The sequence below is a fragment of the Mauremys mutica genome, chromosome 3, assembly GCF_020497125.1.
Source record: "Mauremys mutica isolate MM-2020 ecotype Southern chromosome 3, ASM2049712v1, whole genome shotgun sequence".
Taxonomy (NCBI): domain Eukaryota; kingdom Metazoa; phylum Chordata; order Testudines; family Geoemydidae; genus Mauremys; species Mauremys mutica.
Genome location: NC_059074.1, coordinates 132,519,636 through 132,590,440, shown reverse-complemented (window position 1 = coordinate 132,590,440; position 70,805 = coordinate 132,519,636). Strand labels below are relative to the sequence as shown.

General features: G+C 49.8%; 1 protein-coding gene and 3 long non-coding RNA genes across 4 annotated transcripts; all 4 read left to right on the top strand.

The window, feature by feature from the left end:
* The first annotated feature begins 44,088 nt into the window (after positions 1 to 44,088).
* Positions 44,089 to 46,704, top strand: LOC123366671 (neural Wiskott-Aldrich syndrome protein-like). The gene is made up of 5 exons (XM_045010316.1): positions 44,089 to 44,715; positions 45,106 to 45,239; positions 45,903 to 45,998; positions 46,369 to 46,473; positions 46,693 to 46,704. The coding sequence occupies exons 1-5, from the start codon at positions 44,238 to 44,240 to the stop codon at positions 46,702 to 46,704; spliced, it is 825 nt and encodes a 274-aa protein (XP_044866251.1). The 5' UTR covers positions 44,089 to 44,237.
* Positions 46,705 to 46,774: 70 nt separating this feature from the next.
* Positions 46,775 to 50,147, top strand: LOC123365597. The gene is made up of 4 exons (XR_006577651.1): positions 46,775 to 47,312; positions 47,796 to 47,948; positions 48,764 to 48,909; positions 49,859 to 50,147. It is a non-coding gene; the product is annotated as an uncharacterized LOC123365597 (long non-coding RNA).
* A 7,615-nt stretch (positions 50,148 to 57,762) lies between these two features.
* On the top strand, positions 57,763 to 59,028 carry LOC123365745. The gene is made up of 4 exons (XR_006577736.1): positions 57,763 to 57,827; positions 58,157 to 58,304; positions 58,484 to 58,791; positions 58,968 to 59,028. It is a non-coding gene; the product is annotated as an uncharacterized LOC123365745 (long non-coding RNA).
* A 776-nt stretch (positions 59,029 to 59,804) lies between these two features.
* LOC123365865 lies at positions 59,805 to 62,182 on the top strand. The gene is made up of 3 exons (XR_006577797.1): positions 59,805 to 60,007; positions 60,823 to 60,967; positions 61,902 to 62,182. It is a non-coding gene; the product is annotated as an uncharacterized LOC123365865 (long non-coding RNA).
* Positions 62,183 to 70,805: the final 8,623 nt, after the last annotated feature.

Genomic DNA, 70,805 nt, shown 5'->3' with positions numbered 1-70,805 from the left:
CTGCTTATTTTACTGCTGGGTCAGAAAAAAAAACACATTATAATTTAGGACCTCCATCTACTGAGTATGGATTAAAAGGAACTTAAAAATACCTTATAGTAAATTTTCTTTTACTTCAAGGCAACAAAGTTAAAAAATGGGTGAAAATTGCCATCCTGTATTTTTTTAAAAATGAAGACCGTATTTTTACAGAGTTTTTTACTGTACATTTACCGTATTGGAGCCAGCAAATATTCGTATGCCACAGACAGAACACTGGATGACTGGTTTAGAATTTCCAGTGCATACATATGTGGGACTAGGGAAAATAATCCACTGTAACTTCAGAAGCAAGATACATGGGGAAAAAAAACTACATCTCCTTGCAGCAACAATTGATAGGAGGAACATTAAATCAGCTATTATAGTTCAGAATTAATGCTGTGGATATAGAATGACTAATCATTCCTAGTTTTTCAGTGTATAGCATCAAATCACGTAGAGCTTTTCAACCATGTGTCTCTTTAGAATAGAGCTTATATAAAGGGTGGGGGACTGCAATGTATCTTGTGCAGTATATCTGTTCCCTGTGTCATTGAATCATCTTTGAAAGGTACCTGATGCACTTATAGCTCCTAATGTTCCTAAATGTCACATACGTGAGTGTTCCTTTATGCTTCTACCTCTGTCCCAATAGGGCTCTCATCCTGCATTGTCTCTCTCCCGCTGATCATTTTCGGTGGGCTTCCTTGTCTCTTGGACTTCAGCTGTCATTCTAGCCTCATCTTCTTTTCTGCCGGAGAAAAACACATCCTAAACAGCCCTCATGGTTTTAATTCCTACAGAGGACCAATGCACATGTTCCATATCAGACTGCTTTGGGCCCCTCATGAGCCACTTTTTATAGAGTTACATGTGTGTTTAAGTGCTTTGCAGGATCAAGGCCAGCATTTCCACAATCCAGAAAATGAAATACCATAAGACCAGGTCTTGCATGATTCTGCCACATGGTTCTGTGAAGCACTAATGGGGGAAAACCCCCCACCAATATAAACAAACACATGCATTAAAACCCTAACAATCAAACCCTAAGCTCCTTTACTTCATAATAGTCATGTCTTCTTGGTCATATACCCCCACCTTTGTCTTGGGATGAGGAGGCTGAAATATTTGGCATGAAGAATTAAACAGGAACACTAACAGCAGTACTCATAAGAAAACTCTCCCTCTCAGAACCCAAGGATATTTTGACTGGAGCAGATCAGGCTTAGAATCATAGAAGATTAGGGTTGGAAGAGACCTCAGGAGGTCATCTAGTCCAACCTCCTGCTCAAAGCAGGCCAACCCCAACTAAATTATCCCAACCAGGGCTTTGTCAAGCCGGGCCTTAAAAACCTCTAAGAATGGAGATTCCGCCACCTCCCTAGGTAACCAATTACAGTGCTTCACCACCCTCCTAGTGAAATAGGGTTTCCTAATATCCAACCTAAACCTCCCCTACTTCAACTTGAGACCATTGCTCCTTTTTCTGCCATCTGCCATCACTGAGAACAGCCAAGCTCCATCCTTTTTGGAACCCCCTTCAGGTAGTTGAAGGCTGCTATCAAATCCCCCCTCACTCTTCTCTTCTGATGACTAAATAAGCCCAGTTCTCTCAGCCTCTCCTCATAAGTCATGTGCCCCAGCCCCCTAATCATATTCATTGCCCTCCGCTGGACTCTCTCCAATTTATCCACATCCTTTCTGTAGTGGGGGGGCCCCAAACTGGATGCAATAATGCAGATGTGGCCTCACCATGGGAATAATCACGTCCCTCAATCTGCTGGCAATGCTCCTACAAATGCCTCCCAATATCCCGTTAGCCTTCTTGGCAACAAGGGCACACTGCTGACTCATATCCAGCTTCTCGTCCACTGTAATCCCCAGGTCCTTTTCTGCAGAACTGCTGCTTAGCCAGTCGGTCTTCAGCCTGTAGCAGGGCATGGGATTCTTCCGTCCTAAGTGCAGGACTCTGTACTTGTCCTTGTTGAACCTTAGATTTCTTTTAGCCCAATCCTCCAATTTGTCCAGGTCACTCTGAACCCTATCCCTACCCTCCAGTGTATCTACCTCTCTCCCCAGCTTAGTATCATCTGCAAACTTGCTGAGGGTGGAATCCATCAGATCATCCAGATCATTAATGAAGATGTTGAACAAAACCAGCCCCAGACCAACCCCTGGGGTACTCCGCTTGTTACTGGCTGCCAACTAGACATTGAGCTGTTGATCACTACCTGTTGATCCTGACAACCTAGCCAGCTTTCTATCCACCTTATAGTCCGTTCATCCAATCCATACTTTTTTAACTTGCTGGCAAGAATACTGTGGGAGACCATATCAAAAGCTTTGCTAAAGTCAAGGTATATCACATCCATCACTTTCCCCTTCCATAGAGCCAGTTATCTCATCATAGAAGGCAATCAGGTTGGTCAGGCATGACTTGCCCTTGGTGAATCCATGTTGACTGTTCCTGATCACCTTCCTCTCCTCCAAGTGCTTCAAAATGGTTTAATGAGGACCTGCTCCATGATTTTTCCTGGGACTGAGGTGAGGCTGACCGGTTTGTAGTTCCATGAATTCTCCTTCCCTTTTTAAAAGATGGGCACTATATTTGCCTTTTTTCCAATCGTCTGGGACCTCTCCCAGTCACCATGAGTTTTCAAAGATAATGGCCAGTGGCTCTGCAATCACATCAGCCAATTTCCTCAGCACCCTCGGATGCATTAGATCTGGACCATGGACTTGTGCATGTCCAGCTTTTCTGTATAGTCCTCAGGGCTGGCTCCAGACCCCAGCGCGCCAAGCGCGCGCTTGGGGCGGCGTCCCATGGGAGGGCAGCACGCCACAGTGGGGCGCGCTGCCGGTCGCCGGTCCCGCGGCTCCGGGGGACCTCTTGCAGACGTGCCTGCAGAGGGGCCACTGGTCCCGCGGCTTCGGTGGAGCATCCACAGGCAGGGGCGGCTCTAGGAATTTGGCCGCCCCAAGCAGGGCAGCACGCCGCAGTGGGGCGCGCTGCCGGTCGCCGGTCCCGCGGCTCTGGGGGACCTCTTGCAGATGTGCCTGCAGAGGGGCCGCTGGTCCCGCGGCTTCGGTGGAGCATCCGCAGGCAGGGGCGGGTCTAGGAATTTGGCCGCCCCAAGCAGGGCAGCATGCCGCAGGGGGGCGCGCTGCTGGTCGCCGGTCCCGTGGCTCTGGGGGGCCTCTTGCAGACGTGCCTGCGGAGGGCGCGCTGGTCCCGCGGCTCCGGTGGACCTCCCGCAGGCATGACCGCGGAAGGTCCGCCGGAGCTGCCTGCCGCCCTGCTGGCAAAATGCCGCCCCAAGTGTGTGCTTGGCGTGCTGGGGTCTGGAGCCAGCCCTGTCAACAGGGATGCCTGCGGGAGGTCCACCGGAGCCGCTGGACCAGCGGACCCTCCGCAGGCACGTCTGCAGGAGGTCCGCGGGACCGGCGACAGCCAGAGCGCCTCCCGCGGCGTGCCGCCCTGCTTGGGGCGGCGCAAATCCTAGAGCTGCCCCTGATAGTCCTTAACCTGTTCTTTCACCACTGAGGGCTGCTCACCTCCTCCCCATACTGTATTGCCCAGGACAGCAGTGTGGGAGCTGACCTTGTCTGTGAAAATTGAAGCAAAAAAAGAATTGAGTACTTCTGCTTTTTCCACGTCATCTGTCACTAGGTTCCCTTCCCCATTCATTAAGGGTCCAACACTTTCCCTGACCTTTTTCTTGTTGCTAACATACCTGTAGAAACCCTTCTTAGTTTCACTTAATCAATTTTTAGTCAATCCTGAGGGGGAACTCTCCCTTTAAAGTAACTGGCACAATATGGTCTTGTCATATAGATTCTTTCATTCTCCAGCAAAAATGGCCTGTGAGGCCACTGAAGAGGGAAATCTAACTCTTTAAAAGCTTCTGTAATCACATGTGTGGCTAAAACAGTCAGACTTGTGGAAAAAGGAGACTAAATGAGCACAACAGTGACATCCATAGGGCAGAGGCCGGTAACCACAACTTTGCCAAACAGTATTAAAAGCATGAAATGAGCCCAAAACTAAGCATGACCTTCCCGGAAGGTCAAGTTGGGTAAAACTTGAACTTATAGTTTTTCAGTCCCTGATCTGTTAATATTTCTGCTTACCCAGGCGTTGTGGATACTTTACACTCAGCCTCATCACACTCATAGTCATCAAAATAGATGCCAAACCCTATTTATAAGGGATCTCCTGCCTATCTCTGTGTAATTGTCAAATGATTTTCACAAACCTTTTAACGATATCAACTATTGCAAACCACAGACAAGTGTTCCTTAAAACTGCTCAAAAAGCAAGTGAGAGAACTTCCTAATTCCAGGAAGAGATTGTCTATGCTTGTGTGACTAATTATGTTTTTCTTGGGGCTTCCCTATCAAAGACAGAATGTCAAATAAGATTATTTTTGAAACAGGCAAAGAGAAAGAGAGCCCTTTTAAACTCATGCAGTAACTGCTCTGGCAGGGAATGTCCCAAATACGCTGTTCACGTTTGTGCCTCTGCAGTTTGTTTCTACTCATTTGAATGGGAACATTGAACAGATCAAGACACCAGAATGTTGGGTGACTGTGGGGGTGCTGAGCCTAGCAGCCTGCTAGGCAAGGCTGAGAGCTTCTGAATGAGGCTTTGATCCCTAAGACCTTTAACACCCATCCACCCTTAACCAGGGGGCGGGGCTACTCAGGAAGACCAGGGCTTTAAAGAGCCCTCTCCTGAGTGACCGGAGGTGCTAGTGAACAGGAGCGGCTAATGGGAGCTTTGCAAGGAAGTTTACAGGGGGAGTGTTGTGGGGGGGAGCTACATACATTTAACATTCCTTAAACTTAAGCTAAAAAACATCCCTTGATGAAAACAAAACAACAACAAAGGAACCAGCTGCAGAAGCAAGAAGAGAATGCAGGCAGAAGTCCAGCAACAAAGTGGGGGCTATCCCGTTTATTGTACCTAATGCAGCAGGCGTATGTGTGCAGTCGGTGCAAGGGGCTCCTGGCCCTCAGAGACCATGTACAGGCGTTGGAGACCAGGGTGGCTGAACTGGAGGAGCTGAGGGAGACAGAGAGGTACATAGATGAAACTGTCAAGGACACAGTAGAACGGTACCACCCCTGTCTGACAGCCTCTGTGCTACTGAGGAGGATGAAAGCCTCAGGGAAGGAGAACATACAACTGGAGCAGAGGGAAAAAATCCCATAGTTGGGACCCTTCTTCCAGATGATGTTGTGGTATCCTCTTGCACTGAGGATACCTCTCCAGGGGAGGGAACTCCAGTTATTAGGAAGAGACAGGCATTAGTAATGGGCGAGTCCATCATTAGAAACATAGATAGCTGGGTATGCGATGACTGGGAGAACTGCATGGTGACTTGCCTGCCTGGTGCTAAAGTTGCAGATCTCTTGAGACATCTAGATAGGCTTATGTGTGGTGCTGGAGAGGAGCCGGTGGTCGTGGTACATGTAGGTACAATGACATAGGGAAGGATAGGAGAGAGATCCTGGAGGCCAAATTTAGGTTGCTAGGTAAGAGATTGAAGTCCAGGACCTCCATTGTAGCATTCTCTGAAATGCTTCCAGTTCCATGCACAAGGGCCAGTTAGACAGGCAGAACTGCAGAGTCTCAATGCATGGATGAGACGATGGTATAGGGAGGAGGGGGTTAGATTTATTAGGAACTGGGGAAACTTTTGGGAAAGGGGGAGCCTATACAGGATGGATGGGCTCTACCTAAACCAAAATGAAACCAGATTGCTGGAGGTTAAAATCAAAAAGGTCGTAGAGCAGTTTTTAAACTGAGGGCTAGGGGAAAGCCGACAGTTGTGGAGAAGCAAGTGGTTCACACAGAGACATCCCTTATGGGGGGATCTATAAATGGAGATTCCCTATGTCCTAATAAGGAGAGGATGGAAGATGACAAAATACAGGTAGGCTCTGATGAGAAACAGTCAAATGAAAAAAAGTCCCATTGAATTACATCAGGTAATGGCAGACAAATAAAAAGTGACAAGTTTTTAAAGTGCTTATATACAGTATGCAATGCTAGAAGTCTAAATAATAAGATGGGTGAAATACAGTGCCTTGTATTAAATGAGGATATTGATGTAATAGGCATCAGAGACACTTGGTGGAATGAGGATAATCAATGGGACACAGAAATACCAGGGTACAAAATATATTAGAAGGACAGAACAAGTAGTGCTGGTGGGGGAGTGGCACTATATGTGAAAGAAAGCGTAGAATCAAATGAAGTAAAAATCTTAAATGAACCAAACTGTACCACAGAATCTCTATGGATAGTAATTCCATGCTTGAATAATAACAATATAGCAGTAGGGCTATGTTACAGACCACCTAATCAGGCTGGTGATAGTGTCTGTGAAATGCTCATGGAGATTAGAGAGGCTATTAAAATAAAAAAACTCAATAATGATGGGGGATTTCAACTATCCCCATACTGACTGGGTACATGTCACCTCAGCAAGGGATGCAGAGATAAAGTTTCTTGACACCTTAAATGACTGCTTCTTGGAGCAGCTAGTCCTGGAACCCACAAGAGGAGAGGCCATTCTTGATTTAGTCCTAACTGGAGCACAGGATCTGGTCCAAGAGGTGAATATAGCTGGACCACTTGGTCATAGTGACCATAATATAATTAAATTTAACATCCCTGTGGCGAGGAAAACTCCACAGTAGCCCAACACTAGCATTTAATTTCAATAAGGGGAACTACACAAAAATGAGGAGGTTAGTTAAACAGAAGTTAAAAAGGTACAATGCCAAAAGTGAACAGGAGTACTTGTGGCACCTTAGAGACTAACAAATTTATTTGAGCATAAGCTTTCATGGGCTACATGAAAGCTTATGCTCAAACAAATTTGTTAGTCTCTAAGGTGCCGCAAGTACTCCTGTTCTTTTTGCGGCTACAGACTAACACGGCTGCTATTCTGAATGCCAAAAGTGAAATCTCTGCATGCTGCATGGAAACTTTTAAAGACACCATAATAGAGGCTCAACTTAAATGTATACCCAAATTAAAAAACACAGTAAGAGAGCCAAAAAAGTGCCACTATGGCTAAACAACAAAGTAAAAGGACCAGTGAGAGGCAAAAAAAGGCATCTTTTTAAAAGTGGAAGGTAAAGCCTAACGAGGAAAATAGAAAGGAGCATAAACTCTGGCAAATGAAGTATAAAAATATAACTAGGAAGGCCAAAAAAGAATTTGAAAAACAGTTAGCCAAAGACTCAAAAAGTAACAGCAAAATGTTTTTTAAGTACATCAGAAACAGGAAGCCTGCTAAACAACCAGTGAGGCCACTGGATGATTGAGCTGCTAAAGGAGAACTCAAGGATAAGGCCATTGTGGAGAAACTAAATGAATTATTTGCATCAGTCTTCACAGTTGAGGATGTGAGGGAGATTCCCAAACCTAAGCCATTCTTTTTAGGTGATGAATCTCAGGAACTGTCCCGGATTGAGGTGTCGTTAGAGGAGGTTTTGGAAAAATTGATAAATTAAACAGTAATTGTGATAAATGAAGGGGTGGGGGGAGCTCCCTTTTATGGACACCCAAACAGCCAGTTGCCTATAAAGTCCCTTTTGGTGGCTGTTCTCTGCTTGCTTTACCTGTAAAGGGTTAAAAATGTCCCCCAGGTGAAGGGAAGGAGTGGGCACCTAACCAAAAGAGCCAATGAGAAGGCTAGAACTTTTTTAAATGGGGGGAAAAATCCCCTTTGTTGTTGTTTCTCTGGGAAAGAGGGGAACAGGGAGCAGTTATGCTATGAGAAGCTTTATGTATGATCATAAATAATCAGATCATACCTAGAACTACTTATTTGGAACTCCCAAATGTGTAAGTAGATCAGGAATGTTTAGAAAGATGCTATTAGGTTTATTTCTGTTTATTTCTTATGGCTAGTGGATTCCTCTGTGCTAACCCCAGATGCTTTCATTCGCTTGTAACCTTTAAGATGAACCTCCAAGAAAGCTATTTTGGATGCTTAATTTTTGGAATTGGTCTTTTAAAATCTAGCAAAAGCCTAGATGTATTTTCTTTCTTTTTTGTTTTTAATAACATTTGCCTTTTTTTTTAAGAACAGGATTGGATTTTTGGTGTCCTAAGAGGTTTGTGCATGTTGTTTAATTAGCTGGTGGCAACAGCTAATTTCCTTTGTTTCTTTCTCAGCTTTTCCCTGGAGTGGGTGGGGGTGAAAGGGCTTGAGGGTACCCCACAGGAAGGAATTCCCAAGTGTGTCTTCCTGGGTTCCAAAAGGGGTTTTGCATTTGGGTGGTGGCAGCATTTACCAAGCCAAGGTCAGAGAAAAGCTGTAACCTTGGAAGTTTAGTAAAAGCCTGGAGTGACCAGTATTAATTTTTAAAATCCTTGCAGGCCCCCACCTTCTGCACTTGGAGTGCCAGAGTGGGGAAATCAGCCTTGACAGTAATAAGTCAGCAGGACCAGATGATATAAACCCAAGAGTTCTGAAGGAACGCAAATGTGAAATTGCAGGACTACTAACTGTCGTCTGTAATCTATCATTTAAATCAACTTCTGTTATCAAATGACTGGAGGATAGCTAATGTGACGCCAATTTTTAAAAAGGGCTCCAGAGGAGACCCCGGCAATTACAGGCCAGTAAGCCTGACTTCAGTACCGGGCAAACTGGTTGAAACTATAGTAAAGAACAAAATTGTCAGACACATAGATTAACATAATTTGTTGGGGAAGAGTCAACATAGTTTTTGTAAGGGGAAATCATGCCTCACCAATCTACTAGCATTCTTTGAGGGGATCAATAAGCATGTGGACAAGGGGGATCGAGTGGATATAGTGTATTTAGATTTTCAGAAAGCCTTTGAAAAGGTCTCTCACCAAAGACATTTATGCAAAGTAAGCAGGCCTGGGATAAGAGGGAAGGTTCCCTCATGGATTGGTAACTTCTTAAAAGATAGGAAATAAAGGGTAGGAATAAATGGTCAGTTTTCAGAATAAAAAGTGGTAAATAGTGGTGTCCCCCAGGGGTTGTACTGGGACCAGTCCTATTCAACATATTCATAAATGATCTGGGAAAAGGGGTAAACAGTGAGGTGGCAAAATTTGCAGATGATACAAAACTACTTAAGATAGTTAAGTCCCAGGCAGACTGCGAAGAGCTACAAAAGGATCTCTCAAAACTGGGTGACTGGGCAACAAAATGGCAAATGAAATTCAATGTTGATAAATGCAAAGTAATGCACATTGGAAAACATAATCCCAACTATACATATAAAATGATGGGGTCTAAATTAGCTGTTACCACTCAAGAAATAGATCTTGGAATCATTGTGGATAGTTCTCTGAAAACATCCACCCAACGTGCAGCAGCAGTCAAAAAAGCAAACAGAATGTTGGGAATCATTAAGAAAGGGATAGATAATAAGATAGAAAATATCACATTGCCTCTATATGAATCCATGGTATGCCCACATCTTGAATACTGCGTGCAGATGTGGTCACGGCATCTCAAAAAAGATATATTGGACTTGGAAAAGGTTCAGAAAAGGGCAACAAAAATGATTAGGGGTATGGAACAGCTGCCATATGAGGAGAGATTAATAAAGACTGGGACTTTTCAGCTTGGAAAAGAGATGACTAAGGGGGGATATGATAGAGGTCTATAAAATCATGACTGGTGTGGAGAAAATAAATAAGGAAGTTTTATTTACTCCTTCTCATAACACAAGAACTAGGGGCCACCAAATGAAATTAATAGGCAGCAGGTTTAAAACAAACAAAAGGAAGTATTTTTTCACACAAAGCACAGTCAATCTGCGGAACTCCTTGTCAGAGGATGTTGTGAAGGCCAAGACCATAACAGGGTTAAAAAAAGAACTAGATCAATTCATGGAGGATAGGTCCATCAACGGCTATTAGCCAAGATGGTCAGGGATGGTGTCCCTAGCCTCTGTTTGCCAGGAGTTGGGAATGGGTGACAAGGGATGGATCACTTGATGATGACCTGTTCTGTTCATTCCCTCTGGGGCACCTGGCATTGGCCACTGTTGGAAGACAGGATACTGGGTTAGATGGACCTTTGGTCTGGCCCATTATGGCCATTCTTATGTTCTTATGGTGCTTCCTATGCTGCGGTTAGCAGGATGGGTTTCAGCACTTCGTAACATCATTCAATCGCCTTCTGAAAATCTTTTATAGTAGCTGCTGCACTACATGGATATAAAAAATGCAAAACCCTTTTCTTCTTTCAAATGGATTTTACCCTTTATATTGCCATGTGCAAAGACCATTTCATTAAGGGTCAGCGGGGCCAAAACATGTCTATATTTAACCTACCTACATTGAAGAAATAATAACCTGAGGGTTGATAAATGTACCTCAGCTGTTGCTCCAGTTAATTTGGGGATGGGGAGGAAGTGAGCTACAGGAGGAAAGGAAAATACTCCACAGACAGTTGAAGATAAAAGCAAGTTAAAAAGCAGAAGTGTAGACATCCAAAGCTCCCTAGCAACTACTGCAGACACATACAGTAAAGCAACAGGAGAGGTGGTTTGTTTCCATTGGAAGTCATAGCACATACTGTTTGTTCTGGCTTAATTGTTAGTTATTTTAGATTTCCCATGTAAAATACTGTATATGTTCTTTATTAATTAAGCCATTTATTGGAACTAGTGATAAAATATTGAAAACCACTTCATTTGATAAAGCAGCTAAAGTGAATATCAGGCAGATAATTCTTTCCTAGCTTTGCATGGTGAATAGATTTTTACATTGATTTTACCGTCACCCTCTCAAACCTCCCTCCCTCCTCCCCCCACACTCCCCGAAGCAGTATGTCTATTGAATTTTACGCCTCTTTTCTTCCCTGCAACACAAACCTGCTGGGAAACAGAAGCCCTCATTTAAGATTAATTTTAAAGACATATATTTAACTCTTATGATGATTATTTATATAGGGCCCACAAAAGCACTAGGAGCCTTACATACCTAGGAGGCCTTTTGCTGTGTATTACTGTGAAATAGTTAACATCTCACTCTTTGTTTTTCAAAGCCTCCCTTCTTCCCTTCCCCCTTCAAACGGTCACAGCTTGGCAGGCCTGCTAACAGCAAACACCATTTAAAATGAGTGAACGGAAGGGTCCTCTCCATCAAGAATGAAATGTTGTATAGGCCTGGCAAGCTCTCCAAGGGGCAGTGTATGCTGCACCTCTCTGCAGTACGTTTAGCTACTATATCTGCTGCATTATTCAAAGGGGTAGTGGCTATTGCAGCTGCAGAATGCACCAGGTCAGATCATAGTTATTGGATTAAATCAGCAATGTCCAAAGGGATCTGTGGAGAGATTGAGAGGAAGGTCCACTTTCCCTGCCAGATTCTTTTACCCCTCCATCTGCTACCTGAAATGTTAATGCCTAGTACCGTGTGTAATGCTAAAAGCTAGAACAGGAGTTAATAAATACTTTAGACACTTAGAGGGAAAGAGTCAGAATAGGAAGAGGGGAGAACAATAAGCTGGTGGAGCTCTTAAATGCTTGAGTTTGCTTCAGTGCTGTTCTGACAGGCTGCAAACCTGTGGCTGCAGGAGCCCTCAAAAGGGTCCCCAGATGTGCTTAAACCAGTCTTCCTTAAATGGAACAAACCATCCAATTCCATCCTTGTCACTCCTTGCTTGCTTCACTTAAAACACAATTAGGTACTCCAAAGCTTTGCATTTCTTGAGCATATTCCATTAGAGAATCTCACCCAGCTTTACAAACATCCTATTTTTACAGTTGGGGAAACTGAGGCAGAGGGCGGGTTAAGGGCCAAGGGTGGGTTTTTATAAGCTGACTGGGGATGGGGGGGATTCCTGAGATGAAGTTGACATTTCAAGCCCCAGAACAGAAAAGGTAGGAGTGGAAAGTCTTCTAAGTTAGGGTAGGGATGGTGGATATTTGAGCTATGGGTAAAAAGGGGGTGGGGTTCTCAATCTGGGTACCTCTGAGTCTGAACACGGAGTTTGGGGGTGTCCTGAATCTAGAAAGATTCAGTTGGGAGGGGTTTCTGAGCAGAACTAAGTTGGGTTGGCAGAAGCCTAGAGATTCTGGAGGAGTTCTGAGCCAGGAGGGGGATGGCTTAGATTGGCAGGGTTTGGCGAATAGGGGTAAGTGGAGGGAATGGGTGAAAGTGCATGTGTGGGTGAATGGGTGGGGAGGGGAGAAGTGTAGGAGCTAGACTGGAGGGTTAGACATACACCACACTAGGACTGGGACAGTATAGTAAAGGGTCACTACTGTTGTCTCATAACCCTCCCTTTCCTGCAAAGAGTCCCTGTTTTTTTCCAGTGGGTAAGGGGACTATAAAGGGGGCTGTTTTTCCTTCATGCTTCCCTCAGCAAAAACACTTCAGTGTGACACCCCTGCTGATGTCCAATTGCACTTTGAATATTTGGTCAACCTGTACTGGGATTCGGGGGGACAGATGGAGGCAGTGGGACTCCACTTCTGACTGCCCCCATGCCACCACGTATAAAGAGCTACTCAGTCTGTAATGCAGTCCCAGCAGCTGAAATCACTTTATTCCATGCAGAGCAATTTAAAAAGTTCCTGGAAAGTTTTACAAGCCCTTCAATTTGCAAGAGTGATCAATATTCTGGAAGGGCACAGTACAGAAATGATTTACATTTTTTGGAGGATGTAACATTTTACAAGTGCTTTTCTTTGGAGGCAATTAGGATTTTGCACTTGCATGGTGCTGAGAACCCGTCGCTAGTTATAGAAATACTTTACAACTGCAGGAGAGTTTCAGGCTCCATGAACTCCAGGAAATCATAGCAGAATGCACAAGTAAGAGATCCCTACCAATTAAAGGGGAAAAAAGATTTGAGAGATTTGGAATAAACCCAGAGATAGACCACATTGCTAATGCAACACTAAATTATGCTTCCAGTGTCCTATCAAAATTAGTATTTTATTATCCATATTTTTAAAAACATTAACCATTCATGCAGCTGCTGCTTATATAGCCAACCTGATCTCATTTTCTGTTACTTCCACTCCTTTCACTCTGTACAGTGGTGCCAGCCTCAACAATCCCTTTATTTCCTTCTCACAAATATCTTGGTGATTTATGCTGTGCTACCCCCAGTACCTGGAATGTTCTTTCAAAGCCACCACCATCTTCACCTCCTGGAAATCTACAGGAAGTGAGTGATAACCTTATACTAGAAAGGTCACAAACACATGTTTCAGAAGTATGCACAAACTAAGACCCTGATCCTGTGCTGACATCTATTATCTTGGCTTTCCCACCAAAACAAAGATGTGTTACGCCAGCTCTCCTGGAAGGATTGACCTTTATTTCCTGGCCCCATGACATGGGTCAGGGTTACAAGAAGTTACGCTCCTGTCACATGGTCATCTCAAACACAGAACAGCCACACACTAATAAAGCCAATTAAAAGAAGCTCAAATAGAGACGTAGGATGGAGGGCAGAGTATTGGGCGTCTGCATCCCGGTGGCCACAAATCTGCAATCTGAACCTCAGTGGCGTGCTGATGATTCTGCCATTTATTGTTCTTAGAAGATTTCCTTATGCAGGGGTAGGGTGGGCTGCTGAGGTCAATCTGCCATCTGGAGTCTTTTGCCTGGTCTACACTACAAAGTTTCGTCCACCTAAGTTGACTTGTTTCAACTTAGTTTTGCATGCCTAAAATTGTCTCCCACTGACAGCCCATTACATTGACACAACACCAGCACCTCAAACAATGTAGAGCCAAAGCAAGATCTACTTCCATCAATGTAGTGCCAGTGTAGACACTGCATTACCTGTTTTGACACTAACAATGACATCCCACAATGGTCCAGTCCCTACACCAGTGACTGTTCTGGTCACAATTTTGAATTCCACAACCCTGGGGGTCACAGGTAACAGAAGCTAACCTCCTGCCACTACCCCTTCACAAAAACCAGAGTGTTTTTTAAATGCTTTTTCCTGGTTGTCCACCACAGGGATGAGAATCAATGCTGGGTGAAAGCTGTGGAACTTCAGCAGATATATCAGAATCTGGGGCTGCTACACAGACCTGCTGTTTCTACAATAAACTGCATGCCCCACTTGGCAGGGAACCTACCAGCACTCTAAATGGGACTGTGGACATTTTGCAAGAGCTGGGCAGTGCACAGTGAAGAGGAATGGGGGAGACACAAACCATGTAGTGACCCTGGAGCTCTTTGAAACTCCACTTGAGTTGAGCCAGTTCTGTCAGGTGAGCACAGATGAGTCTGGTGATGAAGCATGTTTGTTTCCTTTTCCGGTGACCAAAACCCTTCCTCTTCCCCCTCCATCCTTCTTCCCTATTTAAAAAAATGGCACCCAGCCCATACACAAGTTTACAGAACAAAGACGTTCACTTTTGAATCTTTGCTTTACTTTTAAAAACAGTACTTAGAATACAATTAAAGTTAATGCTTTGGAATGCACATATTGTTGCCATTTAATCAACTACTACTTACGAGGAAATGAATTTGAAAAGATTAGCATAGCAGTCAGAATTACAGTGCCCACAGCAGATCACTGTCCTGTGCTTGGATAGAGGGAGAAGGTAGATGTGGCATTTTCTTTCCTTTGGTTTGTTGACCAGTGCAGGGGCCAGGCACAATTCTCCCTGTGCATTGTACTTTGTTTATCTGAACAGGGCTGTCCCTTTAATTCTCTCAAACCATCTCCAAGACTTTCATGGAGATACTCTGCAATCCTCTCCTGAACATTTCTAGGGACGCCAGCCTTGTTTCTTCCCCCACAAAAGGGGACACTCCCATGCCATTCTGGGATGAGATCTGCTGGCCCTGTTCAGTGAACAGGCTAGCAGCATACAGGCCCAGGTGGCTTCAGGACACCAGTAGCAGCTGCTTTCTCTGGACTTTTGGCACCCTCTGGAGTGAGATATCAGCCAAAGTTACCACTGCCTGGAATGTACTGGCAATATTCACTGCACTTTCCCTATACTCATACCCAGGGGTGCCCAGTATTCACAGTTGCCATTTAGCAGTTCCCCACCCCCCATGCTAGTCTGTACTCCCCATGGCTTGAGCTACAGAATGGTGCAGTAATGAGGTGCTCCAAAGCTAAAGCAACAATTAGCATTTTTTATTAGAGGTGGTTATGGGAATAACATAAGGGAGTTCTGAGATGTATCTTTCCTGTCTGTTGCAACTGTAAATGTAATGCTGTGTCTGTTTTTATCAGCAGCCTCTGGCACGGATGCTTTGAGACGTGCCCCCTCTCTGCCTGCTGACCAGCCGTCCTGGATCAAGCCAGGAAAGAAGTAGACTGAGGAGGATACGTTTTGCGAGAGTCTCCACTCCTCTATAGGCTTCAGAGTGGTAGCTGTGTTAGTCTGTATCAGCAAAAAGAACAAGGAGCCCTTGTGGCACCTTATAGACTAATGTGCCACAAGGACTCCTCGTTCTTTTCACTCCTCTACAGAGGCTGCTTGTGAACATAGGGAGTGGAGAGGCTGAAGGTCTGAGACTGAGATGAATGACCAAGAATGGAGAGAACGATTGCTACCAGAGGCACAGGAGGTGCAGCAAGAAGTGCACCAGTACCTCATGGCTTTGCTCAGGCAACAAATGCAGATGCTGCAGAACATTACTGAGCTGAATTCCTGAAGACCTCACCCACAGCAGCCTTGCCATTACCTGGAATACTCCTTGGTCACTGCTCACTGTTTCCCCCAGCATAACAGGTGGCAGCATGGCATGAACCATTCCTCCTACTCCTCTGACAGGGAAAACAAGGAGAACCTACACTGGCCTGTCATAATAACAGGATCAGCCAGCAAGCACACTGTAGTACTTATTTTTAACATGAATGAAACATTGTACTATGTAAACATGTGTGTTTATTGCTTTCCTGGGCTTTTATAAGTATGGATGACCTTCTTACAGTGTTGCTAAAATGTTTTTAACTTGTTTATTTGCACTTTAACTTTGTTTCCTCTTTATTTGCCTGCAATAAAGTTTTATTTTTTGAAACTCAGTATATTGGTTTGCTCAAGGCAGACGAGTCACATTACAAAATTCATAACGGGAGTATAATGGAGTGCAGAAGCCCCACACCAGCTGAGAAGGGGTTAAAGAGAACCTCTAGGCCAGCTAGTCCCACTCCATTATACCTGTAGCCAATGCCGAGCCTGGAGGGGAAATTACAGGAGACAAGATGGCTCAGTGCAGGGCTGAGGACAGGTCTATACTTCAAATGCTGCATAGGTGCAGCTGCGCTACTGGAGCACTTCAGTGAAGATGATACCTACACCAACGGGAGAGCTTTTCCCATCGGTGTAGTTAACCCACCTCCCTGAGAGGCGGTAGCTATGTTGCTGGGAGAAGCTCTCCTGCCAACACAGCACTGTCTATGCTGGGACTTAGGTCGGTATAATTGTGCCGCTCATGGGTGTGGATTTTTGACACCCCTGAGTGGCACAGTTATACTGATGTTAGTTTATAGTGTAGATCTGGCCTAACTGGTGAGGAAGCGGGACAGAGGTCTGCCTCTCTGCGTGAAGGGACTTTGCTGGTGGAGGAATAGTCCTGATAGCCCAGGCAGTCACAAGGGAGAAGCACATAGACCCCAGGAGAGAGTGATGCTCAACTAAGAAACTGTTTAGGAGACTAGGGATGAGCTAACAGTGAGTTTACTTTACTTTTTGCTTGGGAACATTTTGGGATAAGTCCCTCCAGCAACCCTTTTGTGGGGAAGACTGTAGGAGCATCCAGTGGATACAGGGGATAGAGACTATGTCCCCCTACCTACCCCTTGCTTCTGAGGAGACTTGCAGCTGTGCCAGGCTGCCAGAAAGGTCCACAAGGGGCTGCTACTCCAGCCACACCATTACAAAGCATCAGTAATCCACACACGTTTAAGGTCTATTCATAAGAAGGCAGACAAATTCCTAAAAACATCATGCAATGCTACTATGGCTGACTGTTAGAATGATCTTTTAAGGGCTCCCTCAACTTTATAGCTCCATGGTGGCTCTAATAGCCTTGTGCCTGGCTGTTCACATTCAGACAGCTGATCCACCTCACCCCTCTACCCTGCCAGTAGCATTTCCCCCTTTGCTTTAGAGATATTATGAAATGTGCAACATTCAGTAACAATAGGAATGTTTGTCTCACTGAGACTGAGTCATTAAACACTGCCACTTGATTGGGTATCTGCTGAGCCAGTAGTTGAATCTTTGCATGGTGCTTTTGAGGTGGCCAATGTATGGTTTCATGAGCCAGGGGAGTAAAAAGTAGGTTGGGTCTCCACAATCACTACTGGCATTTCAACATCACTACTGGTAATGCACCATCAGGGAAGTATGTCCCCGCTTGCAGCTTTTTAAATAGTCCTGTGTTCTCACTGGCAAGGGGGAGTAGTTCCAGAATAGGAATATGCATAACTATGGGCCTCATTGTGGATTTTCCAATTGCAAACAGATTCTCCTCTGATCAGGAGCAATCCATATTACAAGCTTCTAGAGTGCAAACTGCCACTTGTTTTTGCACAGTCAATGCTGCTCTCATTCTGAAGGGTTGGGGTGATCTCAGAACACACAGATCAAGGAATGAAAGCTGCAGGAATAGATTCTGCTATCTGATCTGCAGAATCTACAATGACAATGTGGGAAGGGTTTGAGAACATAGTAAACAGATTAAGCACATCTCATCTGCACTTGCCATAGGATTGCACTGAGATAAATTGCTCCTCCGTTGCTAGGTGACAGGGGATAACAGGTTTTTTGTTTTGGCACGATTGTGTTTCATTTTTGTTCTGCTACATTTGCCTGAGTTACTCTGGTGCTGCTGTTTCCTCTCACTGTTTTCTTTGCAGGCCAGGAAGGAGGAGGAGAAGTGCTTTTAGGGCCAACAGTATAAACAAATCCAAGCTAATTTCTCTCTCATATTTTTGGGGCCTTCGGGGCTCAGCCTCATCTGTGCCAAGTTTAGCCCAATTCCTAGGTGGAGGGAATGAGTAATAGTGTCATGAGCCTGGTTGCATCCTGAGGGGGTGGGCCTTACGTCCACCTAGAACTAAAGGCCCACACCCTCAGTCATGGAAGGTACCACTGGGTAAATTTCCCTGTTTTACAGCTAAAGAATTGGGGAGATTAAGTCACTTGCCCCAGGTCACACAGGAAGTCTGAGGAAAAGCCAAGAATTGAAGAATTAGGGCTTCAGAGTCGTAGACCAATTCCCTAACTACAAGCCAGTACACCCTTTAAGGCCATCATTTTCATGCCTAGATACAGAGAATTACAATAATCAAACCTGGAAGTCATGAATAGGTGCTACACTGTGGTGAAGTGCAACTCCAACAAGAGCAGGTGCAGTTTCCTGCCAGCCATAGATGGAAAAGGAGATTTCTCCCAGCTCTGGCTCTTGATGAATCCAGAAACAACAAGGAGTCTAGGAGAATATTGGTACACTTATCACATGCCCCTCCAGTTTCTCACATGGATATCATATATAAAAGTACATAAACATGCCGAATTTTCCAGGACTTCCTGGTTCACATGTTCTACCTTGTTTTGCAAGGCAGTCTGCAGAAGCATGGTGAGCGTTGATAGCACCGCCCAGTAATTGCTTACAGAAGTGTAACTATGAACTTATTACTCATGCTTAGCAACAGGAAAAGTAACATATGTCATGTTGAGTGCTCTATGTTCTTCTCCTTAACAGTACGCTTAGTTTTTAATAGGCTTAGATGTATTCCTATGGTGACTGACAGTATCACTACCTAAAGAAACAACTTCAAAATCCTTAATCAGCTTAGAGTGCAAATTGGCTGCTGGTCTGTGACTAAGGTTCCAGGGTGGTAGATGGAATGGAGCAGATTTCCATATAATTGCCCAAAAATATTTGAACTGGGGCTTTGAGTCGCTCTTATGATTGAGAACACAGCAAAAAAATGTGTAAGTTTACCATTAGAAATTGTTCTACAGAGTCCTTTGCCTAAGTGTAAAAGCATCCCTTCGATTTGATTTGTGATGTCATACATTATCCGTTCTAATGTGGAGGTGATATTAATATAAGAACATAAGAACATAAGAAAGGCCGTACCGGGTCAGACCAAAGGTCCATCTAGCCCAGTATCTGTCTACCGACAGTGGCCAATGCCAGGTGCCCCTGAGGGAGTGAACCTAACAGGCAATGATCAAGTGATCTCTCTCCTGCCATCCATCTCCATCCTCTGACGAACAGAGGCTAGGGACACCATTCTTACCCATCCTGGCTAATAGCCATTTATGGACTTAGCCACCATGAATTTATCCAGTCCCCTTTTAAACATTGTTATAGTCCTAGCCTTCACAACCTCCTCAGGTAAGGAGTTCCACAAGTTGACTGTGCGCTGCGTGAAGAAGAACTTCCTTTTATTTGTTTTAAACCTGCTGCCTATTAATTTCATTTGGTGACCCCTAGTTCTTGTATTATGGAATAAGTAAATAACTTTTCCTTATCCACTTTCTCCACATCACTCATGATTTTATATACCTCTATCATGTCCCCCCTTAGTCTTCTCTTTTCCAAACTGAAGAGTCCTAGCCTCTTTAATCTTTCCTCATATGGGACCCTCTCTAAACCCTTAATCATTTTAGTTGCTCTTTTCTGAACCTTTTCTAGTGCTAGAATATCTTTTTTGAGGTGAGGAGACCACATCTGTACACAGTATTCGAGATGTGGGCGTACCATGGATTTAAATAAGGGCAATAATATATTCTCAGTCTTATTCTCTATCCCCTTTTTAATGATTCCTAATATCCTGTTTGCTTTTTTGACCACCTCTGCACACTGCGTGGACATCTTCAGAGAACTATACACGATAACTCCAAGATCTTTTTCCTGACTCGTTGTAGCTAAATTAGCCCCCATCATGTTGTATGTATAGTTGGGGTTATTTTTTCCAACGTGCATTACTTTACATTTATCCACATTAAATTTCATTTGCCATTTTGTTGCCCAATCACTTAGTTTTGTGAGATCTTTTTGAAGTTCTTCACAATCTGCTTTGGTCTTAACTGTCTTGAGTAGTTTAGTATCATCTGCAAACTTTGCCACCTCACTGTTTACCCCTTTCTCCAGATCATTTATGAATAAATTGAATAGGATTGGTCCTAGGACTGACCCTTGGGGAACACCACTAGTTACCCCTCTCCATTCTGAGAATTTACCATTAATTCCTACCCTTTGTTCCCTGTCCTTTAACCAGTTCTCAATCCATGAAAGGACCTTTCCTTTTATCCCATGACAGCTTAATTTACGTAAGAGCCTTTGGTGAGGGACCTTGTCAAAAGCTTTCTGGAAATCTAAGTACACTATGTCCACCGGATCCCCCTTGTCCACATGTTTGTTTGACCCCTTCAAAGAACTCTAATAGATTAGTAAGACACGATTTCCCTTTACAGAAACCATGTTGACTATTGCTCAAGAGTTTATGTTTTGCTATGTGTCTGACAATTTTATTCTTTTACTATTGTTTCAACTAATTTGCCCGGTACCGACGTTAGACTTACCGGTCTGTAATTGCCGGGATCACCCCTAGAGCCCTTTTAAAATATTGGCGTTACATTAGCTAACTTCCAGTCATTGGGTACCTAAGCCGATTTAAAGGACAGGTTACAAACCTTAGTTAATAGTTCCGCAACTTCACATTTGAGTTCTTTCAGAACTCTTGGGTGAATGCCATCTGGTCCCGGTGACTTGTTAATGTTGAGTTTATCAATTAATTCCAAAACCTCCTCTAGTGACACTTCAATCTGTGACAGTTCCTCAGATTTGTCACCTACAAAAGCCAGCTCAGGTTTGGGAATCTCCCTAACATCCTCAGCCGTGAAGACTGAAGCAAAGAATCCATTTAGTTTCTCCGCAATGACTTTATCATCTTTAAGCACTCCTTTTGAATTTTGATCATCAAGGGGCCCCACTGGTTGTTTAGCAGGCTTCCTGCTTCTGATGTACTTAAAAAACATTTTGTTATTACCTTTGGAGTTTTTGGCTAGCCGTTCTTCAAACTCTCTTTGGCTTTTCTTATTACACTCTTGCACTTAAGTTGGCAGTGTTGTGTGCTCCTTTCTATTTGCCTCACTAGGATTTGACGTCCACTTTTTAAAGGAAGTCTTTTTATCTCTCACTGCTTCTTTTACATGGTTGTTAAGCCACGGTGGCTCTTTTTTAGTTCTTTTACTGTTTTTCTTAATTTGGGGTATACATTGAAGTTGGGCTTCTAGTTATGGTGTCTTTAAAAAGGGCCCACACACACTTGCAGGGATTTCACTTTTAGGTCACTGTACCTTTTAACTTTTGTCTAACTAACCCCCTCATTTTTGTATAGTTCCCCCTTTTGAAATTAAAGGCCACAGTGTTGGCAGTTGAGATGTTCTTCCCACCACAGGGATGTTGAATGCTATTGTATTATGGTCACTATTTCCAAGCGGTCCTGCTATAGTTACCTCTTGACCAGCTCCTGCGCTCCACTCAGGATTAAATCTAGAGTCGCCTCTCCCCTTGTGGGTTCCCCTACCAGCTGCTCCATGAAGCAGTCATTTTAAAGTATCGAGAAATTTTATCTCTGCATTTCGTCCTGAAGTGAAAATGTTCCCAGTCAATATGGGGATAATTGAAATCCCCACTATTATTGGGTTCTTAATTTTGATAGCCTCTCTAATTTCCCTTAGCATTTCATCATCACTATTACTGTCCTGGTCAGGTGGTCGATAATAGATCCCTACTGTTATATTTTTACTAGAGCATGAAATTTCTATCCATAGAGACTCTATGGAACCTGTGGATTCGCTTAAGATTTTTACTTCATTTGAATTCTACACTTTCTTTAACATATAGTGCCACTCCTCCCCCTGCACGGCCTGTTCTGTCCTTCCGATATATTTTGTACCCCGGAATGATTGTGTCCCATTGATTGCTCTCAGTCCACCAAGTTTCTGTGATGCCTATTATATCTATATCCTCCTTTATCACAAGGCACTCTAGTTCACCCATCTTATTATTTAGGCTTCTGGCATTTGTGTACAAGCACTTTAAAAACTTGTCCCTGTTTATTAGCCTGCCTTTTTCTGATGTGCCAGATTCTTTTTTATGTGACTGTTTATCATCTGATCTGGCCCTTACATTATACTTCTCATTCCTCTGCTCCTGACTATAACCTGGAGATTCTCTATCATCAGACTCTCCCCTAAGAGAAGTCTGTGTCCGATCCACACGCTCCTCTGCAGCAGTCGGCTTTCCCCCATCTCCTAGTTTAAAAACTGTGTCACAGTGTTACAGCAAGTAGATAAAGAAGTGCATTCAGCAACAGCTGTGGACTACACGGCTCTTTGCCCTTGAGAAACCCATGGGAACAGAGCAGAAGGAAACCGAATACTCCGAAGTTCATTTAGTGGAATTTTCAGGAGTTAGTTCACCCTAGTGGAAGGGCCTCGTGGGAGAACAATGGAGTGGGCAGTGAAGAATGCTTCTCATCCCCACCGTATCAGAGGACTCAGAACCAAGGGCACTCTCAAATCTTTGAAGACAGAAGCCTTCTTTGTATGGTTAGCCACACATTGACTGATACACTGGTCCACATCTCCCCAACAGCATAGCTCTTTCTTTAAGCCCCTGCTTCAATTTGCACCCCCAAAACCCAGGAGAATGAAGACCCTTATTGAGCAACAAAAAAAGAGCTTTTCTAGGGTCCCAGGAAGGGGGAAATGCAGTATTATCTTTCTTCCAGATTACACCATCTCAACTCTAGTCATAATTTAAATGTACATGGTATCTTCCATTCAAAAATCTCAAAGTGCTTTACAAACATAAGTGAGCCATTCCAACCTCCTTATCATGTAAGTAGGTAACTATCTTCCCACTCTGTAAAAACTGGAATATGGAGTCACAAGGTTAAGTGACTTGACAAAGGCTGCCAGGAAACCTGTGGCTGACCCAGAGCTTAAAACTCAGATTTTCTGATACTCTGACCAGCTAATGCTCTCTCTTTACACAATATGGTTCACAAATTGTATTTATTCCCCAAGCCCTAAACTAAAGCTTTTGTGCACATACAGGAAACTAGGTAGCTTTCTCAACAGCTTCTATTAGGAATATGTAAAGGCTGTTCTCTTTGTATTCCCAGCCATGCTAGAGTGAAAGTGTGGAAAATCTTGTGTGAAAAGCCTCTTCCCACGTTTTTCCCCAGTAAGGTGCTTTGTGGCATGATTTGATGGGTGGTGAAAAGAAGTCCTATAGCAATCGTTCTTTCTAACTGCAGGCATCTATTGCTTTTCCTTTTAGTTACCTCCATGGCTTTTATTTATAAAAGGAAAGATGAAAGGGCCTGTTGGTTTTTGAACACTGTGCTAAAGGTGAACATTCCTTAATACAGTGCTAACATTGAAACAAATTAGAGTTTTGATAAATACAGTAGAATTGCTAACAATAGAATGTGCATCATCCTCTTGAGCAGGGTCATTCACTCGTGGCTGACTATCAGCAAGCCCAAAGAAAGACCAACACAATGAGGAAATCAGAGACTGAGCAGAGATTTTTTTGTTTTTTGTTTTTATTTTAGATTTTTGTACTTTCAAATTCCCAGTGAACTATGCAGAGGGAAAGCTCTTTAGGGAGAAATGGCCAAAAACACAACTGTAAATGCCTCAGAGGATTTTTTGTATTGATAGTCTAATGAGGCCATATGTGTGGTGATGATGATTGTTGAGTGGTTGCTACTGCCAGATGTGTGAGAGAATTGTTTAAAGTCAATTTTTAGTAACCACCAATGTAGGGAGAAGAGAAAGGTTAGTTACTTCTCTACAGCCAGTGAACCTCATTCAGTAAGCACATTTCAGATGATTTGTCCCCAAACACACACACACTCACTCAGGGGCAAAATCCTAAACAGAACTGAGATAAAAGTCCCAAAATGAATCAGGTAAGAGAGAGAACACATTTTAATTGTCTCCTTTTCTTCCACCCTTCCCTTAATAGTTCAAAGAACAAGACAGAGAAAAAGAGAATGACACAGTCCATGATAGTCTCAGATGAGCAAAAACAAGTTGTGAATATTCATTTTTTCCTCTTTCCTCAGACAGGAATGGCAGTGCTGCAGTGACTGTATGATCTGCATGCTGAATGCAGAAGCCTGGTTGACCTCTAATTTCAAATGAAACAACACTTTTGCATTTTAATGCTCATTAGCGTACTACTTATAATTCAATATTTGTATTGCAATAGCTCCCAGAGGATCCCAGTTGGGATCAAGACCCCATTCTGTTAGACTCTAAGGCCTGGTCTACCCTATAGAGTTAGGTCGACGTAAGGTGGCTTACGTTGACCTAACTGTGTAAGCGTCTACACTACAATGTTCCTCCTGCCAATTTAACTCGCCTGCTACACCAATCTAATAATTCCTCCTCCGCTGAGGTTGATGTAGTTACGTCGACGCTGTGTCAGTATAGACACTGCATTGCTTACATCGCCTGTTGCTGCCATTCACAGCCTGAGCTGTGAGTCCTGCTGCCCCTGGGCTGGAAGCAGAGATCCGGCTGGCAGTGCTCCACAATGCCCCACATAAGTTGGTGCAAAGCGTTCCTGGTAAGAACACGCACTACTGACAGAAGGAGCATAGTGTGGTCATGAAGAGCAGATTTAATTACTCCGGTGACTGTAGGTCAACCTAACTTAAGTCTACTTAATTTTGTAGTTGAGACATGCCCTAAGACATGTCATATTAAGACACAAGCCCCACCCCAAAGATCTTAGCACATGTAGACCCATTGCCACATCTGGCATCAGATGCACACTTAATTTAAAGTGCATGTTAAAACTACCTCTGTCAAGAAGAGTCCAAGTAATACCAAAAATAACTAAGTCTGAACTATTTAGGGCATACTCCTCTAACTCCAACTCATGTGAGTAGTATTGAAGTGAAGTGAGTATTGAAGTGAAGTCAGAACTACTTGCATGAGTAAGGGTTCTAGAATCTGCCCCTTGATATGAACACAGACACATTAAGCCCTGGTCTACACTACGAGTTTAGGTCGAATTTAGCAGTGTTAGATCGATTTAACCCTGCGTCCATCCACATGACAAAGTCATTTTTGTTGACTTAAAGGGCTCTTAAAATTGATTTCTGTACTCCTCCCTGATGAGGGGATTAGTAGTGAAATCGACCCTGCTGGGTCAAATTTGGGTAGCGTGGATGCAATTTGATGGTATTGGCCTCCGGGAGCTATCCCAGAGTGCTCCATTGTGACTGCTCTGGACAGCACTCTCAACTCAGATGCACATGGCCAGGTAGACAGGAAAAGCCCCGCGAACTTTTGAATGAGCTCCAGTATGGACTGAATGGGAGGTTCTGCATCTGATTGCTGTATGGGGAGACGAATACATGCTATCTGAACTCAGTTCCAAAAGACGAAATGCCAGAATATTTGAAAAAAAAATCTCCAAGGGCATGAAGGACAGAGGTTATAACAGGGACCATAGCGGTGCTGCGTGAAACTTAAGGAGTTCAGGCAAGCCTACCAAAGAACCAGAGAGGCAAACAGCCACTCCGGGTCAGAGCCCTAGACATGCTTCTTCTATGATGAGCTGCATGCCATTCTAGGGGGTGCTCCTACATCTACCCCACCCCTGTGCTTCCCTTCTCCCCCACCCCTCCCGGGCACCGTGGCAGTTATCCCCCCATTTGTGTGACAAATTAATAAAGAATGCATGAATTTGAAACAACAATGACTTTATTGCCTCTGCAAGCGAAGATCAAAGGGGGGTGGGGAGGGTGGTTGGCTTACAGGGAAGTAGAGTGAACCAAGGAGACGGGTTTTCATCAAGGAGAAACAAAAAGAACTTTCACCCCATAGCCTGGCCAGTCATGAAACTGGTTTTTAAAGCTTCTCTGATGCACAGTGCACCCTGATGTGCTATTCTAACCGCTCTGGTGTCTGGCTGCGCATAATCAGTGGCCAGGCAATTTGCCTCAACCTCCCACCCTGCCATAAACGTCTCCCCCTTACTCTCACAGATATTGTGGAGCAGACAACAAGCAGTAATAACAATGGGAATATTGGTTTCGCTGAGGTCTAACCAAGTCAGTAAACTGCGCCAGCACGCTGTTAAACGTCCAAAGGCACATTCTACCACCATTATGCACTTGCTCAGCCTATAGTTGAACTGCTTCTTACTACTGTCCAGGCTTCATGAGCCATGGGAGCAAGGGGTAGGCTGGGGTAGGTGCGACCGCATGGTGCAGCTGACTGGGAGAGTAGCCTGAGGCAGAAGCCTCCAGCTGGCATGACATTCCAGGCAGGACTGAATCTCCGTTAGCCAAAACTTAAAGAAGAGAATGACCTGGAGTCATTCCCATTTTTGCCCAGGCACCCCCAACCAACCTGGAGCACCCCGTCTGACCAGGTGCCCCCAACCAACCTAACCAAGGTCGGCCAGGAGCACCCATAGGATGACGACAACGGTTAGCAGTCGTATTGCACCGTCTGCCATCCGCAAGGCAAGGCAAGGGGATGCTGCTGTGTAGCACTGCAGTACCGCATCTGCCAGCAGCACCCAGGAGACATACGGTGACAGTGAGCTGAGCGGGCTCCATGCTTGCCATGGTATGTCATCTGCATGGGTTACCCAGGAAAAAGGCAAGAAACGATTTTTTGCTGTTGCTTTCACGGAGGGAGGGGGGCCTGACGACATGTACCCAGAACCACCTGTGACAATGTTTTTGCCACATCAGGCATTGGGAGCTCAACCCAGAATTCCAATTGGCAGCAGAGACTGCGAGAACTCTGGGATAGCTACCACAGTGCAACGCTCCAAAAGTCGACGCTAGCCTCGGTACTGTGGATGTACACCGCTGACTTAATGTGCTTAGAGGGGACACACACAACTGACTGTATCAAATCAATTTCTAAAAAAATCGATTTCTATTAAAATCAACCTAATTTCATAGTGTAGACATACCCTTAGTCTGATTCTACAGTCCCTCCTCAGGCAAAATTCCCCACCAACCTTAGAAAAGTAGTTTTTCCTGAGCCAGGACTGGGTTCTCTAGATACACACCAGATATGCATATACAGCCTGATTCAACTTCTGTTGAAAACAATGAGCGTCTGTGTCATGCTGTCTGTTGTGGCTCACGGCTGTGAGTGCCTATCTCAGGGCTGACTGTCAAAACAGGGCAGACACTCCAAACTGATGGTGTGTTCTATAATGAGATTTCACCAAGCCTGTACCAAATGTGAATTCCTGGATCACTGTAACAGTCTTACCTTGGAGTCACAGACAGTCCCCTTAGATGGTCCAGTCTATCTTGCCACCCAGTGTCTCTTGGGACGTGGATTCAGTTGAAGCAGAGCAAGTCCCTCTTCTCCTGCAAGAAGAGTGCCCATGGGGGTGCCCAGAGACTGGTTTGATCAGAGGGTGCCCGTCACTGCATCATTTAGGCCTGAGGTTCTCAACCTTTTAATTTCTGAGGCCTCCCCAACATGGTATAAAAACTCCACGACTCACCTGTGCCACAACAATTGGTTTTCTATATATAAAAGACAGGGCTGGCGTTAGGGGATAGCAAGCATGGCAATTGTCTGGGGTCTCATGACACAGGGGCCCTGCAAACTATATTGCTCAGGCTTTGGCTTCAGCCCTGGGTGGTGGGGTTCGGGGCGGTGGGGCTTTGGCTTTCTACCCTGGCCCCAGTGAGCCTAATGCTGGCCCTGTTTGGCGGCCCCCCCTTAAACCTGCTCGCGGCCCCCCAAGGGGGCCTCGAAACCCTGGTTGAGAACCCCTCATTTAGGCCGTCATTAGGGTTACCACGGTGGATCTAATTGATCCTCATTCCAGGATGTCACAATTGGACCCCACCCATTGGCTTTGCAAGGGGTCATTGACTGCCCAGGTGCTCCTAGTATGGCTAGCTCAGCTCAGACCTCATTTGCTTCTGCTTCCCTGAAGTCACTTGCTCCAGGACGCCCAGCAGAGGTGGGACTGCAACACAGGTGTGTGAGGGCCCATCAAGGGACAAAGGTAACAGGATATTTCAAAGGACCTTGACATCTCTTATCTCACAGCACGGTGCGGTGAGGAGCTGCAAAATTTACATTTCTGGCATTCCATAGTCCAGCCTGCAGAGATGCCTATAAATATCAGCCTGTTTCCTTCATTACCCAGCAGTCCTTGGGCATTTCCAGGCTAAGAGGGATGGGATGGGATTGAAATCATCTGGCCCATGGTTCTGTTTGCAAACATTGGCCCTTCCTCCCCTGCTCCCCCAAAAGGCCCAGATGGGTGATGCTTTAATTTGATCTTCTCCCACGTCTCATTGCCGATGAAAGTGGCTCTCCCAGCAGCAGTGCATTCTGGGAGACCTCAAAAGGCTCTGTAGGATGAGAGAGGAACTCTCCGAGCTCCAGCCCTGCTGAACTGGGGCAGGGCTGACTTAACCTGAACTTAACGCCAGAGAAAACAGATCAAATGAGGGGAGTAGCTCCGCCCCGGCACTGAAGCAGAAAATGGCATGAGAAGGGAGTGGTGGTTGGAGAAGGGGGGAGGTGGGGCTGGGAGCCAGGACTTCTGGGTTTTCTCCCCAGCTCTGGAAGAGGAAAAATAGGAGCCTATTTGTGGGAAGGGACGCAAAGGGGTCGACCTCACTGACCCCAATGTCCCTCTCTCTCCCCTAGGGTGACTCCGGGGGGCCTCTGGTCTGTGGAAGCAACTTCCTCTTGGTTGGGATCGTCAGCGGGGGAAACGACTACATAACCTGTCAAGTCCCCGTCCCAGGGCTGTACGTCCGGGTCTCAGCCTATGCCAATTGGATCCAGGAAGTCACTGATGGTGCCAGCCCCTCGGCCTTCTCTCCTGCTGTACTGCTGCTTGCTGGGCTCCTCCTGACAACCCTGTGACCTGCCCCCTGGGGCTCTACCTATGTCAACCCCCCAGCACAGATGCCTCCTCCAGCTCCCCAGCACAGACTGCCCCCCTGTGACGTTATTGACATGAACTGGGATCGTATAGATCATTGTGGCAACCAAGGTCCTGTGGTGCACTAAATCTTCTATAAAGGGGGTTGAATAAGGTTTCTAAGACAAGGTTATGATTATGCTGTCTGTATGCAGGTATCATTTTTGCATTTAAAGTTATAAGTATTTGCTCTATCCTGTCTGTATTTCAAACTTGTGCTGTGCTTCTAGGTGACACTCCAGACAACTTGGCTTTAGCTCTGCCTAGCCTGCTTGATGGCCCATTAAGGACCATCAGCTACACAATTGACCCATTGAGAGAAGGCAGATACGCCTTGTAACTCAGCAAAGTATGCAGGGGCCTGCCTATGGACAGAACTCTGAGGTTTTTCCATGCCATGTGCTGGACAGCTTGTGTTTGGGACAAAAAAAGTAGAGGCCACATGGCAAGAGACTATAAAAGGCTGCTGCATCTCCTCCATCTTGTCTTTAATCCTGCTTCATACCTCTGGAGGAATCTTGCTACAAACTGAAGCTCTGCACAAAGGACTGAATGACCCATCCCAGCAGGGGATGCACTCCAGAGACTGGATTTGAACCTGCAGTTTACTCCATCACTGTGACAAGCCTGAACTAAGAACTTTGCCATTACTGTATGTAATTGATTCTATTTAGCCAATTAATTCTAGCTCTCATCTCTATCTTTTTCCCTTTATGAATAAACCTTTAGAGTCTAAAGGATTGGCAACAGCATGATTTGTGGGTAAGATCTGACTTGTATATTGACCTGGGTCTGGGGCTTGGTCCTTTGGGGTCAGGAGAACCTTTCTTCTTTTACTGGGGCATTGGTTTTCATAACCATTTGTCCCCATAATGAGTCACAGTGGTGATGGTACTGGGAAACTGGAGTGTCTAAGGGAATTGCTTGTGTGACTCATGGTGGCCAGTGGGGTGAAACCGAAGGCCTCTCTGCATGGCTGGTTTGATGTGCTTTAATAGTAAAGGGCACCCAGCCTTGGGCTGTGACTGTCCTGCTCCAAGCAATTTGTCCTGAATTGATATTCTCAGTTGTGTCCCACTAGAGGCAGCATCGTTACACCCCCCCCCCGCCCCCAGCTAACACGCAGCAGAACCCCCCTCCTGGAAAGGGCTGCTCTTCCTGGGCATGAGCTGCAGGGAGATTGGAGCCAGCAGATCCCCACCATCTGAGGTGTCTATAGATCCCCGCTTGGCACCGGGTATGGGCCCCACATTGCTGGGGTCTGTGGGACGTGGCTGGGAGAGGCTGGAGCATGGAAGCCGAGGGGTGCTACAGGGGTGGGGAGGGCAGGGGATATGGGGTTATATCCAGCTCTTCCTGCAGCTCTGCAGTGCCCCCTGGGGGTGACGTAGAGGCTGGTGGGGAAGGGTCCCACACCTGCTTTGATCCCACAACTCATACTCTGAAAACCATCAATAAATTGTCTTCGGAAATTCTGTCTCCTCCCAGCACCAGACAGGACCTGCCCCACAGCAGCTGGTGCTGCCTCCCGAGAGGGCCAGTCCTGCCACCACCATAGCCTCCCACTGGCTCCACAGTTTGGTTTTAGCTGTGAGATTGCAGAGCAAGGGTGCCACCCGTCACACTGGGCGCTGCACAGACCCCGGCAACCAAGACTGGGGCCTCCATCATGGTGGGTGCTGCACAGACCCCTCCCACACCAACTGAACTCAGGGTCCCTGTCTCCCCAGGTTCTGTACAGATCCAACTGTGCACAGACCCTGCCCTCAACTGAGATCGGGGCACCCATTGCATTGGACAATGTGCAGACCCCCACAACTGAAAATGGGGGTCTATCTTATCATGCACTGCACAACCTCCCACCCCCAACCCAAGCTTTCTTAGCTTCTAGCCCCCCCACCCAGCCTCTTTAGCCAGCAGAACCTCAAACTCTCTGTCTAGCTTTAACTTTTCCCAGTGTCACTCTCTGCTCCCAGCTTCCTGCCTCTGCCGCTCTCTCCGCTCTCCTCTGTTCTGTCTTTCATCCTTCCTCATCTCCTGTGTGATCTCTCTTCCCCCAACCCTTGCCCCCACCTAAACCAATCCTCAGCCAAATGCTCCTGGGTGGGTTCACACCCACCTTTCGTCTGAGATGGGGCTGTGATAGAGTAGGAATTGCCTGTCATATTTCTAAGATGCTGCTGTGTGCCTCAGTTTCCCTCTCTATGGTGCATTCTTGAGGCAGAACGGGAAACATGGTGTTTGTGGGTGATATCACTTCCTGGGGTGGGGTGACTGGGTTGTTACACGATTGTCTGTAACCGACCCGTATCAATTGAGGTTTGGCCAAGACAATGGGAGCCCCAAGGACTTAACAACTGACACTGAGCCCTGGTGAGCTCTGGCAGGCAGAGCATGTGGACTCAGTTGGGGTCCATTGGACAATGGACCACTGTGACCATGTGGCCGACCTCGAAGGAAAAGGGGGATCACTTTGGGGTTGGGGGCATTGAAGATGTTCCTCCAAAGGGCTATATCAAAGCCAGGGTGTAGCACTGATCCTGTGACCCCAGGACAGGAGCCTATACCTTCATTCTTGGTTCTCCTGGGTTTCGAGAAGCAGGATGTCGTACGTTTCTTGAAATAACCAGACAGCAGCAAAGAGAACAGCAGACGTCAGCAATTTCACTGTTTGTCTTCAGGGCCCCGACCTTTGACTCGCTGCTCAGGTCGAAAAGGGACAACAAGGGCCTGTGTCTCTTGGGACGGGGTTTCAGCTGTAGCAGAACAAGCCCCTCTTCTACCACCCACATGGGCGCCAGGAGACTGGCTTGATCAGAGGGTGCCCGTTACTGGGGCGTTTTGGACGTTGTTAGGGTTGCCACAGTGGATCTAATTAATCCTTGTTACAGGCCGTCACAATCAGACCCCAGTCCTTGGCCTCGCGACAGAGCCATTCAGTCACCGCCCACATGCCCCGGGCATCGCCAGCTCAGCTCGGACCCCTGTCGGTTCTGCGTTCCCCGAAATCACTTGATTCCCAGCAGACTTGGGGCTGGGGAACAAAGACAGGTGTGTGAGGGGCCATCGAGGGACCGAGATAACAGGGCATTTTAAAGGAATTTGACTGCACTTATCTCATGGCCTGGGGGTGAGGAGCAGCAAATCTCACCATTTCTGGTGTGTTAAAGCCCAGCCAGTGAGGCAATTTATATAAATGCCGGCCTGTTACCTGTATTCCCAGGCAGTGCGTGGGCATCGCCAGGCTGGGAGCTGCACTGAGCCGGACCCCTGCCGAGAGCATCTGGGGAGGCTGCTCCTTGGACAACAGCATGAGGAGGCATCTGGGTCCCCACTGGCCGTGTTGTGGCTGGCGCTGCCCCTGTTGGAGGGTGAGGAACGGGACCACTCCACATGCTGCTTCCTTCCTTCCTTGGCGAGATACAGGGCTGGGGAGAGGAGTCGGAGAGCAGAGCCCCCCCGGGGGGAGGGCAGGGGTGGGAGGGCGTGAAACATGGAAAGACAATTGTGACCGTCTGTGACTTGGTCCCCGAGGTTCAGTCTGGACTGTGGGACCGTGGACCCCGCCCAAACACACCAACCACAGCCGGCCTTCTCATTGTGATGCTGATGTCAGGCCGTGTGGGGTGTGTGATGGGGCAGGATGGGGGATGGGGAGCCACACCTGGGACGGGACGGGGGAGCTGCCGGTACCTCTCTCACCGGAGCTGCCCTTCAGTGCTCCTCCGGGGCGGAGGCTGGTTACTGCGGGTAACCGGACTTTCAGTGTCCAGGTGGCTGGGACTGGACCCCAGGCTAGAGCGGAAGAGAGTGGGTCTGGGTGGCACTCCCTATGCACCCCCCAGGGGGCTGGCCCAGACCCCCGGTACCCCCCTGGATGTTCCTCTGTTCCCCCCCGGGGGGGCACACCTCACAGTTCGGGGACCACTGGCTTAGAGTCTATGGAATGTGTGTCAGCTGCTGCATGCATTCATTTCATTTGAAACGTCTGTTTCCCGTGGTATAAGGCGATATGTACGTTTGGCTTTATAACTGTAACAGTGCTCTCTTTTTGCTGGTTGGACTGTGACAGGGCTGGAGCTAGGAAACAGAAGCCGAGAGCCCCAGGTTCACCCTGCGTTAGTCCTAAAAGACAGTCAGTGCTGAGAGATTACTACAACTCTGCCACCTGTTGGAACCATGGACTGTAACTCATCTGTGTATCTAGCTTTGCCTGCTTTAACCGGTAAATAACTCTCATTGCTTCTGCCTAGTTAATACATCCTTAGTTAGTTCATGACAGGGCTGGCCGCAAGCATTGTCTTTGGTGTGAAGTCTGAGGTACAAATTGATCTGAGACAAGTAACTGGTCTCTTAGGACTGGGAGCAACCTGAATCTTTTGTAGTCTTTGGTGTGTAGCAACCACAAGCAGCCAGTCCTGCTTGCTTTCCCTCAGGCAGGACCTTCCACGGAGGCACAAGGGGCTGGCTTCCCTTGTCTGCCTAGGGGAAAGATCTTTGCCTAAGCAGGTTTCTCATCTATGTTCAGTTCCAGAAACTTCAGCCCCCACCCACACCCCTTGGTTGAAGGACACAACTTCCTCAGCTTGCAAGAGCTCTGTTCCTTTGGGTCTGTCTAGTGATGGAGGCCAAAGACAGTTTCTCTCCTGGCTTATATCTCCCAAAGGTCAACGAGCTTGTTTCAAGAGGCAGGATGGCTTCAGGCTGTTCTTCCTGCCTGCGGCTTCTCATCCCCCTGTGTGTAAAAGGGGCTTCCCTTGTTTTCATCCCACCAGGCTTAATTTGTATAGGAGACAGGTACCTAGCACCCCCCTCCCCCGCAGTCTGTAAGAGAACCTGTGTCTCCCTGTTTGGCTGCAGCCTTTAAAGCATATCATAAAGTATCAACATTTCCTTGTATAGTGTTTATACAGACATTTCACAATGATATTAAGCACCAGGGGGTCATTTGTTTTCAGAAAAACCTCACCCCGTACTCTCGTATAACACAGCACTATTGTATCCAATCAGTTGATTCAGTTGATTATCACATGAAGTTCAGACCAGTAAATCTTTGCAATGGACCCTACTGAAAAATAAAACCCAGAAGAGCTTCTCTCTCCTGCCGGGTGTAGACACCAGGCTGCCTTCTCCCCCGCTTCTCAGTGTGAGCTTTGATGGGTCTGTGTGCGGCTTGAATGTAAACTGAGGTAAACACACAGTCCTTCACTTAGGATCAATCTGTTTAACAACTCCCCCGGCATATGGGGTTTGAACTCATTTTAGTGACCATTCCAGTGTATGTCCATAACTCTTAGCACCCATCGCGTACATATATCACACAGGGATATGAATGGTCAGAGAGTTATCAGTTTTCAAATGATACCTCACAATGCGTATTTTGCACAAAGATTGTTACAGTCGTGTGTAGGGTGTGAATCCTGGGGTCTAGTGTCACTGCACACATGGTCTGTCTGCACCAAAGATGAGGAAGAACTGGGGTGTGATGGGGAGCCAGTCTAGGAGGCGGGGGGACGGGGTTCAGATGACCAGTCGCAGAAGCACAACAAGGAGGAGGACCCTGGGAACGGTGGCAGACAGACTGGCACCATTCGGACTGACAGTGGTAGTGAAGTTCACCACCTTGAAAGTCACACCAGGCACGTTCTTCTGGATCCAATCATTGTGGGCGTTCGGGCGGTTGTAGACCCCGGGGTAACCAGGAGCAACAGCAAGTTCATAAGGAGATGGCAAGCCTGCTGGACAGGGAATAATTAAAGTGTCAAACAGTCCCTGGGATGAGGAGGTCGTTTTGCTGATGTTTACAGGGAGCTCCTCCCGAGTGTGGGGGCAGAATGGGAGGAAGCACGAAGGGGCTTGTTTGAAGATTTAACCAGGGAGTGATGGGGGTTAGCATCATGCGCCATGCAACTGCGAACACTGTGTGCCCTTAGCCCAGGGGTGGGCAAACTGCCCTGTCTGCAGGCGCCGCACCTGGAGCTCCCATTGGCCGTGGTTCCCAGACAATGGGAGCTGCAGGGGCGGTGCTTAGGACACAGACAGCGTGTGGAGCCTCCTGGCTTTCCCTATGCATAGAAGCCGGAATGGGGATGTGCTGCTGCTTCTGCGAGCCACACGGAGACATGGCACTCGCGTTTTTGTCGCTCTTATCTGGACTCTCTGCAATTGGGCCACATCTTTCCTGAAAAGTGGTGCCCAGAACTGGACACAAGACTCCAGCTGAGGCCTAATCAGTGCAGAGTAGAGCGGAAGAATCACTTCTTGTGTCTTGCTTACAACGCTCCTTCTCTTACCTCCATATTACAAGTGGCAAACAGAGGCAGAGGGAGACTAACCCCAGGTTTTTAAAAGGTATTTAGGCCACATACATCCCATTGGTTTCAATGGGAATTAGGAACTGAAATCCCTTTAAAAAATCTGGCCCTAAGTGATTTGCTCAAGATCACAAAGGAAGTCTGCAGTGGAGGCGGAATTTAAACTCAGACCCCTCAAGTCTTAGATGAGTGCCATAACCTCTGGACCATCCTTCCTTTCTCCTGTGTGTGTCTAATGACGTGTTTCTGTCTATCTAACCCCAGACATAACCATGTCTCTATCTATCTATCCCCATAGTAAAACATCCGTCTGTCTAGTGTCTACCTTTTCATAATTAAAGCAGGAGCTATGCTATGTATAAGAAGTCAATTAAAACCACAAACTAGGAATAAACTCTGATAAGTTCAATAATCAGCATATTTGTTGAAATCAGTAAGATTATGTTCACTCTGGTTCACTGTATATTATCTGAGGAGATATGAATGAAGAGCAAAGTTAAGCCGCGGGAGCTGAATTAAAACTATGGGTGAGACCCTTATGCCTGCTCTGGCTTCTTGCACAGCCTAAAACTGGAGTTCTGCAGTGGGGAAACAGAGGCAGCAAGTGAGTTTGGAAAAGCTTCCACCTCCAAAGAAAAGGACCCTAATGAATACTAAGGAAAACATCTCCCTCTCTCTGCCGTGCTCACATGCAGTATCTTATCATCCTGTACAATCTACGGCTACAAATCTCTATAATTTACCGTGAGTGAGTGGAGACAGTGGCAGGACCAGTCTGTCCTTCTCAGAAGATAGTTCATTAGCAGAGTCATAAAGCAACTTCCTAGAGAATCTCCACCTAATGGGCCACAAAGAATTGCAGGTCAAACAGCATCAAGAAAGATGATTCCCTTGGAAGCTGGTGGGTCCAGATGTTCCTGTTCCTTCTCCCACTTCAAACTAAGAAGAAAACTCAACTATGCAAGAGAGATTTCATTCCATTGTTGGTGTGTATCCACCCCGAACCCATGAGACCTTCTATGGGGGTAGAGAATGGTGCACTGGGGAAGCCCATTCCATACTGTACTGTCTTTTTTCACAATCTTCTCTCTCCAGGGCTGTCGACTGGGAATATTTCACCAGCACAAAACTTACTCTGGGAAATTTTAAATGAAAATGTTTGATATTCAAATAAATGAAGCACATTTTTAGGAAAAAAACAAAACCCTCCATTAAACAAGATTCTTTGAAACCAAGGGGTCTTGCCCCAGCATGCGGAGCCTGACTTGACTATATGAGGTCCCTTCCACCCTACATTTTCATCTTCATATGCACAGCATGTGAAATCTTTTAATTCATTACAGCACAATGGACCAGACACTCGGTTGGTATAAATCACCGTAGCTCTGCTGATGCTGATGGATCCGTGACAACTGACGGCAGGTGATGATCTGTCCTGATATTCCCCAACTCTGACATGCAGCGTGCAGGATAGTTTAGGCAGTTGGTCCCATTTCACTGCAAGTTATTTTGTGAGAAAACGAAGACAACATTTTGGGGTCAAAAGCATCAGCACTTTGAGAACAGAAAAACAATCTTTTCTCTTGGTCAACAGAATGGATTTCGGAGTTTTCCTCAGGTATTAGAACTGCAAGAAAAATTGACCTCTCATCTTAGTCTTTGCCCCGTAATGTTAAAGCTTGTTGTAAGATAGAGATCTCTCTCTCTTGAACTCAAATGGATTGTGTAATGGGAGGTGGGGTTTATTTGTTCTGCCAACACCAGGGGACTCAGAATTCCTCAGAGCTCTGAATCACAGGTCAGGCACAAGCGGAGTGAGTGTGTCGTTAAAATACCAGTTGCATTTCCTGGCAGCAGGAGGTAGTTAGACACCAAATATTGTTCAAGTTCTTAGACATGTTGATGCTTCCTTTTGTCTTTCCCTCTGTTTTATGCAGTTCATGTATCTGAAAATCCCCCCTAGCAAGCAGCACGTCCAATCACAAATACACTTAGAGGAGCACGGCAAGATTTTAATCAATATCTGCCAGGATTAGAGCTGTGAAGATGGTTTCTTTCAGAGCAGCAGGACTAGACGTCTGTGTCGCACAGCCAAAGGGCAATGAGCATTCTGCTGCTCAGCGCTGAGCGAGAAGGAACATTTGCAGCAGCAGCATGAGAGGGTCCAGGACTCCAGTAAAAAGTCAGGAAATGCACCTGCCCGTGCCCGTCCGATTCAGATATCGATTGAGTGCTGCCAAGGCCCCCAGCAAAGAGCCTGTCCTGCCACATGCCATTTAGCTGAGCCCTGGCGGGATCCTTATCAGGCAGGATAACGAGGGTGATGCTGCAGCTGGGAACAGAGAAGATCCTGCCAATGGCCCTAAAGGCCAGGATGTGACCTCACATCAGATCAGGAGGACCAGTTTGGAGACGATAGCAGTGAAAACTCTGGAAAGGGGGATGTGCCTGGCCAGAGACTGGAAGTCCAGGTGGTTACTGCAGCTCTCTAACCCCTCCCTCCCATTGTTTTCTAGAGAAATTGGACTTTCAACACTGAGGATTTTGCAAGTTATGGCCAAATAATTTACTGCCCTGGATATTACGCCCTGCATTGCAGTGTGTGTCTGGGGGATAGTGCAGATGCCACAACATTTGCATGGCCTCCTCTCCCTTCCCCTCCCCTCCACCAGCCTCTGCTCGGCACAATCCCAAGTGGATGCAGGGCACTGGGGGGAAAGGTTTCGGAAAAGCTAGCTTTGCTGTTTATCCAAGAGTTCAGTATATGGGCTGTACGGCTTGTGCTGAAGCCCAGGGTCGGTAGCAAGTTCACAACTAGAAATCAGTGCCCCTCTGTCCGTTTCACCGCGGGCAGGCAGGTCGGGGTGGAGGGGTTCAAACACGGCTTGGATCAATGCTCTCCATCCTAGCTCAGGCTTTGGTTGGTTTCCTTCATTTCTCTCCCAGTCCTGGTAGCTTATTCGGGAAAGTTTCTCAGGCAGCAGGAATTCTCCATGGCCTTTCAGGAGAACTGGGAGTGCAAACCTGCTCGGGCCTCCATAATAGCCAGGTCCCTACCAAATTCAGGGCTCACTTTGACTAGTTTACAAACCCTCTGGCCTTGAACTTGACCAATGTCACCATTTCGATGTTTCCACCTGACATTTCCTGGTATTGTAACCATGGGGGTCCCGACCAAACTGGGAGAACGGGGGAGTTCAGAGGCTGTTGTGGGGGGGTCACAGCATTGCCACCCTCACTTGTGTGCTGCCTTCAGACCTGGGCTCCAAGGGCAGCAGCCAGCAACCTTTCTGAAGCTAGAGGAGGTTCCCAGGTGTGCAGGTGGGGCCCTGCTGTTGGCAGCACCTCGGCTCCTACCTACTACTTGGGAGCACCTTGGCTCCTACCATTTTTGGGGCATCCAGAGAAATGGACCCCTGAGCCCCAGAAGGACCTGCAAGGGAAGCCCAGAGCCCCCGCTGCAGATGCCGGGCAGAAACCCCGAGCCCAGGCACCCAGAGCGCCAGCAGGAGTGGGGAGGGGCATGAAAGTCCTGAGCCCGGTGCCCCAGCACTGGCTGCAGCCACAGGGGGCCAGAAGCTCTGAGTCCGGGCAGCCAGAGACGTGACTGGAGCAGAAGCTGCCAAGGCCAAAGCCCTGAGCCCAATGCTGGGCTGATGCAGCACATTCACTTCTGCATTGCCTCTGCAGGTGCGTCTGATATCCCCAGGGAGAGGAAGTCCTGTCCTCAGCCGGGCAGAGAAACAGCTACGAGGCCCCTAGTGGGTTCTCCTGGTTGGGGGGCTCCCAGCAGGACGGGGAGATCTGATTTCACGGGGCAGGGCTAATTTGATCTAGCCAAAAAAGGCACAACAAGAACCAAGAGCTGCCAGCTGAAGCCAGAGAAATTCAAAGGAGATGTAGGCCCACATTTCTGACAGTGAGGGAGACTAGCCACTGGAACAAATTACCCAGGGGAGAGGTGGAGTCTCTGTTTCCTGGTGTCCTACCATCATAACTGGTTGGGAAGGTGCCTTTTAGTGACTTACAAGCAATTGGGCTTCATATGGTGCAAAGTGTGTGAAATTTCATAGCCTGTGAAATAGAGGCCAGATTAGGAGATCGAATTGTTTCATAACTTCTATGAAAGCTCAGTGTGGGGTGAGGAATAGACTCTGTTTTTACTGGGTGGCCTGGCTGGTCCCTAGAATCAATAATGAGCAAGTGGGGTGATCCGGGCTGCAGCTCAAACACCCAGCTGGGCTGGCCAGGGGCAGACATCAGGCCTGCCAGGGAAAGGTGGGTGCGGCAGTGACGTCACAAAGGCCTTTGGCAGGAACTCAGCCTATTGGGCAACGATGATGAGGCGTCTGTGACCTCACAGAGCTCCCTTGCCAACGGCCGGGCAGGACAGGGATGCGGGGCAGGGGGAACCTCGGAGAGCCCTGTAGCCTTGCTGCAGCCAGCCTCCAGCTCGCGGTCTCTCACCGAGGACCAAGAGACGTTGGTGTGCAGGAGATTCAGTGCGTGTGTTTTTCATTCCCGTGTGTATTTGTTTCCAAGACGTTGTCATCTGTGTAGAAGGTAAGAAAAAATATAGGCTCTAGAAATAGATACAAGATAGGGGACTCTATCCTAGCAGATTCAAAGGCATCACCACCCTCCTAGGGAAAAAGTTTTTCCTGCTAGCCGAGCCTTCCACCCTGCAACTTGAGAGCATTGCTCCTTGTTCTGTCATCTGCCAGCTCTAAGATTTCATGAGAATCAATCTTTCATTAGGAAAATAATTCAAAAATACAAATACAAAACACCTTGAGTGAAATCAACCCCTCCTGATCTCTAGTGTCTGGGGTGTGGGCCTTGGGCGCCAGACCGAGACCCTCATGGGCTAGTAACACCCAGGAAGCCAGTAAAATAATTCCAGTTCTCTTAGCATCCAGGCCTCCCTAATCCAAGGAACAGCTGAGGGCTGCGGGAGACAGAATGTCTAACTCATGACTGAAAATACAGAGATGTGTTATTGGCTTTGGATGGGGGACAAGTAACAAATCCGTCGGGATTCTTGCCCCAAACAACAATCACCCATTGTCCTTTAGAGCACGAGGACCCTAACGCGCCTGACTTGCTCAAATCTCTCTCCTGCTAGGACTGAGAGAATTTTCTCCATCCCCCATGATACCGAGGGAAAGAGAAAAGAAGTGACCTCTCTTTGGTCACACAGCAAGGCCATGCCAGAGCTAGAAAGAGAAGCATAAGAAAGAAGTTGTATCAAAATGTTTTGCATTTCAAACTGACAGATTTCTTAAACAAAGGCAATTTGATGTGTGGTTAGTGAAGTGAAATGATACATTCTTGTCTCCACGAGTTTCTAGATTGATGAACCAGTAGATCTATCCCCTAGTTTTTATCCCTAGATTGAGGGAGGAAAACAAGTTTGCCTGTTTTGTGAATTCCCAATGGCTTTCTTGAATTTCAACAAACTAGTCAATTGAACTGAACGATTTGAATAAACTGAAAGGAAGACAATATTTTCTGCACCTTTCAAGAAAGCTACTGCTGCCCAAAGCTGGGTTAGCATTTCAGCTAGCTTTGTTTCCGGGGCCTTAGCTATCGCATCAGTGGTGCGACTGTCTGAAAAGCTTGGCAGTGAACATGTTCTACTGAATGTTATTTTTTCTCTTCTATTTAAATTATTTAAAAGATTGTCATAAATTGGGACCTTATCAGAGGTTGTCAATTTCCAGTGTAATGATGACAGTGAGGGAGACTAGCCACTGGAAGAAATTACCCAGGGGAGAGGTGGAGTCTCTGTTTCCTGGTGTCCTACCATCATAACTGGTTGGGAAGGTGCCTTTTAGTGAATTACAAGCAATTGGGCTCAATAGGGTGCTAAGAGTGTGAAATTTCATAGCCCGTGAAATAGAGGCCAGATCAGGAGACTGAATTGTTTCACAACCGATGCCTCTATGAAAAGCTCAGTGTGGGGTGCGGAACAGACTCTGCTGTTTTACTGGGTAGCCTGCTTGCTCCCCAGAATCAATAATGAGCAAGTGGGGTGATCCGGGGTGCAGCTCAAACATCCAGCTGGGCTGGCCAGGGGCAGAGGTCAGGCCTGCCAGGGAAAGGTCGGTGTGGCAGTGACTTCACAAAAGCTTTTGGCAGGAACTCAGCCCATTGAGCAAAGACAATTAGTTGGGAATTGGTCCTGCTTTGAGCAGGGGGTTGGACTAGATACCTCCTGAGGTCCCTTCCAACCCTGATAGTCTATGATTCTATGAGTGAGGCGTCTGTGACCTCACAGAGCTCCCTTGCCAACAGCCAGGCAGGACAGGGATGCGGGGCAGGGGGAACCTCGCAGAGCCCTGGAGCCTTGCTGCAGCAAGCCTCCATCTTCGCTTTACCAGAGAAAGGTTATGAGCAGACAATGGCTGGAAGTTGAAGCTAGACCAATACACGCTGGAAATAAGGCGAGGAGCATTTTTAACATCAGAGTTTGGAGCAATTCACTGAGGGTTGTGCTGGATTTTCCACAACTGGCCTCTTTTAAAATCAAGCTTGGGTGTTTTACTAAAAAATCTGCTCTAATTCCTATGGGAATTATTTTGAGGCACATTCTATGGCCGAAGTGAAAGAGAAAGTCAGACGACAGTGGTTTCCTCTGGGCTTGGAATTAATCTGTGACTCGCTGGGGGCGTTTGGAATGTGGCCATTTTGCTTCCCTCTTCCTCCTTCCCTCTTGTCCCTTCTTCTCAACTGGAAAACGGGCCACCAGAAAAGCCTGATTTCCACCCTGTGCCCCTTCCATTCGTGCTGTAAGCTGAAGGGCATTGTGACTTGAGAGTGAATTCAGCCAGTCAGTGCTAACTCTCCACAGGTGATTTGCATAAGTCAGTAAATGAGCCTGCAGGTTTCCGTGGGAGCGATGCCCAAGGCAGGGCTCAGGCTTCGAGTTTATGCTCAGGGTTCGTGGAGTCAGGGAGCGACAGGTGGCTGAGTTCCCTCTGGTGTCACAATGTTACTGCTCAGGTTCCTCTGCCTGCTGCACCACCTGGGCAGTGACTGTCAAGGGGAAGGTTTTGTGGATTTGAAACTTGGAAACCAGGAAGCGCAGGAGAGGACTGGCTTAGAGCGTTTGGCAGTAAAATGTAGGTTTTGTGGCAATATCCTCTGCAATTGCTACTGGATCCGGGACGGAGACAGCATTCCTGCCCCTCCCACCACCTCTTAGCTAGCCTACATAAAAGAGACTAGCTAGAGTTTTGCACACTTGTTTGTTTGAGACTGAGCAAATAAGGCCCAACAAATTACTGCTAGGATGAATTTTGCTGCCTCCTCTCCTTGACTAGAATACAAGCAGTTTCTGATTCTCTCAGATGAAGTCGTTCTTCTAAAATGAAGGGCAAGACCAATCAGTGGCTTTTTCACAACCCAGCCCACGCCCCCCAAAAGAGATTTTATTTTTATTTAAACTGGGTTTTTTAAATTTATATTGAAAAAGTTTTTTTTTTTAACTTATCCAGTATAAAATTTGAAATGATGATAAGTGATGTTAAGGCCTCTAGTTGCTCCAGCCTATTAAAGTAATTTAAATAACTACATATATGAAGAAGTCCATGTTTGCTGCCAAGTGTCAGAGGAAGTCAAAGCACTGAACTGTTGGAAGTCATTGCCTAAGCACCTGGGGGTCCAGAAGTGATTGAAACACTCAGCCAGATTTTGGCAGCACTAGCCTCTTCTGCGGGTGCAGAAAGAATATTTTCTTCATTCCAGTTGATGCAGCTACTTCATTCAAATGTAAGAAACTGATTGGGAGTTGGAAAAGGATGAAGGCTTCTTTTCCCCTTGTAAAATATGAATAAAGGCTAGAGAGGAGGAGGTGTGAGCTACTACTTCTAAAATCCGGAAGGACGTTATGAGCAGGAACAATCAGTTCAGTGCACGAACTAGAGATACTTCTTTACCTCAGTTTGTTTGAAATGAAAACAAATGGTTCAGTCAACCTTTTTGTTTGTATGTATCCTGCAAAACCAGCAAGTCAACATGTTTGACTGGATCCCTATTCCTAGCATCATAGAAGACTAGGGCTGGAACAGACCTCAGGAGGTATCTAGCCCAACCCCCTGCTGCAGGCAGGACCAACCCCAACTTCATCATCCCAGCCAGGGCTTTGTCAAGCTGACCTTTAAAAACTTGTAAGGATGGAGATTCCACCACCTCCCTAGGGAACCCATTCCAGGGCTTCACCACCCTCCTAGTGAACTAGTGTTTCCTAATAGCCAAGCTAAGCCTTCCACACTGCAACTTGAGACCATTGCTCTGTGTTCTGTCATCGGCCACCACTAAGAATTTCATGCGAATCAATCTCTCATTAGGAAAATAACTCAAAAATACAACTACAAAACATTTGGAATGAAATCAATCCACCCTGATCTGTAGTGTCTGGGGGTGTGGGCCTCTGAGGCTAGACTGAGACCCTCATTGGCTAGAACCACCCAGTGAGCCAGTAACAATATCCACTCCTGTTACCGTCCAAGCCACCGCAGTCCAAGGAACTGCTGAGGGCTGCGGGAGACAGAGGGGTGCTGAGAAGGTCTAACTCATGACTGCCAACCCAGAGATGTGTTATTGGCTTTGGATGGGGGGACAACGAGCAAATCCGTCAGTCACTACAACAGGTCCCACTCGGAGCCAGGGAGACTGGGAATCGAGTCCTGCTGGCACTGCCAGCTCTGGCTTTCTGGAGGAGGAGGAAGACAGCAGCTCCTCTAGCTGACCCGGAGGCACCTTCTGGGCCGAAACGGAGGTGGCCCCAGGTTCAGCCGTGGAGGAGAGAGCCAGGGGAGGGCAGGAGCCGGGGACGGCAGCTCTGGGGCTTCCTTTGCAGGAAGCCAAGGAGCCAGGAGCTGCGCCCCAGGGCCCAGCAGGAGCCGCCAACCTCCATGGCAGCTGAGGGGCCCTGCGCCAGCCCCACCCTGGCCCCGGAGGAGCCTCCCGCCAGCACCATCCTGGCCCCAGAGGAGCCTCCCACCAGCACCATCCTGCCTCCGGAGCAGCCTCCCGCCAGCACCACCCTGGCCCCGGAGGAGCCTCCCGCCAGCACCATCCTGGCCCCAGAGGAGCCTCCCACCAGCACCATCCTGCCTCCGGAGGAGCCTCCTGCCAGCCCCACCCTGGCCCCAGAGGAGCCTCCTGCCAGTCCCACCCTAGCAACGGAGGAGCCTCCTGCCAGCCCCACCCTGGCCCCAGAGGAGCCTCCTGCCAGCCCCACCCTGGCCATAGAGGAGCCTCCTGCCAGCCCTGAGCAGGAGTTCAGGGACTGCGGCGCGACCGACACCAGCAGCTCCGCATTCTCCTGTGGGGCCACCAGCTCCTCTGTGGGGTCTGGCAGCCCCGTGTTGCTAGGCTCCCTCTTTGGAGGTGAGGAGAGACCCAGGGGAAAGGGAGGAGGACTGGGGCGGTGGGGGACCAGTAACACCCTGTGCCCATGGGCTCGCCAAGGCGCCGGGACTGACCCACGTGAGCCCCACTGACACCAGTGGGGGTGGCACAGCCACGCCCCACGGCAGGGGATGCTGGGTGGAGTGGGGGAGCTCCAGCCTCCCCTGATCATGTTGGGGGAGGGGGGGCGCTGACTGCCACGGGGCCCTGAGGCTGATGGGGCTGAGGGCGTCTCTGGGAGGGGCAGGGTGGGGCCCTCGCCGCCATGGGGCTCCTTACAGAGAAAGGGGAAACATGGAGCCTTCTCTGTCCACTGCATCCCCCCAGCAGCAGAAGGGATTAAACTTTCTCCTTCCCTCCCTGGTGCAGACACCCCCAGTGCCCAGGTGTCGTGGCCTGAGGAGGAGGAAGAGGAGGAGTGCGAGGAGGAGGAGGAGCAGGATTTCTGCCCTGAGGAAGACATCATCCTGGTGATCCAGCAGCACCTGCAGGGCAGAGCTGAGGTACAAAAATCCCCCAGCTGCGCTGCCACCAAGTCTGTCCTGCTCCTTGTTCCGTCCCCACCCAATGGGGGGACACAGCTCCTCTGTTATCTGGCACCCCAAAGTGGGGACATTTGTCCCACACAGGCCAAGGTCCTCGCAGACACTGTCCAAGTTCCAACCCCTGTCTGCGCAGGGAGACACTGGTTTTGGGAAGGGGGCGGCTTTCCCTGTCCAACCCCATGGAGGTCCTGAGCCCTGGAGCTGGTTTGGGTGTGGAGTCCAGGGCATGTGCCTTGATCCTGATGTGCTGTTCATGGATCAGGGGTTCAGAGGGGATTGCGTTACCCCTCCGTGGCTGATCCCAGCCTTCCCTCCTCTCCTCATTCTCTGATCTCCTGCCTGGACTCTCCCGGGGATCCTACCTCCCACCCATTGCAGTTTGGCTGGTCCATACTCTGCTGGGTACCAGGCCCTGCACAGAGAACTGCGAAGAGCAAGGATTGACGAGGCAGCAGGCATCCGGCCATGAACTCTTGCGAAGTGTCCCTGGAGTGATGTGAATGAGAGAGGCCAGGATGTGCCTCTTGAGTCTTGCCAGGGCTCCTGGAGAATCCTCCTCATTGTCCCCTGACTGATGTAGCCCCATGTCCCATGACTGACGTGTGCTCCCTCTTCTTGCAGGCTCTGCACAACCGCTATTCGCGGAGCCTGGACACCATCCTCAGGGGCCAGCTAACAGAGACCCCCACCATGGAGAAGCTGCAGCACCTCCTGGAGGTGAGTAGAATGGACAGTCTGGGGTGGAATTGCCCCTGAGCCCTGTGGGAGGGCAGCAAAGGAGAGACTAGAAGAGCCACGTTTCCATTGTGTCCTCCCAGCTTGGACCCAGCCGGCCACACGTTCCCAGAGCTGCCAGTGCAGGGGGAAGGAGCTGGGACTGTCAGCCAGAGCTCTGCACGGTTGCATTAAGCACTAACAGTGAGCACCAGGCCTGGCTGGGGCCTGAGAGACTGAACCCCCTTTTCAAGCTCTGCCACCAGGGCTCGGCTACTCCACCCTGAGCACAAAGTCTCAGCCCCTTGGGGAGGCTGGTTTGTAGAGCATGTATGCCTGCCCGCTGACCCTCCCCTGCCTCCTTCTCCCGCAGCACATCCATCGCTCTCTCCTGGCAAACAACCCCCAGGAGAGAGCCAGGGCCGTCCAGACCAGTGTGGCCCTGCTCCAGTTTGCCATCTCCCTGCCTGGATTTGACGTAAGTGACCTCTAACCCCAGCGTCCTGCAGAGTCAAGTTCCTCATCCCCTGGCTAATTGGTCCCCCCGGGTCCGTAAGGGACTGCGTTCCATAGGCCGCTCGGTGGCAGGGTCGTGCCTGGCCTCAGGGCCCTTGTTATTCTGGAGCCGCGAGGCAGCGAGTGCTCAGCGAGGGCCCTTGCCCTGCTCCCTTTGCTCCTCCTCTGAGGCCGACCCCAGCTTAGATGGTGACTCTTTCTCTCCCCCTCTCTCTGAATTAGGGAGATGAGTGTGAAAGTGCCAAGAAAATTGGCTGCTTTATCTCCGAGCCCGGCTCTGTCCCCCAGCCCAGGGAAATCAGCCCACTCCCGTACAGGGCAGCCAGCTCGTGAGGAGACAGGAACGGAGCTATTGAGACACATGGAGGGAAAGAGCCCATCATGAGGGCAGGGGCAGGAGCAGGCACCACAGGGGACGGACACAAAGCTTGTAGGGTGTCACCAGTCGGGTAGCCAGGGCCAGATCTTGACTTCAGTGGGTGTGGGGGGTTCTCAGTATTAGACACCCCCATGACCGTAAGGGTCACATGATTACGGTGATGGCTGAAACAAATCCCCCTTCTGGTACTAACCCGCCTGGCATGGACCCTGCGATTCCATTGGGCTGCGGATGCCAGGAGGAGCCTGGCCAGTGTGCACCCAGAAGGAAACAGGCACTGAAAGCGGAAGGCCAAACCTCCCCAATGGGTGTGTCTTTCTCCCCCAGGGCTCAACACCAGCGAGGCCCCAGACTTGTGGTGCCGGGACGGGCTCCATGACCCCGAGCGCCTGGGGTATAGAAACCTGGCCAGGGTGGGAGAGGTAAGGACTCTCGGCCGGTGCATTGCAGCAGCTCAGGTGTGGAGCTGTCTCCCGCTGCAGTGAGTGTGTCATGGACACAGGGCAAGAGCCTGCTCCTTATTTCCACAGAGTATGTGAGGCTCCTGGGAATGTCCGTGGGGTGAGGTGTGGGAATGAAGCAGATCTAAAAGTCCCCGAACCTCTAGCGGGTGAGCTGCAGGAGCTATCGCTGCTGGGAACAGCAGGGGTCCTGGGCTGTCTGTGTGAGCTGGGTTCCAGAGCGCGCAGACACATTCCCAGCATCTCATGGCACCTGTGGTGAATCCTGCTCCATAAGAGCTATTGGAGGCCTCAGTGCCTGCAGCCTCCTACTGACGGGGGTTCCTGGTCCATGGGACCCCAAAGGTTGGCTGCCCCAGGACTCTTCTCCACCTTGTGAGACACTCGAGGGATTTGGAGCCTGGTTCTGGGCCATTGTAAGGGCTCTGGTTCTTTTGGTTTTAGGCCTTTGGCGAGCTGTTCACAGAGGAGCAGAAAAGATCTTTCCTCCAGGAGGGCCTGCTGGCCATTCACCACCCCCTCCTCCGCGTCAGCCAGGCTGGCCTGGTGCTGACGTATTCCATCCTGGGGGAAGCCGGCCAGCTGCTAGAGGACGAGGTAACCAAAGAGGGGTCACCTGGGGAGAGACCCCTAGGGCCTTTCACCTCCAGGCCATTGAAAATCACTCCCATCCCATCCCCATGTGCTGACCAGGGAGCAAGAAGAGGGTGACCCCAGACAGGTGCCATTGGTCGGTGCCAGCTTCTCCCCTGAGCAGCTCAAAGCAGGGCAGACCCAGCTCCCCAGCAAGGCTATTTCCTAACAGGCGTCACATCAGCACGACACGCTGCCATTGCTCATGCTAGGGTCTGCCAACTCCCCTAGTCCCTTCTGTGAGCCTTTCATCCCCCTCGGGGCCTCAGGCCGGTTCCTAGAGCTCTGGTATCGTGATATCCCAGCCCCCACCTGCTCTGGGAGAACTGGAGGAGTCAGTCAGCAGAGGCTGCTTAAGTGCCCCATTCACCAGAGCCACTGGCCATGGCATCACGTTAAGGACATGGGGATCCCTTGGGGAAAGGTGTCCACTTCCTCTCACCCCCCGGCACTACTGCCCAAAGCCTCCCAGCCCCTGGCTGGAGGGGGCGAGGGTGGCTGAGGGGACTCTGTAGAGCGGAGCTGGATTCCCGCTGGGTTGGGAGGTAGAACAGTTCTCACGGGGGGACTGAGAGGAGTGGGGGCAGGAGTTCATTCCACAATGGTGGGAGAGGGGATGGAAGTCACTAGAGAAGAGAGAAGATTTCGTCTCGGGGGTTGGGCGGGGGAATCCGTCCCTCAGACATGGGGAGGAAATGTTGCTGGCTCCCGGTGCCGTTAATACCCTTCGTTCTCGTGGGTGTCGGAGTCTCTGATTGATCCTTGTTCCCTTGCAACAGGAGGACATCGCAGCCTACATAAAGATCCAGCTGTTTAACATCAGGGTCTTGGGCCAGGTGCCCGACGCCCTGCAGGGGCTGTGCTCCTTGGGGCAGCACTGAAGACCCCCACCCCTCGCATGACCAGCTCGGACCCCCTGCCGCAGGTACTGCTCTGTCTCACTGTGCCTGGGGGGAAGGGCTGGGGGGAGCGGCCATAGAGCCCCCCGCAGCACTGAGAGAAACCAAGGCCGAGCACCTCGCTCTGGACACCCTGCCCCACCCCGACCCCTGGGGCTGGGGCCAGGCCAGATACTGGTTGGGAAGAATCAGGCTGTGGGGCTGGCCCAGAAGTGAGAGCATCCGCAGAGCCAGGGGTTGTGCTCAATAGCCATTGCAGTCTGGGAGGGGTGGCCTGACATGGGGCCCCTCCCCCGTCGTCACTGCTCAGACCCTCCCATGACCCCTGTCACCCCTGACACAGCGAATGTCCGACCATCCCCCACCCGGGGCCCAATCCACCCACCTGGTATCTGAGCCCTTCCCAGCCAGGAAGGAAACTCCCCCCGAACACCCTGGGGCAGGGGAGGAGCCTCCCCATGCGGCAGGTGGGAACTGAGACGCAGAGGAAGGGCTGTGGGCCTGGTCACACAATCCTGGGTGTAGACCTGGGAAGTGGACTGGGTCCCGGCCTAGAGCCTTTCCCCCAGGGGCACCTTCGCTTCTGCCCTTTATTCTCCCCTCCAGCCAGGGGGTCTGTGCGTGTGAAATGAACAGGGAGGGTGACGGGGTCCTGGCACACAGCCTGGATGGGAGCTCCCCTTGGCTTGGAGCCCAGTCTCAGAGATATCTTTGTCACCCCGCTGTCCTTCTGGTATTGCTAGGAAGGGAGTCCCCCGATGAGGGGTCTCCAGGGCTCCAGTAAGTCATCCTCATTCCCGCCCGCATGTACCCCCTGCCCTGCCCTGCCCTGCCCTGCCCTGCCCTCCGGTTTCTCGCTGTTGACTCTGGCTGGACTCTTGACTCTGGTCTCTGGCTATGACTTTGGTGTGACCCTTCTTGGCTCCAGATTTGGGTTCTGAACCCCGGCTCAGTATTCTCCTTGCCTTTCTCTAGCCTCGCTCCAGGCCCTCCACCCACCCGCTCCAGCCCTGCCACCTCCTTCTCCTTCTGATCTTCCCCAACCCCTTCAATTTTGACTGCATGGCTTCGATCTTTGCATGGATATGGACTTTGCCTCGTATTTCTGACCACCCGGCTTCGACCTCCGGCCTGGACATGGACACTGGCTCCCGTTCTGCCTGCAAACACTCAACACCTGGCAGCAGTAGACAGGCCCCACCATTAATCAAACCCTAACCCCGCCCCATGACCCCTTAGTCCCTCCCACCTGTCTCCGGAAGTCCCGCCCCATGGGGGTATTACTTCGTGGTCAAGGCGGCCATATGACTGGAAGCCAGGTGTGTCATGTGACTCCTCTAAGAACTCCTCCCACCACCCTCTACCAATCAGGATGGGTTTCGTCCCGGAAGGACCACCCCAAGAGGAGATTTGACCAATCAGGGCGAGCTCTGGGGTGGGAGGGTGACCTATCCCGACGTGTGTCTTGTGACCCCTCTAAGAACTCCTCTCACTGCCCTCAACCAATTAGGATCGGTTTTGTCCTGACAGGACCACCCCCAGAGGGGATCCTGACCAATCAGGGCGAGTTCTGGGGGAGGGTGACCTGTCCGGGAGAGGGCTGTTTGACCCCACTAAGAACTCCTCCCAGGGCCCTCTGCCAATCAGGGTGCAGCACCATCACCTCATAAGTCCCAGCGCCGGACGGACGAGGCCATCTCTCGCCAAGGACCCATGGTTTAGAAATCATGGGAAGGCTGCAGAGAGGAAACCTGGACTCCTTCACCACCCCCATGAGAACTTCAGACTCTGTCTTCGCCCCGAGGGTCTTTGACCATCCACGGAGTAAGCGCTACATCAGCGACAGTGCCGAGGAGGAGGAGGGAGCGACCGAGGGGAGCCCTTTGGCCCAGCCGTTGATGGATACGCCGGAACCCGAACCCAAAACCCAACGAGCACCCCAACGAGCATGGTGGCCTCTCTTTCTTCACCCCCTTAGAGGTGGAATGCGACTGCGGCTCGGGGGAGTCACCGGCGCACAAGGTGAACACAGGTAAAGGAATGATTAAGTCAGGGGTGAAAGTAACTTCCAGGACTTACCGGTACTGCCGGAGTCCTGAGGGGGTGTGGCCTCAACCCGAAGGGGCGGGGCCTCTCAAGATTTAAAGATCCTGGAGCATTGGCTGTGACTGGGAGCCCCAGGGCCTTTAAATTCCCCTCGCAGCTCTGGCAGCCGGGTTCGAGAGTGGATTTAATGGGTCCGGAGCTCCCATGGCTGTGAGGAGCCTGAGCCTTACTCGGCTGGAGCCAGGATTTAAAGGGCCCGGAGCTCCTGCCACTGCGGAGAGCTCTCAGCCCTTTAATTCCCTGCCCCAGCCTGGGTGCTGGAGCTGCGTGGAGGGGAATTAAAGGGCTCTGGGATCTACGCAGCAATGGGGAGCGCTGAGCCCATTAAATCCTGACCTCATCCCAGCTGCTGGAGCTGCGGGGGGGGGGGAGGGTGAGATTTAATGGGCTCTGGATTCCCAGCAACTGCCGGAGCTCTGAGCCCTTTAATTCCCAGCCCCAGCCTGGCAATGCTCTGTCTCCCTGCAGCCGTGGGAGCTCCAGGCCCTTTAAATCCACACCTGAACCCCGCTGCCAGAGCTGAGGGGGAATTTAAAGGGCTCTGGGCTCCCCTCAGCCATGGGATCTCTGAAGCAGAGATGAAAATAAGCCATTGCGGTCCAGTATGGTGTACCAGGAAGAGCCAATATGCCGTGCCGGACCGCACTGGCTTCCTCAGCAGGGATTTGAACGGCTCAGAGCTCTGGTGGCTGCAGGGAGCCGAGAGCTCTTTAATTCCCCCCCGCAGCTCTGGCAGCCGGGCTGGGGCCAGATTTAAAGGGCTCGGTGCTCCCTGCAGTCATGGGAGCTCCGGGCCCTTTAAATCCACACCCGAATCCGGCTGCCGGAGCTGCGGGGGGAATTTAAAGGGCTCGGGGCTCTACGGCGGCCTGAGCCCTGGGCCCTTTCATTTGCCCCTGAGCCCAGGGTTGATTTAAAGGCCCTGGGGCTCCCAGCCGCAGCCGATGCTCCAGGACCTTTAAATCTTGAGGCCCCACCTCTTCCGGTTTAAGCCATGCCCCCTTAGGATTACAGCAGTACCAGTAAATCCTGGAAGTTACTTTCACCCCTGCTCTGAGCCCATTAAATCCCGGCCCCAGCCCAGCTGCTGGAGCTGCATGGGGGAGATTTAATGGGCTCTGGGTTCCCAGCAAACGCTGGAGCTCTGAGCCCTTTAATTCCCAGCCCAAGCCCAGCTCCTGGAGCTGCGGGGGGAATTTAAAGGGCTCTGGGCTCCCCGCAGCCGTAGGAGTTCTGAGCCAGAGATGAAAGTAAGCCGGTACGGGCCAGTACAGCGTAGCGGCAAGAGCCAGTACGCTGTGCTGAACCGCACCGGCTTCCTCAGCGGGGATTTAAAGGGCTCAGAGCTCCGGCGGCTGCGGGGAGCCCAGAGCCCTTTAAATCCCTCCTCCCCTCCCACCGCAGCTCCGGCAGCCAGGCTGGGGCTGGGAATTAAAAAGCTCGGTGCTCCCTGCAGCGTCAGGAGCTCCGGGCCCTTCAAATCCCGGCCCCAGCCCAGGAAATGCTCTGGCTCCCTGCAGCCGTGGGAGCTCCGGGCCCTTTAAATCCACATCCGAACCTGGCTGCCAGAGCTGCGGGGGAATTTAAAGGGCTCTGTGCTCCCTGCAGCCGCGGGATCCCCGAGCCCTTTAAATCCTGGCCCCAGCCCAGCTGCCGGAGCTGCAAGGGGAAATTAAAGGGCTCTGGGCTCCCCACAGTCATGGGATCTCTGAAGCAGAGATGAAAATAAGCCATTACAGTCCAGTACGGCGTACCAGGAAGAGTCAATATGCCGTGCCGGACCGCACCGGCTTCCTCGGCACGGATTTGAACGACTCAGAGCTCCAGCGGAGCCCAGAGCCCTTTAATTTTCCCCCGCAGCTCTGGCAGCTGGACTGGGTCCAGGATTTAAAGGGCTCGGAGCTCCCGCAGCTGCGGGAAGCCCAGAGCCCTTTAAATCCCTCCTCCCCTCCCACCGCAGCTCCGGCAAACGGGCTGGGGCTGGGAATTAAAAAGCTCGGTGCTCCCTGCCCCGGAGCGGAAGGACCCCACACTGGCGAATTACCGCCGAAGTGGGACCCGCCGCCGAAATGCAGCCAGGTCTTCGGCGGTAATTCGGCGGCGGGGGGCCCTTCCGTTCCGGGACCCGCCGCCCAAGTGCCCCGAAGACCCGCGGCGGGGGCCCTCCGCCGCCGAATTACCGCCGAAGACCTGGCTGCACCCCACTGCCGAAGACCCAGGCCTATGGGGGGTGGGGGGAACCATTTTACAAAACTGAACTTTATCATCTTTCTCACCGACACCTATGTATTCACTTCAAATACAAAACCTCACAGAACAACCCAACCAATAAGCAAAATATATTTACTGGGCTTCATCCATCCATCATCAGTCACTGATGCTAGTGAATTTTCCCTTTCAGCTGTCTCGTTCCCTTTTCTTCTGAGCTTGTTTTCCCTCTGCTCTAAGGATCTCTCATGTTTCCACCGTACTGTGGAGCAAACAGCATTATTATAAAACACAGGAAACCGTCTTGTAAACTTCAAAACTAAATATTCATTAGGGGAGTTTTCTGTTTAAAAAGTCAGCGCTTTAAACCAAATCATCCAGTTCAGGCTGTACGACAAACATGGGTTTTGAGTTTATTTCTACCACTTAAAACATAAACCAAAAAACAAAAAACAAACAAACAACAACAAAAACCTCAAAAACATTTTTTTAAAATGCATCTCATTTTGGAGAATAAAAACCAAACTGCTTTTAAAATCCATTTTAAACCACATTTTGCACAGGAAAAAAACCCTGTTGGTTTGAAACAAACCAAGTACTTTTAAAACCCTACACCTATGCCTTGCCCAGACCCCTCTCACACACAAATCAGCAGCTTTAGAAACACACCAAACCAAGTTTGCCTCCATATACTGTTCAATAACACCCCTTACCATCTTAGCCCTTTGTTCAAACAGACTTCAGCAGAGTAGCTAGCAGGTTAATTTAATCCCCACAGCTCTGAACTAATAGATCCTTGAGGACTTTAGGCACCCCTCCCGCACCACCCGCTGTGGTGATCTGGGGTGGGGGGACCAAGCTGTCTTCACAACAGGGCTTCTTTTTTCTTTTTTCTTTTTTTCTGTAAGTTAAAATAAATGTTTCTGTGGGGCCTTCTTAGAGTATTGAACAGTCCCCATTTCCAATCGGAGGGCCCTTTGCAGAGATCAATGAATGTCTTGGGGCTTGGGGTTGTTTTTTTTAAACACGTTTCTTTCATGCTTAAAGTTTGGGTGGGGGTGTTTTCTAGAAAGAACGACCCAGAGCATTCAACCAAGTCCAGGGCCATATTTAATCTGTCCAATAGTGTTCCACCAACTCCTGGGGTCATATTGAAACTGTCCAATTGAGTTCTGCCAACTCCAGCAGTTCTATTGAAACTGTCCAATGGCATCTGCGAATTCCTGAGCTTTTATTTCATTTCATATTAATCAGAACTCACCATCCACCCCCACCCACCCCCATCAAATTTAACCCTATGGCAGCAAGGGTAAGTAATCGCAGTCACCTTGGCTATTCAGTGAGGTGGGGTGGGGGTTAAACCCACTCAGTTCAAGAGGATAAGTCAACTCTTTTGTACTCAAACACAGGTCTGAACAGCCTGTTTGTTTTACTGTAAGCACATTTCTTAGGATTTCCCCCGCCCCCCAACATACATTTCAGCTTTTTGCTGTAAATGGGTCACTTTTACACACAAAACCCACAAGCGCTAGGCTCTCACACACAATTGATTTTTGATTGAAAAGACATACAGCTCCTTGAAACCAAACCAAGACGCTTCATTAACACTTCTAGCTCACTTAAGGGCCAAAGGCCTTCGAACAGAAACACAGATAGTCACAAAGCCCTTTTCAATAGGGTTTTTTATTTTTAATTTACAGCTACCAAGTTTTCTATCGCGTGTTTGTCCCCTCCCCATTCTCTAGCTGAATCCTTTTAGATTTCTTACAAATAGTCTTTTCCTTAAGCAGGGATCTGTAACTTTTATAACGGTGTTTAATCGGCTTTCCAAACCCAGCTCAGCACATAGGCCCCGGAGCTTGCAGTTGATATCTATGACACGTCCCTCGCATTCTTTACAAAGCTTTTCCCTCAGGCAGTGCTTAAGGGCAGCATAAACAGCAACACATACAATAGTCTGCGTGACTTTTTACGCTCTTGACGAGTCACTGGCTCAGTTACTATGCCAAGCCTCCTCTGAAACACCTCATGGCCATCATCCTCAGAGTCCTCTCCAACAACTTGTATCGGTGTTGAGCAAAACCAAGGTGGGCCTGGTTATCTTCCCTGCTTGATGCAACGCTGTCCAGGGTTTCCAGGCCGTCTACAAAGGCATCATTGAGCTGTTGAGTTTCATAACAGAAACAGTGTAAGCAGCCCACTGCTTGTTTTTAGATTTACACAACCCCCGGTTCCTTACCCATTAAGAAGCGATTGCTTCTTAATCATTCATTTACCTGTGTGACGTCTTTTCTGTTCAACTTCTCCACCGGTGACACCCCTGAGCCTCAATCGCATTCCACCTCTAAGCCGGTGGACAAAGAGAGGCCACCATGCTCATTGGGGTCTCTCACAAGCAGTTGGGTTTGGAGTTCCGGTTTATCCATCAATGGCTGGGCCGAAGGGCTCCCCTCGGTCGCTCCCTCCTTCTGCTCGGGACTGTCGCTGACGTAGCGCTTTCTCCGCGGATGGTCAAAGACCCTCAGGGCGAAGACAGAGTCTGACGTTCTCACGGGGATGGTGAAGGAGTCCAGGTTTCCTCTCAGCAGCCTTTCCACAATTTCTAAACCATGTGTCCTTGGTAAGAGATGGCCTCATCTGTCCGGTGCTGGGACTTATGGGGTAATGGTGCTGCACCCTGATTGGCAGAGGGCCTTGGGAGGAGTTCTTAGTGGGGTCATACGGCCCACTTCTGGACGGGTCACCCTGCCCCAGAATTCTCCCTGATTGGTCAAAATCTCCTCTTAGGGCAGTCCTATCGGGTCAAACCCATCCTAATTGGTAGATGGCGGTGGGAGGAGTTCTTAGAGGGGTCACACGACCCACTTCTGGATGGGTCACCCCACCTCAGAACTTACCCTGACTGGTCAAATCTCCTCTCAGGGTGGTCCTTCTGGGATGAAACCCATCCTGATTGGTAGAGAGTGGTGGGAGGAGTTCTTAGAGGGGTCACATGACACACCTTGCTTCCAGTCATGTGGCCACCTTGACCCCGGAGTTAAACCCCCCCATGGGGCAGGACTTCCGGTGACAGGTGGGAGGGACTAAGGGGTCAACGGGTAGGGCTTGGGAGGGTCAAGGGGAGGGGTTAGGGTTTGATTGATGGTGGCGTTCCTGATAAATACCAAGATTACATGGATACCGTGGAAAGAAATGTGGACTCGTTACCTCTAGACCAGGATTATGACTGCCCTGTTGACCTACTACCTTGGCTGAAAGTTGCTTTTCCCTGTATTTACGCATTGTTGGGACCAGAATTAGTGGATCTCCCTGCGTACAGTCATGAGAACCGGTCCTAAGAGCAGGCCCTTTTGGGGAAGAAGAAATGTGGGATTCTGCAACGCCTCTCTTTAGACAATCAGCTCCTGAACAAAGTGATCATTTGAAACCATTACCCTCTGCTGTGAATCCCACAATTGTTGGCTCACAGGAAATCTGCAAAGGCTTTCATCAACCTTCATCTGCAAGGATTTCCAATCTAAGGCTCATTTGGGCAAGAGACAAATGGAAAGCAGATTTCAAAACAGACGACGGACATTTTAACGGTCTGATATGCTATTTGAGCTAACTAATGGTCCCCTGACCTTGCAACACTTCATCAGTGATGTATTTGGGGACAGTGTCATCTATTGGGGTGACATACATCTCTTTTTGGAGAACCCAGAGCAGCACACGCAGCACATCTGAACCTGGAGAGGGTTCGGCAGCATGGTTTCAATGCAGAATTGGAAAAGCGGAACCTCCAGCCAACTCCCCACAGAGTTTTGGGGGTACATCCTCTCCCCAGAAGATGTTATGATTGATCCTAATAAGGTGGAAGCCATTGATAAATGGGGCGAAGTTGGAAGTCCTCAAGAAGTGCAGCGCTTCCTAGACTTCACTCATCCTGTGAAATCGAGACATGCTGGCTCTCAGTGAAGCTTAGACGGAAAACCATGCACCCCACACAGAGGTTGGAACCACCCACTCCCAGGTTGTCCTGAGGAGCCATGATTTCTCCAGGAGCTGGGTAAAGGGACAAATTTCCAATCTAAGGCTCGTTTGGGCAAGGGACAAATGGAAGACAGATTTCAAAACACACGATGGACATTTTAACGGTCTGATATGCTATTTGAGCTAACTAATGGTCCCCTGACCTTGAAACACTTAATCAGTGATGTATTTGGGGACAGTGTCATCTATTGGGGTGACATACGTCTCTTTTTGGAGAACCCAGAGCAGCACGCGCAGCCCATCCGAACCTGGAGAGGTTTCGGCTGCATGGTTTCAACGCAGAATTGGAAAAGCGGAACCTCCAGCCAACTCTCCACAGAGTTTTGGGGGTACACCCTCTCCCCAGAAGATGTTATGATTGATCCAAATAAGGTGGAAGCCATTGATAAATGGGGCGAAGTTGGAAGTCCTCAAGAAGTGCAGCGCTTCCTAGACTTCACTCATCCTGTGAAATCGAGACATGCTGGCTCTCAGTGAAGCTTAGACGGAAAACCATGCACCCCACACAGAGGTTGGAACCACCCACTCCCAGGTTGTCCTGAGGAGCCATGATTTCTCCAGGAGCTGGGTAAAGGGCACCGGGATCAGCCTCTCAAAGGTAGGGGAGGGTCGTGTGAGGAGAGGGTCTGAGAGGAGGAGCGTAGGCTAGGCTTTGTATTTGGGCTTGGCAGAGATCGAGAGAAGGGAGAGGGCTGTTAGAGGGCAATGCGAGGTGGGAGGGGGGTCGGAGATGGGGGCAAGGCCTGAAAAGTTCAGCTGCTTTAGATCAACTGTGCCAGAGAATCACTGGTTGAAGTGACTGAAAGCTCTGAGCTGGGGCTGGCCAAAATCCTCCTCCTCAGATGGGAACATCCCAAAAGTCTGCAGAAGCTCAGCCTCTGAGGTGAACGTTGTGGCCCTAACCTCTCTCTGCTCTGTACCTCACAGGATTCCAGCTGGCTGTTCCAATCCAGGAGGAAAACCGTGCCACCGAAGTCTCCCAGCACCTGGGCAGTGAAGTGCCACTTAACCCCGCTGTGATGCACAGACCTTGCCCTGGCTGTCTGCACAGGGCTGAATTTCACCCCTTCCGAGTGTAAGGAAATAATTGGCTGAAGGCCTTTTTCTTTCTGGACGTCTGTCTAGTGGGAAAGAACCATGGGGATTTTTAACCTGTTTCGCTCCCATGCCTGGTGCTTCAATGATGCAGAGAAGGGCTGATGCATTGGTTGATTTCCCCACCTTTTAATCTACTCTCTTCTTCTCTTTTAACAGGTATTCTAAGGGCCCCCCGTGCATCATATGGGCATTCTTGGGGGTGCAGATGGCATCAGACCTACACCTGAATAAATAATAGGGACTGAAATATGCAGACACTAAAGTTCTGCAGCCAAATTCTCAGGAACCTTCCTCTTCCATGTAGGATCAGGATTTTGTTTTGAATTGTTTTATTTTTTTAAAAAGTGCTAAGCAGATGCTACCCTGTAAGAAGAGGAAACAGAAGCAAAAACTGAAAGACTGTTACTAAAACTAATGAAGAGCTGCAGAGAGTGGAGACCCAGCAAAGCAGACAAATGAATACTGTGAGTAAATAACCTGAAAGCAAATGGGGAAGAAAACCTCCTCTGGGTAATTGTGGCTCTTGGGACCAAAATCAGGTTCCTGGTACGTAGCCTGGCTGAGATCATCCCTTTTCCCTGGATCCCAGACCTGGGATTCAAATGTCATTCTCTGTGTGGTGTCCTTATTTTATTCCTAGGGAAAGGATCCCCAAAGGAGGTGTAAGGATCCGGGACTCTAGTGTCTGCCAGAAGCTTCAGCCACCTTCACAGGTAGAAGTCACTGGCTTTCCTACAATGCCACTAGTGCTCTTCCTGCTCTCCAGATCTGCTCCCTCCAGCAGGACAGAGACACCCCTTAACTCCCTGAGTCCTGATTTCCTGCCATTCAAGGGGCTGAGGGTTTGCATTGCCCCCACCCCAACCATCCGAGACTTTTCCTATGGGAATCTCCCTAGAGCAGGGAAGAAATCTGTTCTTTCATTAGAACCAGTCTGCTCAGTAAATCCACCCACACTGACCTCATCTCAGCTGCTTTGTTTATCCGAGATTAGTGGTATCTTTGGAAAACCCTGAGCGTGTCGGGGTGTGAGGTGGAGCAGGGGATGCAGGAGCTCCAGCAGATTCCCCTGAAGAACACCACCCTGTCTTTCTCTGGTCAGGTTAGAGCTCGCCCTCCATTGCGGAGGTGAAGACCGGATGGGAGCTGCTGGATTGACCTTGATGTGCCATGTCCTTGTGTGGATGAAGGACCTACATCTCAGGGGTGGCCAGCAGCAGATGTAACACATGTGTCCAGGAATGGGCTAAATAACCTACCTTGAGAGGTAAGTAAAATCATGGCCACATGTAGACATCACAGGAATTGGTGGGGATTGACCCAGGGTCCTTCAGCACAAGCCCCTCTCATTCACTGTCAACAAATCCAGCTCCACCCACTTCTGCAGCCTCCTACTGACGGGGGTTCCTGGTCCATGGGACCCCAAAGGTTGGCTGCCCCAGGACTCTTCTCCACCTTGTGAGACACTCGAGGGATTTGGAGCCTGGTTCTGGGCCATTGTAAGGGCTCTGGTTCTTTTGGTTTTAGGCCTTTGGCGAGCTGTTCACAGAGGAGCAGAAAAGATCTTTCCTCCAGGAGGGCCTGCTGGCCATTCACCACCCCCTCCTCCGCGTCAGCCAGGCTGGCCTGGTGCTGACGTATTCCATCCTGGGGGAAGCCGGCCAGCTGCTAGAGGACGAGGTAACCAAAGAGGGGTCACCTGGGGAGAGACCCCTAGGGCCTTTCACCTCCAGGCCATTGAAAATCACTCCCATCCCATCCCCATGTGCTGACCAGGGAGCAAGAAGAGGGTGACCCCAGACAGGTGCCATTGGTCGGTGCCAGCTTCTCCCCTGAGCAGCTCAAAGCAGGGCAGACCCAGCTCCCCAGCAAGGCTATTTCCTAACAGGCGTCACATCAGCACGACACGCTGCCATTGCTCATGCTAGGGTCTGCCAACTCCCCTAGTCCCTTCTGTGAGCCTTTCATCCCCCTCGGGGCCTCAGGCCGGTTCCTAGAGCTCTGGTATCGTGATATCCCAGCCCCCACCTGCTCTGGGAGAACTGGAGGAGTCAGTCAGCAGAGGCTGCTTAAGTGCCCCATTCACCAGAGCCACTGGCCATGGCATCACGTTAAGGACATGGGGATCCCTTGGGGAAAGGTGTCCACTTCCTCTCACCCCCCGGCACTACTGCCCAAAGCCTCCCAGCCCCCGGCTGGAGGGGGCGAGGGTGGCTGAGGGGACTCTGTAGAGCGGAGCTGGATTCCCGCTGGGTTGGGAGGTAGAACAGTTCTCGCGGGGGGACTGAGAGGAGTGGGGGCAGGAGTTCATTCCACAATGGTGGGAGAGGGGATGGAAGTCACTAGAGAAGAGAGAAGATTTCGTCTCGGGGGTTGGGCGGGGGAATCCGTCCCTCAGACATGGGGAGGAAATGTTGCTGGCTCCCGGTGCCGTTAATACCCTTCGTTCTCGTGGGTGTCGGAGTCTCTGATTGATCCTTGTTCCCTTGCAACAGGAGGACATCGCAGCCTACATAAAGATCCAGCTGTTTAACATCAGGGTCTTGGGCCAGGTGCCCGACGCCCTGCAGGGGCTGTGCTCCTTGGGGCAGCACTGAAGACCCCCCCCCTCGCATGACCAGCTCGGACCCCCTGCCGCAGGTACTGCTCTGTCTCACTGTGCCTGGGGGGAAGGGCTGGGGGGAGCGGCCATAGAGCCCCCCGCAGCACTGAGAGAAACCAAGGCCGAGCACCTCGCTCTGGACACCCTGCCCCACCCCGACCCCTGGGGCTGGGGCCAGGCCAGATACTGGTTGGGAAGAATCAGGCTGTGGGGCTGGCCCAGAAGTGAGAGCATCCGCAGAGCCAGGGGTTGTGCTCAATAGCCATTGCAGTCTGGGAGGGGTGGCCTGACATGGGGCCCCTCCCCCGTCGTCACTGCTCAGACCCTCCCATGACCCCTGTCACCCCTGACACAGCGAATGTCCGACCATCCCCCACCCGGGGCCCAATCCACCCACCTGGTATCTGAGCCCTTCCCAGCCAGGAAGGAAACTCCCCCCGAACACCCTGGGGCAGGGGAGGAGCCTCCCCATGCGGCAGGTGGGAACTGAGACGCAGAGGAAGGGCTGTGGGCCTGGTCACACAATCCTGGGTGTAGATCTGGGAAGTGGACTGGGTCCCGGCCTAGAGCCTTTCCCCCAGGGGCACCTTCGCTTCTGCCCTTTATTCTCCCCTCCAGCCAGGGGGTCTGTGCGTGTGAAATGAACAGGGAGGGTGACGGGGTCCTGGCACACAGCCTGGATGGGAGCTCCCCTTGGCTTGGAGCCCAGTCTCAGAGATATCTTTGTCACCCCGCTGTCCTTCTGGTATTGCTAGGAAGGGAGTCCCCCGATGAGGGGTCTCCAGGGCTCCAGTAAGTCATCCTCATTCCCGCCCGCATGTACCCCCTGCCCTGCCCTGCCCTCCGGTTTCTCGCTGTTGACTCTGGCTGGACTCTTGACTCTGGTCTCTGGCTATGACTTTGGTGTGACCCTTCTTGGCTCCAGATTTGGGTTCTGAACCCCGGCTCAGTATTCTCCTTGCCTTTCTCTAGCCTCGCTCCAGGCCCTCCACCCACCCGCTCCAGCCCTGCCACCTCCTTCTCCTCCTGATCTTCCCCAACCCCTTCAATTTTGACTGCATGGCTTCGATCTTTGCATGGATATGGACTTTGCCTCGTATTTCTGACCACCCGGCTTCGACCTCCGGCCTGGACATGGACACTGGCTCCCGTTCTGCCTGCAAACACTCAACACCCGGCAGCAGTAGACAGGCCCCACCATTAATCAAACCCTAACCCCGCCCCATGACCCCTTAGTCCCTCCCACCTGTCTCTGGAAGTCCCGCCCCATGGGGGTATTACTTCGTGGTCAAGGCGGCCATATGACTGGAAGCCAGGTGTGTCATGTGACTCCTCTAAGAACTCCTCCCACCACCCTCTACCAATCAGGATGGGTTTCGTCCTGGAACGACCACCCCAAGAGGAGATTTGACCAATCAGGGCGAGCTCTGGGGTGGGAGGGTGACCTATCCCGACGTGTGTCTTGTGACCCCTCTAAGAACTCCTCTCACTGCCCTCAACCAATTAGGATCGGTTTTGTCCTGACAGGACCACCCCCAGAGGGGATCCTGACCAATCAGGGCGAGTTCTGGGGGAGGGTGACCTGTCCGGGAGAGGGCTGTTTGACCCCACTAAGAACTCCTCCCAGGGCCCTCTGCCAATCAGGGTGCAGCACCATCACCTCATAAGTCCCAGCGCCGGACGGACGAGGCCATCTCTCGCCAAGGACCCATGGTTTAGAAATCATGGGAAGGCTGCAGAGAGGAAACCTGGACTCCTTCACCACCCCCATGAGAACTTCAGACTCTGTCTTCGCCCCGAGGGTCTTTGACCATCCACGGAGTAAGCGCTACATCAGCGACAGTGCCGAGGAGGAGGAGGGAGCAACCGAGGGGAGCCCTTTGGCCCAGCCGTTGATGGATACGCCGGAACCCGAACCCAAAACCCAACGAGCACCCCAACGAGCATGGTGGCCTCTCTTTCTTCACCCCCTTAGAGGTGGAATGCGACTGCGGCTCGGGGGAGTCACCGGCGCACAAGGTGAACACAGGTAAAGGAATGATTAAGTCAGGGGTGAAAGTAACTTCCAGGACTTACCGGTACTGCCGGAGTCCTGAGGGGGTGTGGCCTCAACCCGAAGGGGCGGGGCCTCTCAAGATTTAAAGATCCTGGAGCATTGGCTGTGACTGGGAGCCCCAGGGCCTTTAAATTCCCCTCGCAGCTCTGGCAGCCGGGTTCGAGAGTGGATTTAATGGGTCCGGAGCTCCCATGGCTGTGAGGAGCCTGAGCCTTACCCGGCTGGAGCCAGGATTTAAAGGGCCCGGAGCTCCTGCCGCTGCGGAGAGCTCTCAGCCCTTTAATTCCCTGCCCCAGCCTGGGTGCTGGAGCTGCGTGGAGGGGAATTAAAGGGCTCTGGGATCTACGCAGCAATGGGGAGCGCTGAGCCCATTAAATCCTGACCTCATCCCAGCTGCTGGAGCTGCGGGGGGGGGGAGGGTGAGATTTAATGGGCTCTGGATTCCCAGCAACTGCCGGAGCTCTGAGCCCTTTAATTCCCAGCCCCAGCCTGGCAATGCTCTGTCTCCCTGCAGCCGTGGGAGCTCCAGGCCCTTTAAATCCACACCTGAACCCCGCTGCCAGAGCTGAGGGGGAATTTAAAGGGCTCTGGGCTCCCCTCAGCCATGGGATCTCTGAAGCAGAGATGAAAATAAGCCATTGCGGTCCAGTATGGTGTACCAGGAAGAGCCAATATACCGTGCCGGACCGCACTGGCTTCCTCAGCAGGGATTTGAACGGCTCAGAGCTCTGGTGGCTGCAGGGAGCCGAGAGCTCTTTAATTCCCCCCCGCAGCTCTGGCAGCCGGGCTGGGGCCAGATTTAAAGGGCTCGGTGCTCCCTGCAGTCATGGGAGCTCCGGGCCCTTTAAATCCACACCCGAATCCGGCTGCCGGAGCTGCGGGGGGAATTTAAAGGGCTCGGGGCTCTACGGCGGCCTGAGCCCTGGGCCCTTTCATTTGCCCCTGAGCCCAGGGTTGATTTAAAGGCCCTGGGGCTCCCAGCCGCAGCCGATGCTCCAGGACCTTTAAATCTTGAGGCCCCACCTCTTCCGGTTTAAGCCATGCCCCCTTAGGATTACAGCAGTACCAGTAAATCCTGGAAGTTACTTTCACCCCTGCTCTGAGCCCATTAAATCCCGGCCCCAGCCCAGCTGCTGGAGCTGCATGGGGGAGATTTAATGGGCTCTGGGTTCCCAGCAAACGCTGGAGCTCTGAGCCCTTTAATTCCCGGCCCAAGCCCAGCTCCTGGAGCTGCGGGGGGAATTTAAAGGGCTCTGGGCTCCCCGCAGCCGTAGGAGTTCTGAGCCAGAGATGAAAGTAAGCCGGTACGGGCCAGTACAGCGTAGCGGCAAGAGCCAGTACACTGTGCTGAACCGCACCGGCTTCCTCAGCGGGGATTTAAAGGGCTCAGAGCTCCGGCGGCTGCGGGGAGCCCAGAGCCCTTTAAATCCCTCCTCCCCTCCCACCGCAGCTCCGGCAGCCAGGCTGGGGCTGGGAATTAAAAAGCTCGGTGCTCCCTGCAGCGTCAGGAGCTCCGGGCCCTTCAAATCCCGGCCCCAGCCCAGGAAATGCTCTGGCTCCCTGCAGCGGTGGGAGCTCCGGGCCCTTTAAATCCACATCCGAACCTGGCTGCCAGAGCTGCGGGGGAATTTAAAGGGCTCTGTGCTCCCTGTAGCCGCGGGAGCTCTGAGCCCTTTAATTCCCAGCCCCAGCCTGGCTTCTGGAGCTGCGGGGGGTATTTAAAGGTCTCTGGGCTTCCCGCAGCCGCGGGATCCCCGAGCCCTTTAAATCCTGGCCCCAGCCCAGCTGCCGGAGCTGCAAGGGGAAATTAAAGGGCTCTGGGCTCCCCGCAGTCGTGGGATCTCTGAAGCAGAGATGAAAATAAGCCATTACAGTCCAGTACGGCGTACCAGGAAGAGTCAATATGCCGTGCCGGACCGCACCGGCTTCCTCGGCAGGGATTTGAACGACTCAGAGCTCCAGCGGAGCCCAGAGCCCTTTAATTTTCCCCCGCAGCTCTGGCAGCTGGGCTGGGTCCAGGATTTAAAGGGCTCGGAGCTCCCGCAGCTGCGGGAAGCCCAGAGCCCTTTAAATCCCTCCTCCCCTCCCACCGCAGCTCCGGCAAACGGGCTGGGGCTGGGAATTAAAAAGCTCGGTGCTCCCTGCCCCGGAGCGGAAGGACCCCACACTGGCGAATTACCGCCGAAGTGGGACCCGCCGCCGAAATGCAGCCAGGTCTTCGGCGGTAATTCGGCGGCGGGGGGCCCTTCCGTTCCGGGACCCGCCGCCCAAGTGCCCCGAAGACCCGCGGCGGGGGCCCTCCCCCCCCGAATTACCGCCCAAGACCAGGCTGCACCCCACTGCCGAAGACCCAGGCCTATGGGGGGTGGGGGGAACCATTTTACAAAACTGAACTTTATCATCTTTCTCACCGACACCTATGTATTCACTTCAAATACAAAACCTCACAGAACAACCCAACCAATAAGCAAAATATATTTACTGGGCTTCATCCATCCATCATCAGTCACTGATGCTAGTGAATTTTCCCTTTCAGCTGTCTTGTTCCCTTTTCTTCTGAGCTTGTTTTCCCTCTGCTCTAAGGATCTCTCATGTTTCCACCGTACTGTGGAGCAAACAGCATTATTATAAAACACAGGAAACCGTCTTGTAAACTTCAAAACTAAATATTCATTAGGGGAGTTTTCTGTTTAAAAAGTCAGCGCTTTAAACCAAATCATCCAGTTCAGGCTGTACGACAAACATGGGTTTTGAGTTTATTTCTACCACTTAAAACATAAACCAAAAAACAACAAACAAACAAACAACAACAAAAACCTCAAAAACATTTTTTTAAAATGCATCTCATTTTGCAGAATAAAAACCAAACTGCTTTTAAAATCCATTTTAAACCACATTTTGCACAGGAAAAAAACCCTGTTGGTTTGAAACAAACCAAGTACTTTTAAAACCCTACACCTATGCCTTGCCCAGACCCCTCTCACACACAAATCAGCAGCTTTAGAAACACACCAAACCAAGTTTGCCTCCATATACTGTTCAATAACACCCCTTACCATCTTAGCCCTTTGTTCAAACAGACTTCAGCAGAGTAGCTAGCAGGTTAATTTAATCCCCACAGCTCTGAACTAATAGATCCTTGAGGACTTTAGGCACCCCTCCCGCACCACCCGCTGTGGTGATCTGGGGTGGGGGGACCAAGCTGTCTTCACAACAGGGCTTCTTTTTTCTTTTTTCTTTTTTTCTGTAAGTTAAAATAAATGTTTCTGTGGGGCCTTCTTAGAGTATTGAACAGTCCCCATTTCCAATCGGAGGGCCCTTTGCAGAGATCAATGAATGTCTTGGGGCTTGGGGTTGTTTTTTTTAACACGTTTCTTTCATGCTTAAAGTTTGGGGTGGGGGTGTTTTCTAGAAAGAACGACCCAGAGCATTCAACCAAGTCCAGGGCCATATTTAATCTGTCCAATAGTGTTCCACCAACTCCTGGGGTCATATTGAAACTGTCCAATTGAGTTCTGCCAACTCCAGCAGTTCTATTGAAACTGTCCAATGGCATCTGCGAATTCCTGAGCTTTTATTTCATTTCATATTAATCAGAACTCACCATCCACCCCCACCCACCCCCATCAAATTTAACCCTATGGCAGCAAGGGTAAGTAATCGCAGTCACCTTGGCTATTCAGTGAGGTGGGGTGGGGGTTAAACCCACTCAGTTCAAGAGGATAAGTCAACTCTTTTGTACTCAAACACAGGTCTGAACAGCCTGTTTGTTTTACTGTAAGCACATTTCTTAGGATTTCCCCCGCCCCCCAACATACATTTCAGCTTTTTGCTGTAAATGGGTCACTTTTACACACAAAACCCACAAGCGCTAGGCTCTCACACACAATTGATTTTTGATTGAAAAGACATACAGCTCCTTGAAACCAAACCAAGACGCTTCATTAACACTTCTAGCTCACTTAAGGGCCAAAGGCCTTCGAACAGAAACACAGATAGTCACAAAGCCCTTTTCAATAGGGTTTTTTATTTTTAATTTACAGCTACCAAGTTTTCTATCGCGTGTTTGTCCCCTCCCCATTCTCTAGCTGAATCCTTTTAGATTTCTTACAAATAGTCTTTTCCTTAAGCAGGGATCTGTAACTTTTATAACGGTGTTTAATCAGCTTTCCAAACCCAGCTCAGCACATAGGCCCCGGAGCTTGCAGTTGATATCTATGACACGTCCCTCGCATTCTTTACAAAGCTTTTCCCTCAGGCAGTGCTTAAGGGCAGCATAAACAGCAACACATACAATAGTCTGCGTGACTTTTTACGCTCTTGACGAGGCACTGGCTCAGTCACTATGCCAAGCCTCCTCTGAAACACCTCATGGCCATCATCCTCAGAGTCCTCTCCAACAACTTGTATCGGTGTTGAGCAAAACCAAGGTGGGCCTGGTTATCTTCCCTGCTTGATAGTCCAACGCTGTCCAGGGTTTCCAGGCCGTCTAGAAAGGCATCATTGAGCTGTTGAGTTTCATAACAGAAACAGTGTAAGCAGCCCACTGCTTGTTTTTAGATTTACACAACCCCCGGTTCCTTACCCATTAAGAAGCGATTGCTTCTTAATCATTCATTTACCTGTGTGACGTCTTTTCTGTTCACCTTCTCCACCGGTGACACCGCTGAGCCTCAATCGCATTCCACCTCTAAGCGGGTGGACAAAGAGAGGCCACCATGCTCATTGGGGTCTCTCACAAGCAGTTGGGTTTGGAGTTCCGGTTCCGGTTTATCCATCAATGGCTGGGCCGAAGGGCTCCCCTCGGTCGCTCCCTCCTTCTGCTCGGGACTGTCGCTGACGTAGCGCTTTCTCCGCGGATGGTCAAAGACCCTCAGGGCGAAGACAGAGTCTGACGTTCTCACGGGGATGGTGAAGGAGTCCAGGTTTCCTCTCAGCAGCCTTTCCACAATTTCTAAACCATGTGTCCTTGGTAAGAGATGGCCTCATCTGTCCGGTGCTGGGACTTATGGGGTAATGGTGCTGCACCCTGATTGGCAGAGGGCCTTGGGAGGAGTTCTTAGTGGGGTCATACGGCCCACTTCTGGACGGGTCACCCTGCCCCAGAATTCTCCCTGATTGGTCAAAATCTCCTCTTAGGGCAGTCCTATCGGGTCAAACCCATCCTAATTGGTAGATGGCGGTGGGAGGAGTTCTTAGAGGGGTCACACGACCCACTTCTGGATGGGTCACCCCACCTCAGAACTTACCCTGACTGGTCAAATCTCCTCTCAGGGTGGTCCTTCTGGGATGAAACCCATCCTGATTGGTAGAGAGTGGTGGGAGGAGTTCTTAGAGGGGTCACATGACACACCTTGCTTCCAGTCATGTGGCCACCTTGACCCCGGAGTTAAACCCCCCCATGGGGCGGGACTTCCGGTGACAGGTGGGAGGGACTAAGGGGTCAACGGGTAGGGCTTGGGAGGGTCAAGGGGAGGGGTTAGGGTTTGATTGATGGTGGCGTTCCTGATAAATACCAAGATTACATGGATACCGTGGAAAGAAATGTGGACTCGTTACCTCTAGACCAGGATTATGACTGCCCTGTTGACCTACTACCTTGGCTGAAAGTTGCTTTTCCCTGTATTTACGCATTGTTGGGACCAGAATTAGTGGATCTCCCTGCGTACAGTCATGAGAACCGGTCCTAAGAGCAGGCCCTTTTGGGGAAGAAGAAATGTGGGATTCTGCAACGCCTCTCTTTAGACAATCAGCTCCTGAACAAAGTGATCATTTGAAACCATTACCCTCTGCTGTGAATCCCACAATTGTTGGCTCACAGGAAATCTGCAAAGGCTTTCATCAACCTTCATCTGCAAGGATTTCCAATCTAAGGCTCATTTGGGCAAGAGACAAATGGAAGACAGATTTCAAAACAGACGACGGACATTTTAACGGTCTGATATGCTATTTGAGCTAACTAATGGTCCCCTGACCTTGCAACACTTCATCAGTGATGTATTTGGGGACAGTGTCATCTATTGGGGTGACATACATCTCTTTTGGAGAACCCAGAGCAGCACGCGCAGCACATCTGAACCTGGAGAGGGTTCGGCAGCATGGTTTCAACGCAGAATTGGAAAAGCGGAACCTCCAGCCAACTCCCCACAGAGTTTTGGGGGTACATCCTCTCCCCAGAAGATGTTATGATTGATCCTAATAAGGTGGAAGCCATTGATAAATGGGGCGAAGTTGGAAGTCCTCAAGAAGTGCAGCGCTTCCTAGACTTCACTCATCCTGTGAAATCGAGACATGCTGGCTCTCAGTGAAGCTTAGACGGAAAACCATGCACCCCACACAGAGGTTGGAACCACCCACTCCCAGGTTGTCCTGAGGAGCCATGATTTCTCCAGGAGCTGGGTAAAGGGACAAATTTCCAATCTAAGGCTCGTTTGGGCAAGGGACAAATGGAAGACAGATTTCAAAACACACGATGGACATTTTAACGGTCTGATATGCTATTTGAGCTAACTAATGGTCCCCTGACCTTGAAACACTTAATCAGTGATGTATTTGGGGACAGTGTCATCTATTGGGGTGACATACGTCTCTTTTTGGAGAACCCAGAGCAGCACGCGCAGCACATCCGAACCTGGAGAGGTTTCGGCTGCATGGTTTCAACGCAGAATTGGAAAAGCGGAACCTCCAGCCAACTCTCCACAGAGTTTTGGGGGTACATCCTCTCCCCAGAAGATGTTATGATTGATCCAAATAAGGTGGAAGCCATTGATAAATGGGGCAAAGTTGGAAGTCCTCAAGAAGTGCAGCGCTTCCTAGACTTCACTCATCCTGTGAAATCGAGACATGCTGGCTCTCAGTGAAGCTTAGACGGAAAACCACGCACCCGACACAGAGGTTGGAACCACCCACTCCCAGGTTGTCCTGAGGAGCCATGATTTCTCCAGGAGCTGGGTAAAGGGACAAATTTCCAATCTAAGGCTCGTTTGGGCAAGGGACAAATGGAAGACAGATTTCAAAACACACGATGGACATTTTAACGCTCTGATATGCTATTTGAGCTAACTAACGGTCCCCTGACCTTGCAACAGTTCATCAGTGATGTATTTGGGGACAGTGTCATCTATTGGGGTGACATACGTCTCTTTATGGAGAACCCAGAGCAGCACGCGCAGCACATCTGAACCTGGAGAGGGTTCGGCAGCATGGTTTCAACGCAGAATTGGAAAAGCGGAACCTCCAGCCAACTCCCCACAGAGTTTTGGGGGTACATCCTCTCCCCAGAAGATGTTATGATTGATCCTAATAAGGTGGAAGCCATTGATAAATGGGGCGAAGTTGGAAGTCCTCAAGAAGTGCAGCGCTTCCTAGACTTCACTCATCCTGTGAAATCGAGACATGCTGGCTCTCAGTGAAGCTTAGACGGAAAACCACGCACCCCACACAGAGGTTGGAACCACCCACTCCCAGGTTGTCCTGAGGAGCCATGATTTCTCCAGGAGCTGGGTAAAGGGACAAATTTCCAATCTAAGGCTCGTTTGGGCAAGGGACAAATGGAAGACAGATTTCAAAACACACGATGGACATTTTAACGCTCTGATATGCTATTTGAGCTAACTAACGGTCCCCTGACCTTGAAACACTTAATCAATGATGTATTTGCGGACAGTGTCATCTATTGGGGTGACATACATCTCTTTTTGGAGAACCCAGAGCAGCACACGCAGCACATCCGAACCTGGAGAGGTTTCGGCTGCATGGTTTCAACGCAGAATTGGAAAAGCGGAACCTCCAGCCAACTCTCCACAGAGTTTTGGGGGTAC

Bases quoted from the DNA above. Each gene is read 5' to 3' on its own strand.
- LOC123366671 (XM_045010316.1), top strand. From the start codon at position 44,238: ATGGCAGCTGAGGGGCCCTGCGCCAGCCCCACCCTGGCCCCGGAGGAG. The intron at 45,240-45,902 runs GTACAAAAATCC...CTCTTCTTGCAG, and splicing joins ACCTGCAGGGCAGAGCTGAG to GCTCTGCACAACCGCTATTC. The intron at 45,999-46,368 runs GTGAGTAGAATG...CTTCTCCCGCAG, and splicing joins AGCTGCAGCACCTCCTGGAG to CACATCCATCGCTCTCTCCT.